Source organism: Coenobita brevimanus, chromosome 31 (genome assembly GCF_032717465.1).
Source record: "Coenobita brevimanus isolate Jiangsu-jjx chromosome 31, ASM3271746v2, whole genome shotgun sequence".
Classification (NCBI taxonomy): Eukaryota; Metazoa; Arthropoda; class Malacostraca; order Decapoda; family Coenobitidae; genus Coenobita; species Coenobita brevimanus.
Genome location: NC_136984.1, coordinates 21962868 through 22034956, shown reverse-complemented (window position 1 = coordinate 22034956; position 72089 = coordinate 21962868). Strand labels below are relative to the sequence as shown.

General features: G+C 42.2%; 1 protein-coding gene across 1 annotated transcript; it reads right to left on the bottom strand.

The window, feature by feature from the left end:
• Nucleotides 1–31924: 31924 nt before the first annotated feature.
• Nucleotides 31925–57987, bottom strand: LOC145395521 (uncharacterized). Its single transcript, XM_080269129.1, has 5 exons — nucleotides 57855–57987; nucleotides 55064–55131; nucleotides 44110–44236; nucleotides 34781–34884; nucleotides 31925–32196 (listed from the first exon to the last, which is right to left on the bottom strand). The coding sequence occupies exons 1-5, from the start codon at nucleotides 57985–57987 to the stop codon at nucleotides 32152–32154; spliced, it is 477 nt and encodes a 158-aa protein (XP_080125255.1). The 3' UTR covers nucleotides 31925–32151.
• Nucleotides 57988–72089: the final 14102 nt, after the last annotated feature.

Here is a 72089-nt window from a genome sequence, read left to right as displayed (position 1 = left end):
AGGGTTGGGGTAGCCTATGTGGTGGAGAGAAGTAGGATCAGGTACAACAGGATAGTGGGGATAGAGCCAGGGTGGGGAAAGTTTTTTTTTTTTTTATGCGAGAAAGAATGAACCAAAGGCCATGAGCCCGCAATAACAGTTCCCTCCAAGAGAAAAACAAAATACAACAGAGAGCCAAATTCAAGATCCGATCATTTTGAGATGCCTGGACACACTGCGTTTGAAAGACTGGAGATCATAGGCAGCAGGAAATACAGACAGAGGGGGACAGTTCCAGAGGTGACCTGTTCCATAAATGAAAGACTGAGAGTAACGGTTAACTCTTGCATTAGAGAGTTGGACAGAAAAGGGATGAGAGTTTGCTGCCAGACGGGTGCTACGCCCCCGCCGTAGAGGTGGAGGAATGCAAGCAGACAGTTCAGAGGAGCAGTGACCATTAAAGTAGCGATAGAAAAGAGATAAAGATGCAACAGTGCGGCGAGGAGACAGAGGTTGAAGGGAGTCAGTAAGAGGAGGAGAGTTAATGAGACGAAAAGCCTTTGATTCCACCCTATTGAGAAGAGCTGTATGTGGGGAGCCTCCCCACACATGAGAGTTGTACTCCACATAGGGGCGGATAAAACCCCTGTATAGAGTCAACAATTGTGCAGGGGTAAAGAAAGAGCAGAGTCGGCTTAGCACACCCAATCTCTTGGAAGCAGATTTTACGAGATGTAATATGAACTTTCCAAGATAAATTCCGAGTAAATGAAACCCCAAGCATGTTCAAGGATGATGCAGGATTAAGCTGAATATTATTAAACATTAGTGGGTATACCTGTGGAAGATTTTGTCGGGTTGATAGGTGTAAGAATTGAGTCTTAGATGCATTAAAAACAACCATATTATTTTTACCCCAGTCAGAGATACGAGCCAAGTCAGACATTAGGTGTGCCATAGCCTCATCCCTTGTTTGTTGAAGTAACTGTTGAGATGGGCGTTGCGGGAACCGAATGGAAAGGTGAAGGGTGGAGTCATCAGTGTATGAGTGGATAGGGTTAGATGTACAGTTTAGAAGATCACTGATCAATAAAAGGAAGAGAGTTGGTGATAGGAAGGAGCCCTGAGGAACACCACTGTTGATAGATCTAGGAGAAGAATGATGCCCGTCTACAACAGCAGCTATAGAACGACCAGAAAGGAAGCTAGCGATGAAGGCACAGATAGAAGGATAGAAACCGTAGGAGGGCAGTTTGGAAGTTGAAGATTTATGCCAGAGTCGATCGAAAGCCTTTGAGATGTCAAGTGCAATGACAAAGCTTTCACCAGAGTCCCGAAAGGAGGATGACCAGGAGTCTGATAGGTAGGTGAGAAGATCGCCAGTGGAGCGTCCCTGACGGAACCCATACTGCCGATCAGAAAGAAGGTTGTGATAGGAAAGATGCCTTAAAATTTTTCTATTGAGAATTGACTCGAAAACTTTTGAAATACAGGACATTAAAGCAATTGGACGATAGTTGGAGGGTTGGGAGTGGTCACCCTTCTTTGGGACTGGATGAATGAGAGCAAACTTCCAGCAAGAAGGAAAGGTACAAGTTGACGGACAAAGGTGAAAGAGTTTGCCTAGGCAGGGTGTAAGCACTGAAGCACAGTTCTTGTGAACAACAGGAGGGATCCCATCCGGCCCATATGCCTTGTTAGTACTGAGGCCAGTGATGGCAGAGAATACATCAACTGAAGAAATATTAATGTCAGCCACGAGGAAGTCAGAGGGGGGTAGTGATGGAGGAACAGCACCGGAATCGTCTAAGGTGGAATTGGAGGAGAAAGTCTGTGCGAAGAGATCTGCTTTATCAGTAGAAGAAATAGCAACAGAACCATCAGAGTAGAAAAGAGGAGGGAAGGATGATGAGGTAAAGTTGTTAGAAAGATTTTTGGCAAGGTGCCAGAAGGAGCGGGATGAATTCGAGTTGGAGAGTTGAGAGCATTTTGTATGGATGAAATTATTTTTAGTAGAGCGAAGAACAGATTTAGCACGATTCTGGTCAGAAACGTAAAGATGATGTGATTCAGGGGTGGGATGGCTCCGGTACCTTTTGTAGGCCCTCTCCTTGTTGCGGACAGCATTAGAACAAGCGTGATTAAACCAAGGCTTTCTTGCATTAGTCAAAGGGTATGAGAAAGGAATGTATGCTTCCATGCCCAAGAGAATAACCTCCGTAATGCGCAAGGCACACTCAGATGGCTCCCGGCCATGGAAGCAATAATCATTCCAGGGAAAATCAAAGTAGTACTGCCTAAGGGCCTCCCAGTCGGCGGCTCCAAAATGCCACAGACGATGTTTCCCTGGAGGGTCCACAGGCCGCACCAGAGTGATAGGACAGGTTAAGGTAATAAGGTTGTGATCGAAGGAGCCCAATGGAAAGAAAAGATTAACAGAGTAAGCAGAAGGATTAGTTGTGAGGAAGAGGTCAAGTATGTTGGAGCTCTCTTCCAGGCGGTCAGGGATACGGGTAGGGTGCTGTACAAGCTGCTCTAGGTCATTAAGGATAGAAAAGATGTAGGCTTGTTCACCAGGTGGATCCGTGAAAGGCAGAGGAGAGCCAAAGGTGGTGGTGAACATTGAAATCTCCTAGAATGGAGATTTCAGAGAAAGGAGAAATGGATAGAATGTGTTCCATCGTAGAAGTAAGATAGTCGAAGAATTTTTGATAGTCAGTAGAATTAGGGGATAAGTAAACAGCACAGATATATTTAGTCAGAGAATGACAGGAAAGCCGAAGCCAGAGTGTAGAGAATTCAGAAGAATTGAGTTCAGGAACACGAGAGCAAGATAAGTTGTTGCGTATATAGACACAACAGCCACCTTTGCCTTTGAAATGAGAATAGACAAAGTAGGAGGATACAGAAAAAGGTTTGCTGCCAGTTGCCTCAGACAGCTGAGTCTCTTAGAAAAAGAAGGTGAGGTTTAGAAGAGGAGAGGTTGTGCTCAACAGAGTGAAAGTTAGAGGAAAGGCCGCGAATGTTGCAGAAATGAAGAAGAAGAGAGTCAGACAGTGGTTCCAGGCACCTCGAGTCGTCACCGGGAGAGGGGCGGACGGTGGGGGCATTTAAGGCCCCCCCCCGGGGGACTCCGAGGCTTGATTAAAAGACGCCATTTTTGTTGAATTTAGAATAGGAAGTGTAGTGTGTACTGTGCATGTAGTTTGGTGTAGATAGAGAAATTTGTACTGGAGAGCATGCTGGCCTACTCTCTGTGTAATTGAGACACTGAAAAAGTTCAGCAAAGGGGGATGGTCAGGAACTAGTCCTGAGGTCTGATGAAACGGAAGCTCCAGCTCTCCCTGTCATCAGCTTTCCATCCACCTCGGGAGTACTGCCCTGCTCGACTGGTGCTACAGTCTACTCATCAGAGGAGAATGTCTAGATAGTGGTGGTGGAGGAAGGAGGTTTAGGTGTTGGTGATGAAGATTGGATGGGGGAGGGGGAGGGGGAGGGGGTGGTTGTGTAGGAGGTTAATTAGTGGTTGGGTGAGGGCAAGCACTGGGGAGGGGGAAAAGTGGTGGTGGGGATAGGGTGAGAGTGTAGGTTTATTCTGGTGAAGAGGGTGAGGAATAAGTGGTGGTTGAGGCGAGGGTAAGCTGATGGGGAGGTTGGGGTGAAGGTAAGGTGGTGGTGGGGTTGGGGTAATGGTTGGGGAGGGGTGGTAAGATAGTGGTGGGGTAGGGGTAATGGTTGGGGAGGGGGTAAGGTCATAAAAGTTATGTTTGTAAAGGGATAAGTGTTCAACTGCTAAACATTAGCACCCATCTAGCAACAAACTCTCATCCCTTTGCTGCCCAACTCTTTGATACAAGAAATGACCGTTACTCTCAGTCCTTCATTTATGCAACAGGTCAACTTTGGAACTGTCTCCCTCTGTCTGTATTTCCTACTTTCTATGATCTCCCGTCTTTCAAACGCAGTGTGTCCAGGCATCTCGAAATGAATGGATCTTGTTTTGGCTCTCTTTTGTATTGTTTTTGTTTCTTTCTTGGGAGGAACGTTAATGCTGGCTCAGCCTTTGGTTCCTTCTTCCTCGCATAAAAAAAGTAGTGGTAGGGTAGGGGTAATGGTTGGGGAGGGGGTGAGGTAGTGGTGGGGTAGGGGTAATGGTTGGGGAGGGGTGGTAAGATAATGGTGGGGTAGGGGTAATGGTTGGGGAGGGGGTAAGGTATTGAAAGTTGTTATGTTTGTAAAGGGATAAGTATTCAACTGCTAAACATTAGTTCTACTTATTCATGAACTTGTCATACTTTATCGTGGTAAAGGATTAAGTTAATGGCAATGGTTAGGTAAAGTGGAAAGCAATATGGCATGAAAGCTGGCAAAGAGTAGTATAATACATGGTACTTTTTGACCTATAAACACGCTATATACTCACTCCTATTTGGTTTTAATGTATGAGTGACATTCTAGTTCTCTCGCCTTCGTTGCATCCCATTCTTTGGTCGTCTCATTAACGTGTTTTACAGTAATATATTGACTCTTTCTAATAAATATTGTATTTTCTAATGTGTTGTTTTTCTTGCATTCATTTTTTTTTTTTTTTTTGTCTTTCGTCTGCTATTCTAGTCACAAGACCTTCTCCCCTATATTTACACAGCATAGCTGATTTATTGTAATGTATTCACACTATCAATATCATTGTTTTCGTCATTAATTAGCCTAATTCATCCCTCAGTGTGCAATATGGAACATTTTGTAAGTTCCTGGAAGTTGACAGGTTTACAGGAAGCTGGTGATGTACTGGTTAACATATTAAACTCGCAAATGTAAGAACTTGAGATTAACTTTTGTGCCAGTCAGACACTTGTACAGCTTTTGTTGGTGTACCCAGCAGTACAGTTGAGGCCTCCATGTCAAACTGAATGTTGTGGATCACATTGCTGAAGAATACTGACACTCGGCAAAACTCTGGTTGTCCCTCTGCATGACTGTCATTTACTCGATAAGCATTAACTTAACCACGCTTCTTCGTTGATAGGCCTAAAGTTTGTGCCATTTATCCACGAGCATGAGTACTTTGATGTTGCATGTGGGCCCAAAATGGATTGCTCTGCATGAAAAAACATATGGACAGAGGAATGTCATACACCAGCATAACTGCGGTTAAGATCTGGAAGACTTCCCAGAACTGTGGTTCGGTGCAAGATGTAATAATAATAATAATCGACATCTGATGCATTTGCAATGAAACTGCGTATAGTTTATCTGTCTGCGTATGGTTGTATTTGTTTATCTACTCAAGCAATAGATAGCGAGAAAACAATATATCATAATCATCATCATCATCATCATCATTATTATTATAATGGTAGATGGGGGCGCACACCATCCACTCACTCGATGTAGTGCTGTTCTCATATGAGTGCCATGTCCTCTCTATCTTTCCTTCTTTCCTCTTCTTTCTTTCCTTTTTTTTTTTTTTTGGTCTACGGGTGACTCTACGTTGAGTGACAAGCCAGGTTTCCTGTACACCAGGAAACCATTTACTAAGCTGGGTGGTAACTATATAACCAAATAATGGCGCCTGGTGGTTTTGTGGGTACTTAAGGCGGTCCAATCGAATTGAGCCTGTGTAGGTTTATATCTAAAGGGTGGTTTGGGTTTATTGGTCATGTAATGCCACTTAGAGATCAATGAGGCTGGTCACTCTCATCTTAAATGCCAGGACCAACTTGCCTAGCCCCGGGTTACTACGCTCCTCATGGGGCAACACAAGATTGGATGATGGATGGATGGATGGATGAACTATTTAATGTATTAGACCGACTGCAAAATTTTTTGATGATATCTTGAGCGGTTGCGAAGTTATCCTGCTAACACACAGAAAGACAGACAAACTGAAAACAATACTCGAAGGAGAATTTTTCCCCTACTACACATCTGTAAAAGTTTGTGATGATATCTTGAGCGGTTGCGATGTTATCGTGCTAACAGACAAACTGACACACACACAGACAGACAAACTGAAAACAATAACAGCTTCGATATCGCGGCTGGTAATAATATTAGTAATCCTCATCCTCATCATCCTTATCATCTAACCCTGTGTTGTCCCATGAGGAACAAAGGAACCCGGGGCTAGGCAAGTTGGTCCTGACATTTAACATGAGAGTGACCAGCCTCACTCATCCCTGAGTGGCATCACGTGAGCAATATACCCCAACCATCCGTTAGATACAAGCCTACACAGCTTAATCCGATCGGACCGCCTTAAATACCCACTAAACTAACATGCACCCTACTTTGGTTATATGGTTACCAACCAACGTAGTATAGAGTCACCCGCAGACAGAAGGAAAGAAAGAAGGAAGGACAGACAGAAGAAGAAAGAAGGAAAGAAGGAAGGACAGACAGAAGAGGAAAGAAGGAAAGAAGGAAGGACAGACAGAAGAGGAAAGAAGGAAAGAAGGAAGGACAGACAGAAGAGGAAAGAAGGAAAGAAACAGAGGACAGACAGAAGAGGAAAGAAGGAAAGAAACAGAGGACAGGGCACTCATATGATAGCAGCACTACATCGAGTGAGTGGATGGTGCGCTCCCCCATCTACCACTATAAGATTAATAATAATAATAATGATGATGTTGATGATGATGATGATAATGATTATGATATATTGTTTTCTCGCTATCTGTTGCTTGAGTAGATAAACAACATAGGCAGACAGATAGACTATACGCAGTTTCATTGTAAATGCATCATATATCGATTATTATTATTATTAGTAGTAGTAGTAGCAGTAGTAGTAGTAGTAGTAGTAGTTGTTGTTGTTGTTGTTGTTGTGTTTTTATTATTATTATTATTAAGACCTCCATATTGTGTGGAGTTCTTAATGATATTGTAGATATTATTTCTTTTCCTTTGGGGGGGGGGGTAAGATCTAGAAGGCTGGCATTCCAAGACCTTTCGAGACAGAGACTTGGCAGTAACAGCTGTGATGTGTCTTGGCTGCATACTTCTTTTGGGACATCCCCCTCCCCTTGCACTAGCGCACTGTGTTATATATATATATATATATATATATATATATATATATATATATATATATATATATATATATATATATATATATATATATATCCATTTTTGCCCTCCTGTGCAGCCAAAACTACTAAATCGCTTGCTTTGCAAATGTTGCAGTATGTAGCCGTCGGCATAGCCCATACTAGTGCACCTAGTTATACTAGTGCACCTGGCTATACTAGTGCACCTGGCTATGCTAGTGCACCTGGCTATAATAGTGCACCTGGCTATACTAGTGCACCTGGCTATACCAGTGCGCCTGGGTATCGATATTTAGATCCAACAAATACCTTTTTGAGATAATGGGGACAATCACAATGGCCGCCTCATGTCTGAAGGTGCTAAATAGGAAAGTATTTGACTGAGTTCGACCAAACTTGGTGGGAAAGTAGTGGATCATGAGTGAACATGATCTGCAGTGTAGGAAGTACGAGTACCTTGACCTGGATCTCTAGGCCACAGGTCAAAGTCCATAAAAATTAGTCATACCAAAAGTCCCTGATTAATTGGTCTACAATGAAAAAAGTTTTTTCATCTTGAATGTGGAGTTCTGTGAATATTGCTTCAACAATTTCAGAATTCCAGTTACGCCTATTAAAATTTGTTATCCTGATGCTTGGTTAATGGAGTTGCAGAGTTGTTTAATAAATGATCCAACCCTTAAATATATATATAAATCCACAAATAAATAAATATATAAATCCACAAATAAAGTAATATATAAATCCACAAATAAACAATTATATAAATCCACAAATAAATTAATACATTAATCCACAAATAAATTAAAGTATAGTTCCACAAATAAATAAATATATAAATCTACAAATAAATATATAAATCCAAAAATATATTCATATATACATCCACAAATGAATTAATACAGAAATCCACAAATAAATTCACATATATATTCTCTATCTATCTACCTATTGCCAGACGCCATAATCCCGTAAAGGGTGGCCATTTGACTTTGAGTTATATGTATTACGGGGAGGGGCCCTAACCCACCACCAACTCACTTGTTGACAGGTAGGAAGCACGTATGATATGGTTATATGGTAACCACTCATCGTTGTAAATGGTTTCTTGGCTTACAGGAAACCATTTGGCATGTCACTCAGTGTAAAGTCACCTGTAAAGAAAAGCGATAAGAAGTGACAGGAAAGATGGGAGAAACAGGAAGAGAGGAGGGCGGGCACAGAAAAAGAATGATAAAGGTCAAGGAAGAAGTAGGCAGCACTACATCAAGTGAGTGGATGATGGTCACCACCACCTACCACCATATATTCACAAATAAATTAATACGTAAATCCACCAATAAATACGTAAAAAAATCCAGCAATAAACCTTGGTTCCAATAATGCTGGAAGTATGGTTAGGTAATGAAGGAACACACATATAATACAGCGAATAAGTGTATGATAGAGAAATGAAAGATAAATTTGTCATCAATTAATTGCAATATTCTTGTTTTAACCCTCTGAGGCCTGGAAAAGGGGTGGGTGAGTGGTACAAAATACGTACCAGTACTATTTTGACCCACTTTGGGCCTAAAAACAGTCAATGTTTAAGTTAAAGTACACTACATGACCCAGGTTCCTTTAATTATTCAAACCTGGATTAAGTTACTTATTAAGAGTATTAATCATTGCAGCATTAATATTATTATACTTCTGAAGGCTTACAGTACTGGCAGGATAATAAAGATATTTTTAAAAAGTGAAAAATTTTAGTAGCCTACTGGTGGGTTTGAACCTGGGCCTCTTTACGGTAGTGGAATGAGAGCCATGCAACCTTAATATTTAATTGCCTAGACTAACATACTCAGCAAGAAAAAAAAAAAATCAAAATTAAGAAATTGTCACCTAGCGTACGTCAAAACAAAACTCAGAAAAACTTCATAAGCTCTTGCTTAGCCTGCTGTAATTCTCAGATTACCTGAGTAAAGTTTAAACCCAAGTTAGCCTATGGCCTACACGCACAGTTTCGTCTGTCCGACTCGAATGATAGGTGTCATGTGCTTGAGTAGTGAAGGTAATCAAAAGATTGCATGTTCATTCCAGACACAAGCAAGATTTGTAAACGTTCCACGCCATGCAACACCATGGCCGGTCATGGTTTTTGCATCTGAGAGGAATTATTTTTGTTGCCAGATTCTTATTGTCTGCAAACTGATCTTCTGTCATGCATGCAATGGACGCGTGATAGTATGAATGTTAACACCTAGATAATGGATCGATATTTATGGTTAGTAAGGTATAGAGTCAAGTACTTACACACCCGTGGTCCGTGCTGTCCAACCTGTACTTGCAAACATGAGTGGTTCAACCAAAAAAACGGCATCAAACGCTCATTGGCTGCGAGTTCAAGGGGAGTAGCTTTGAACAGCCAATGAAAATTGGTGATATGGGATGTTTTTCGACATACGAATCAACGTACTCAAGCGGGTAATTGGAGCCTAAATAGGCGTCTCTTCGGTGATAATGAAAAGTGCTTTAGAAAACTTGACAACCGAGAATACACATTACTTTTGATGAGCGAAAACTATTTCTTCTTAAAGTAAAAATATAAGATTTAGGGGAGCATTTTCTATAGCTTGCACACACTGATTACTGACTCCCGATGCCCGTCACTATGAAGTATCGATACCTGGCAATTCTTCTAATAATTGGTTCCTATGAAGGATTTAATGAAATATGACAGCACCCGAATTACGAAACCTAACCTACTTGGCGTAACCTAACCCTGCAGGGCTAAATTTGCAATTCACAACTTAACCCTGCTGGGCAAATTTGGGAAAGCTTACCTCAACACGCAAGTTATTTATCACCCAAATTGCAAAATGTAACCTACTTGGTGCAACTTATCCCTGCGGGAGCATTATTTTTTTTCTTTTTATGTAACTTAACCCTGCTGGGCTAATTTTGTCAAACCTAACCTAACCTGCGGGGCATATTTGGGAAATTATAACCCAATATCTAAGTTGTTTTTCATTAAATCCTTCTTAGGGTCCGGTGGAACTGCTGGTAAAATTTCGACCCACGGAATGTGCTCCCTCTCGGCCCTTCTATGCGCCCCTCCCAAGCCTGAGCCCTAGGCGGTCGCCTAGTTCGCCTAAAGGTAGCGCGGCCCTGTACGTAACGACTACAAGGTGAAATAATAGAGTAGGACTATCATACCACGAGTGCCACTGTCCACACCATCTCTTCCGTTATCTTCCTCATTTTTCTTAATTTTGTGCTATTTTTATCCTCATGTTCCCAAGTATCTCAACTCACTTTTATATTTAATTCTATCTATCTATCTATCTAATGCCAGACGCCTCAATCCCGTTTGGGGTGGCCACAAACAAAACGCCTCCAAGTCGCCCTGTCCCCCGCCATTTCACTGCCCTGCTCCCAACTCACACCCCCCTCTCTCATATACCTCTCCACATCATCCCTCCATCTCATCCTCGGCCTCCCCCTCCCTCTTCCCCCATCCACCTCACTCACATACACTCTCTTCGTCAGTCTTTCACCCTCCATACTCTGCACATGGCCAAACCACCTCAGTGTGTTCCTCATAACGGTTCCTATCACATCCACATCCACACCACAACGGTCCTTTATATCCTCATTCGTCAGCCTGTCTCTCCATGTGACTCCACAGGCTCCTCTTAAATAACTCACTTCCACTGCTCTCACTCTTGACTTGTGTCCTTCCAACAACGTCCAAGCTTCACTTCCATACGTTAGAGTTGGTATCACAATACTGTCATGTAGTAACTTTTTCACTTCCATGCTCACTTCCCTGTTTCTTATCACTGCTTTCAAAGAACAGGCAACCTTTCTTCCCTGCTGTACCCTTTCAAGCACTTCACCCTCCAAACCTCCATCCTTACTCATCACACTACCCAAGTACTTAAACGTACTCACATTTTCCAATTCCTCACCACCCAACCTCGCTGTACATTCACTGACTTCACCTCTCTCAAAGACCATCACCTTACTCTTCCCTACATTCACCTTTAGATTCCGTTTCTTACACACTCTCCCAAACTCATCCACCAAGCCTTGCAGCTCCCCCTTGTCTTCACTCAACAACACAGTATCATCTGCAAACAACAGTACAGGGAGTTTCCAAACACTATCCTCTCTCACCAGGGCCACTCCAACATCCACTACCCTACCTTGTACCTCTTTTATTACCCCATACATGTACAGATTGAACAACCATGGTGACATGACACATCCCTTTTTCAACCCAACTTTCAAAGAGAAAAATTCAGTTACTTCACCATCCACACGCACTGCAGCCTTCGCACCATCGTACATACTCTTCACAGCATTCAACAACTTCCCATCTACTCCATATATTCTTAATACTTTCCACAATCCATGTCTATCCACCCTGTCATATGCTTTCTCCAAATCCATGAAAGCCGCATACAACTTCTTTCCCTTCTCTAGAAACTTTTCCACTAAAGAACTAAGAATGAATATCTGATCTACACAATCTCTTCCCTTCCTAAAGCCTCCCTGTTCTTCTCCAACTAATTTTTCTGTTCTTTCTCTAACTCTGTCTATAAGTATCCTACCATACACTTTTCCTATTATACTAAGAAGACAAATCCCCCTATAAATTCCACACACTTCTTTTTCCCCTTTTCCTTTGTACAAGGGAATAATTATACCTGACTTCCAATCCTCCGGGACTCTGCCTTCCTCCCAGGCCAATCTGCACGTCTTCCACATCCATTCTACTACTATCTCTCCCCCATGCTTTAGCACTTCACCATACACTCCATCAATTCCTGGGGCTTTCCCCGATTTTACTTTCTTCATTGCTTCCACAACTTCTATCCTACTGATTTCTTCCTGTCTTCTCACCTCCCTCCTTCTCCCGGCCATTCCCCAGCCACTTATACTCGCATTACTTCCATCCTCTATGTTCAACAATTCCTTAAAGTGTTCTCTCCATCTGCTCACTTTTTCTCCCTTCTCCACTAGTAATCTACCATTTTTATCTTTCACTCCCCTACTAACTTCACTTCCACCCTGTCTTACTCTTTTCGCCTCTTTCCAGAACATTTTCTTACAGTCCCTCCACTTTATACTCAAATTCCTTCCAAATTCCTCATCCACTCTCTTCTTACTCTTTCTTACTAATCTTTTAGCCTCTCTCTTTCTTTCTACATATAACTCTCTCTTCTGCCTCTCAACTTCTTCCACGCTCCTATTTCTCATCCATTCATTGTATGCTTTCTTCTTTTGTGCCACAGCCTGTCTCACCTCTGCAGTCCACCAAGCTGTTCCTCGCACCCCCCTCCATCTTCTCTTCATCCCACACACCACATCACATGCTGCACATATTACTTCTGTAAATATCCTACACACACCTTCCACGTCTCCCATCTGCTCCAATTCATATTTGCCCAATCGTTCCTCCACCTCTCTCTTATACTCTGCCTTTTTCTCATCCTCTTGTAACCTTTCCACTCTCCTTGCAACTACTCCTTCCTCTCGTCTTTCCCTTCTTCTATTCCTCCATCTTACTTGAATCCTATTTCTGTCCACCACCAAGTAGTGGTCAGAAAGTCCACTCCCCCAACCTCTATAAGCTCTTGCATCCATTACACATCTTCGCATCCTTTCATCCACACACACATAATTAATCATTGCCTTCCTTTCATTCAGTTCACCACCCACCCTTCTCATCACTCGCCATGTATAGCTGTGGATCATTTTATGCCTGAAGAGGGTATTGGCTATCACCAACCCCCTCCCAGCACAAATGTCCACTAACGCACTCCCATTCTCACTCAAAATCACGAGCAATTAAAACTTACCCATATAGACTGCAGGCAAAAGGAGAACCAAAGTTCAGGACTCTCACCTCCGATTAGTGTCACTTTCATACTGTGCGGGAGGGAGTGGGGCGTACGAGACAAACATGTACCATACGGATCTCATCTTTCACAAGAAAGGGAAACTCCAATTCAGACCTTATGCATGTAACACCATCTGACTATTCATGTCCATGATCTCTTTTTTTTTAGTTGGAATTAATAGTTTCTGGGAAACTTTGTACAGGAGATTCCATAGAACTGCCCACAAACTTTACGAATTCCCATGAAAATTCCCACAGATTAAGTGCGAAATTTGCGGCCACACAAATAGTCCAACGTCAGGCCATTTGTGCCACAGATTTGTGGGAATTCCCACGAAGCAGCACACTGCCCAAGTTGGAAGGGTAGGGTAGTGGGAGGTGCATAGGGTTCCTCGACGCCACTTGCTCGTAAGTTTCACATTAAAAACAAAAATCAAGATTAGTTAAAAAAAAAAAAAAAAAAAAGCTAAATTATATAGATCCTAGAGTAGGCTAATAGTAAAAAACAAATGACGTTTCATTATGTAATCATGATATATACGTCAGAGATATCACAAGCGTTGCCGGCAAAAAAATAGCTTGTTGCCTTCACGTGGGTCCCAGTAAAGGCCTCAGAGCGCAGACACCCATGCTGTGAGCGTTTAATCGACAAGAGGAAACGAAGCACTATTTTTTTTTTTTTTTTAATGAAAAACTTTGAAGGTTGGACGAAACCCTGTGTCTGATTTCGTCTTAGCGATCAAATGTTTTGGATTTGTCCCCGCCCATACCCAGCTCCTCTGTTTCCCGTATGCAGTCATTATTAAAGGAAGTTATAAGCATACCTCAGTTACGGTTCCGGTAATTCATGACCATCTATGGATGTGGTATGCATAGCATTCATGAACAGTTTTGGTACAGGATAGATTAGTATCATTTTATATGTAACTGAGGCCAACTTTGTCGACATTAACAAGACATAAATACAGCAACATTTACAGCAATATGAAAGTGTTATAAGCAATATAACCTTCTCATAATTGCTACGAAGTTTCCTATGTCAGTGATCTTTAAACCTATCCGTTTACCTTCTACCTATGACCTGTCTACCCCTGCTCTACTTCTTATACAGGATGAATCATAGGCCTCAGACGAAGATAGGCCACTCCAAACTTTACCCTTTGAACCCGGGGACATCTTTTCCTTCAGATTTTTGCCATTTCCTTTCTGCTTTATTCAGCTTAAGATGCACTTTCCAAAAAATTTAAGGAAAATATAGCTTTAATGCAGCCTTCCAATATGAGAGGCCTTTCTTCAGCTGAGTAAAATCGTCTGGTAACAGCATGAATAGTGTAAAATGGCGTCATCCTTAGTCAGGGGGAAACTAAATCACCTGGAGGAAATACAAATAAACTTGCTAAAATTTACCACCACCTGAAAGGGTTAATGGGTATTGCTTTTAACCCTTATACGACGAGATGCCACTGCCAAGTTAAATAAATCGTTCTGTTATTGTAGGAATTTACAACACAGGACTTATCAGATGTATGGAAGTGAAACCTGGACCCTGTTGAAGGACACAAGTCAAGGGTGAGAGCAGTGGAAGTGACTTGTTTGAGTGCAGCATATGGAATTACAGGGAGAATCAAACAGACAAACGAGGGAGTAAATGGGCTTTATAGTGTTGATATGTATGTGGGCTTACATAGAGGGGCAGAGAAACGAATGAGGATGTAAAGGAGCGTTGTGGTGTTGATGTGGATGCTGAGTTAAATGGGGAGAGGGACACAAATGAGGAAGTAAAGGAGCACCGTGGTGTTGATGAGGATTTAGAGTTACATGGAGAGCCAAAAAGACAAACGAGAAAGTAAAGTAGCATTGTGATGACGAAGGCGGGAGCAACTACAGGCTCTCTCCTGGTTACCCTCAGGTCGGTGGTGTACTGATTCCTTTACGAGGGGTGGGCAGCTACAGGCCATCCCTAAAGGGAAGACACCTTCGGAGAGGCTACTGACACACTCCTTAGGAAGGCGGGAGTGGCTATAGGCCAACGCCTGAGGGGTGCTGATCGGAGCTGGACAGACAGCTTCACCCCGATCTGATCAGGCGGTACCTCTCCACGAAGGTAGGGCAGTAGGAGGTGTGCCTTGCCAAATATCAGCTCATAGGGGGAAACCCCATCTTCTCTGGTGCAGGAATTTATGCCCCACTGGATAATTTTCATGTGAGCAGGCCAGTCATCATCTTTTGTGGCCTCGATGCATGTGCGGAATTGATTCATGAGGGTGCGATGGCTGCGTTCGCACACTGCGTTTCCCTGTGGCCAGTAAGGAGAGGAGTGGGAGATCCTGTATCCAAATATTCTGGCGAGTTCCTCCCAGATTTTTCCGGTAAACTCTGGGGCGTTGTCCGAACGGATGGCCTGGGGAATGCCGAAACAAGAGAAAATGTGTAGGAGGAGGGTGCCTGCGACAGCGACGGCATGATGCTCTTTGGCTAGACGGGCTACGACAAATTTCGAATGTGTCCACAAATGTGATCACATACTTGTACCCTGATTTTGGAGGGAGGGGCCCCACTACGTCAAATGATAAAAGTTGCCAGGGCTTGTGGGCGGTGATGTGGCCCAAGGATCCTGCGGTTCGTGTGATGTCTTTCCCCAGTGCACAAGCGCAGCAACTTTGAATGATTTCCTTGGCGAGGGTGGAGGGGTTTGGCTCCCAGTACATGTCATTGAACACCTGTAGCAGTTTCTTGGTGCCCAAATGGATGCCGTTATGGGCATGAAGGTGGCGTAAGGTGTCAAGCACGGTTTCCGGGGACAGAAGGATATGACCAGATGGGGTTACAATGTGGTCGCCCTGCCGGTATGTCTTGTTAAACAGGTGGGAGGGGATCCACAGGGGTTGCTCCTTACGGTGCCATAGCTATAGAAGGTCTGTCTCCGGCTGGATGGTGTGGACAGGGAGGCGGGAAAGGGCGTCCATGTTAGTGTGGAGCTTTCCTGGCCTGTGGGAGATCTTGTAATTAAATTCTTCTAAGGTCTCGCTGTTAGGACTCCATATTATAATTACAAATCATAATAGATAAATAGATAAATAGATAGATAGAGAGACAGATAGAAGCAGGAAGTCAGATGATGAGAAAGTATTGTGTCTGCGAGAATCGAGCAATGCTAAACATGCTTACACACTCTTAACTCAAGGAATGCTTTATAGGCACATGACAGCACCTCACTCACATACACACATACTCACACACAGGCTTCTAGAACTTTCCAACCACAGTGTAACACACGTGACACGACCCCTGCTACACCAGAATTTAGGAAGCAGAGGCAGAAGGAGACAGGCGATAGAACCAGCAAGTAGCAGGGAGAAGGGCTTAGCAACTTGGAAGAGAGAGAGAGAGAGAGAGAGTGAGACAGGGAGGTAGCTAGCGGGACTCTACTTATACTTCACTCGTGTGTGAGAGACTTTGTTAATATTCCAAGACAAATAAAAATAGTCCCATACTATTCTTTACCTCTCCTGTCATTGCATGACAAAAGGGAACCAAGATTATCTACTTACAAAGCAACTCACATATAGCAACCGCTCGTCTACAAGTCAAATATATATATATAACTAAACATCAAAACTTCTCTCCAAGTTATTACAAAGTCTTTTAAGACATTTGGTAGCAGCGAACGTATACGAACCTCGTCTACGAATCAACAGTGAATTCCTACAAAATATCAAGATTGAAAAAAAAAAAAAAAACTTTCACAACCGACAACTCACAACCAGCTCCTGACAGTATTCTCTCCAACCAGCCCCCTCCGTCTCCCCGATCATCACGCTGATGTAGAGGTGAAGAGGTCACAGGACGCCTTGCAAGTAGTTTAACAAAGTACTGATACAAACAATCTTGCAATTTCTACGACGAACCAACGAACTACAACCATCTACAATCAACTACAAGTAACAACTCCACGACTCGTCTGTATAATCTACACGCACCTACAAGTAACAACAGTCTTCATCCCACAACGAGTAAATCACAAGAGAAAAGGACCTAGAAAACATCGAGAAAGAAAAACAAAACAAACAAACGAAGAATGAGACACGACTCACAACTCACAACCACCAGACCTCACCCTCCTCTCTGCTACATCCACCAAACCTCCACCGCTGACGCAGGAGTGAAGAGGTCAAGACAACGAAGCAAATACCAAGCCCATATTCACAACTCATCTTAATCACTCATCTTCACTCAAGTTACTCATCGCTACTCATTTACTCACCACAGCTACCAGTGTGGGAAGTCGACGTCACCATACGTGTGCTGAGACGACAACAAGCCGTGTGTCTGACACCACACAACACGTCAATCAACCCGTGAAGAACAGCGCTATCACCACGTGCAACACCACTCACACCATTCCCACCATGGTAAAAATTAGTGAGTTACGTCATTTATACAATACACAGTGATAGACATAATAATGCTACACAAACATATAAAACTTGCTGTATAATTACAACTTACATACACATACTTACTTCAATTATCTGCATAACTCAAACACTAAATAATCACCAACAATAAATATTCTACACTGTATATATTCATTCATTTATTATAGCAATTATTTACTACCAACTAGTGTTACCATTTATACCTACATAAAATACGTGTTTCATACATACAGCTATACATTATTACATCTACAAAGTGATAAAGAAAATATACCATCACAGTTACTCAGTGAGCGATTAAAAGAACTGTATTAAACATTTATTAATTAAAGCTACCTAGTGGAAACAGATAACTTAAGTTACAAGGAAAATCAGAAAAAAAAAAATGTCCAACACAAATGACGTTAGCAAGAATGAACATCTTTAACACAATCGTGAAGACAATGATTTCCACACAGTGCTGACACATATTGCCCACGATAGGTACAAGTGAAGAGCAAGTCAGTGTATATAGTTAATCCAGTATATAGTGTATATATATATATATATATATATATATATATATATATATATATATATATATATATATATATAATGTTTTTTTATATAAAATAACAAAATATGGGACTATATTCTATCATTTTCAGTAATATCTGTGCAATATAAACTAAACCTTAAAAAAGGGTGCCAAGGGAATTAGCCAGTAATTATGCAACCATGAACAACACAGAAAAAGAGTACACAAGCGAAGAAAAACAAACTATAGAAAATCAATACATACAAAAAAAAAAAAAGAAAGAAAAAGAAATAGAGTAAGATCACATAACAAACAAATTTAAATAAGTGTAAGTGTTACTACAAATGCCAAAATACCACATAAACTATAAACAAAAAAGCAAATTGTTGTCTCCACAAGCTAGTGGCATGGCACATCATATCATCGACCGCAGCATGACCGGATTCAATGTCAGGACTGCAATTATTACAATTATGTAACTACAAACGATATGTAACAATTATGTAATGACAAACGATTGCATTATGTTACACTTGCTACAATTTTGTAACTTCAAACAATATGTAACAATTATGTAACGACAAACGACTGCATTATGTTACACTTGCCATAATTATGTAACTACAAACAATATGTAACAATTATGTAACGACAAACGATTGCATTATGTTACACATGCTACAATTATGTAACTACAAACAATATGTACCATTTATGTAACAGTTGCATTAACAAGATGTAACTTTTATGTAACTTTAACTACAATTATGTAACTACAAACAATATGTAACAATTATGTAACAGTTGCATTAACAAGATGTAACTTTTATGTAACTTTAACTACAATTATGTAACTACAAACAATATGTAACAATTATGTAACAGTTGCATTAACAAGATGTAACTTTTATGTAACTTTACAATTATGTCACTACAAACAATATGTAACAATTATGTAACAGTTGCATTAACAAGATGTAACTTTTATGTAACTTTAACTACAATTATGTACCTGCAAACAATATGTAACAATTATGTAACAGTTGCATTAACAAGATGTAACTTTTATGTAACTTTAACAATTATAAGGCCAACACAATTATGTAACAGTTGCATTAAAAAAAATGTAACTACAATTATAAGGCAAACACAATTATGCATTACCACAATATTATGTAACAATTCATAAAATATTACAATTATGTATTACTACAATGTTACTACAATGTAACAATTCACAGTGTTACAATTATGTATTACCACAATGTTACTACAATATTATGTAGTCATACAATTATACCACAATTCTGTACTACCAGTATCATCATACAAGTTAGGTGAAATATTAGACATTACTAAAGGGATAACTCAATATGTAATGTAATAACCTAGCAGTATTACCATTGCACAATTATATGCATATGTCTGTTATACATACACATCTTACAAAATGTCATATAACAACCATTGCATTTATTCAAATATGTATACAACTTGTTTAAAATGTAATATTACTAGATCATTGCAATTTACTATGAATATTATATGTGTACAATATTATAATCCATATTATGTACTAATAGATTAGCATATGTCAATGATAATTGCTGTCGGAGGACCTCCAGTGGCGTGGCCGAGCATATGTTAGGACTCCATATTATAATTACAAATCATAATAGATAAATAGATAAATAGATAGATAGAGAGACAGATAGAAGCAGGAAGTCAGATGATGAGAAGGTATTGTGTCTGCGAGAATCGAGCAATGCTAAACATGCTTACACACTCTTAACTCAAGGAATGCTTTATAGGCACACGACAGCGCCTCGTGACCATGCACACACATACACACATACTCACACACAGGCTTCTAGAACTTTCCAACCACAGTGTAACACACGTGACACGACCCCTGCTACACCAGAATTTAGGAAGCAGAGGCAGAAGGAGACAGGCGATAGAACCGGCAAGTAGTAGGGAGAATGGCTTAGCAACTTGGAAGAGAGAGAGAAAGAGTGAGACAGGGAGGTAGCTGGCGGGACTCTACTTATACTTCACTCATGTGTGAGAGACTTTGTTAATATTCCAAGACAAATAAAAATAGTCCCATATTATTCTTTACCTCTCCTGTCATTGCATGACAAAAGGGAACCAAGATTATCTACTTACAAAGCAACTCACGTATAACAACCGCTCGTCCACAAGTCAAATATATATGTAACTAAACATCAAAACTTCTCTCCAAGTTATTACAAAGTCTTTTAAGACATCGCGCCACCTGATGAGTTGGGCATTATGGGAATCAGATTGGCGTAACCACTGGAAAGACTGGTGGCCCTTAATGATGGTGACCTGAGTCCCAGAAAGATATGCCCTGAAATGCTGGAGGGCCCAAACTATGCCGAGGCATTCCCGCTTAGTTGCAGCATAGTTCTTCTCAGCCTGATACAGGGTGCGGCTGGCACAGGCGATGATGTGTTCCCAGCCTGCCTGAACCTGTGCCAATATGGGGCCTATGGCGCAAAGGGAAACATAGGTGTAGAGGCGGAAGGGGAGGGCATAATCGGGAAACGCTACAATGGGGGCGGAGACAAGATCGTCTTTGAGTTGTTGAAAAGCAGCTTGCCTTTCTTCCGTCCAGAGGAACGGTTCCCCCTTCCTGGTCAAATCGTGGAGGGGCTTCACGATGTGGGCGAATCCCTTCACGAAACGGCGGTAATAGGACGTTAGTCCTAGGAAGGCATGGATGCCGTGGACGTTCTGAGGTAGAGGTATGTTGGGGGAGATTCCTGCCTGGGAAATAACGTGTCCCAGGAATGAAACAGTCTGAGTGGCCAGGACGCACTTAGAGGGCAGAAGTTTGAGGCCTGCCTGGCGAATCCTGGTGAAGACTTGGCAGAGGTGCTGCAGGTGGTCGGCCCAGGTCTGGCTAAAGATGATGATGACGTCGTCTAAGTATGCCAGGCATATTTCCCATGTAAGGCAGCTAAGGACAGATTCCACAAGCCTGGAGAAGGTGGTGGGGCCATTGCAGAGTCCGAATGGCAGGGCATTAAATTCATAATGCTTGCCGTTACTTGTTGAAAAGGCCGTTTTGCCTCAGTCTTCTTGGCGCACGGGGACCTGCCAGTATCCAGACTGAAGGTCGAGGGTGGAAAACCAAGACGCTCCATAAAGGGAATCTAAGGAATTGTCGATTTGTGGGAGGGGGGTGGTATCTTTGATGGTGACATCATTCAGGCAGTGGTAATTGAGGCAGAATCGCATTGTCCCGTCCTTTTTTTTTTTCACTAGAATGATGGGGGAGGACCAGGGGCTGGTGAAGGGGGAAATGACGCCAGGCTCTATCATTTCTTGTACTTTGCAGTCCTCTTCCTCCCACTGTCTGGGGGTTTTCCATCGGGATGGTTGTATAATGGGTGGGCCTGTCATATGAATTTCGTGTGACAGGTACGTGGTGTGTTCTATGTCTGCTGGTCCTGCTGCAAACAAATCCTGAAAGTTCAGGAGAAGGCGGCATAGGGTGTCTGACTGCTTGGCGAAGAGATGTTCAGGGATGGGTGGCAGGGGGACGGGGGAGTGAGAGGGGGGGTGGGGCACAGGGCTCGGCTTCCTCCATCTCTCTGATGATGAGCCCTTTGGGAGGGTGAGGGTGGAAGGGGCAAGGTTAGCGATGCGGACGGCGGTGCGATGTGGGGGGAGGAAAGTGGGAGACAATAGGCAGGCAGAGAGGGCTCCCTGTGGGAGGAGGGGGAGAATAAGACAGAGGGTCCAGAGAGCCAGTTAAGGGGCACCCAGGCCTCGTGATGGGGGGGGATGGTAACGGCGGCAGAGATGGTGGCTGAAAAAGAGAGAGGAGGGATGGTGGGAGGGTTGCATGGGGGGAGGAAGAGGGGGTTGAGGAGGGGAGGAAGGGGGATTCTTCTGGCCGGGGCCATGGCATACAGGTGCAAACTTCCTGGGTGGGGTTGGGCGGGGCACAGAACTGGAGCTGCCGGTAGCGGCAGTCTATGGTAGCTTCGAGCTTCTGGAGTAGGTCCAGTCCCAAATACCCATCATAGCTCCGGCAGGAGGAGTGAAAAATAATGAATTGGTGTTGGGTTGACACTGGCTGGTGGGTGTCGACCCGTAGGGCCCATGTCTCCCCACGGATGGGCAGGGGGCCATCCCCCCCATCCACACGGTGAGTGGCAGTGGGGCAGAGCAGGCCAAAGGTTGATCTATGGTGGGAGAAATAGTGGCCGTAAAGGCAAAATCTGGCCGCTCCCGTATCGACTAACAGTCTGGCCTTCACGCCGTTCAATTTCATCTTGTGGTACACTGGGGGGCGATATTTGGGGGTAATGGCCCCTGCCACCGTGGGTTGGTGCTGGGGCGGGCCAAAAAATCCAGCTGTCTGGGGCTTCCATCTTCCTGCTCCTGCTCCTGTTCCCCAGGATGGGGTTCCTCAATGGGTGCTAGATCATTCTCAGGGGCCTCGCCCTCCAGAGAGGACACTTTACATGAACCCAGGGTCATGGGCTTGCGGTGTGCAGCCTTAAGCTGGTTCCGTATGTCATGCAGGGGTCGCTGGGAGCTGCAGGCTGTGAATTCCCATGGATTCACTAGGATCAGGTTAGGGTTTTCCCGGTGATCAGGGCGCCGGCACGAGGGGTGTGCTCCAGGCAGGCTCGGCGCCAGAGTGGGGTTTGTGTGAGGCAAGGGTGGATGTGGCATGATTGGGGAAGCTGGAGTTTGAGTGGGAAATTTCTTCACCACATTATTTTGCTAGGGTGTAGGGCAGACGGTCAGGAGGCGCTGTATGAGCTGGATATCTCTATCCATGTCTCCAGTTGGGTCATGGATTGTAAAGTGTTGCTTAACAACACTTGGAAGCACTCTGAGAAGAGTGTTGAAAATGTGCTGATCCCGGGTTTCCTCATCTGCCTCCGAGTAGGCAGCAGTGACTAGCCGTCTTGCCTGTATCAGCGTATTATTTAAATCCCCGTCAAATGAAAAACTATCCAATTGGGATAGTGCCACCACTTTCCCTAATGATGGGGTGATGGCCTGAACAACGAACTTCGTAAAGTTCTGCCAGGTGAGCTCCGGGATGACTTTCAGTGCTATGTTCGCCGCCACTTTGCCCAATAGTGGAAGTGTGACTGCGACTTTTTGCTGGTCATTATCAAAGCCAATATCCAGTAAGGGTTTAATAATTGCCAGATACGTGTGTATATTGTACTGGTCGGGGTAAAACTTGGGTAATTGCACGTGGGGTTTTGTTGCCATTTTGCCAAATATTTCTTCACTACCTCTCTCGCATGCCCGGGTCAAGAACCACCGCTGTCCACCAATGTAATGCTAGGTGTTTAAGGCCCGACTACTCGGTCCTAGAACACCTAACGTGTAGCGGGGTCCCCTTTCCAGACTGGGGCTTAGTGCAAACAAGAGAGAGGCAGGACACAAAAAACTCCAGGCAATAACCTTTACACGTGTATTCCTTAGTCAGACACAAGACAAACAGCAAATAATACAACACAGCATTTGGTAAATTATAATCCTTACAACTAGATAATTGGTATCTCACAGGATACTAGTTCTACAGGCACTGATGATAACACTCTAGGTGTAGTGTACAGGTTTACTTAGCACACAGGGTCTCCTTGCACGTGGGGAAGTTGGGGTGAGTCTCACATGGGGGGGGGGAAGTGGCGACGCACTGAGAGTCCAATAATATTTATAGTAATATAAGGTGGGAGTTTATGTTAGAGAGTTCAACTTATTATTTTCTGATAACAGGGGGGTTTTGGTAATTTAGTATAACTCGATTCTAGGTTTTCACGTACGTGGGGAATGCCGACAGGAGATTCAATAAGGGAGGGTGTAAGGCACTGAGAGTCTCGTTATGTTTATAGTAATATAAGGTGGAGGGTATTAATAACACTTTCTCTCTACTATTTCCTGGTAGCAAGGGGCATTTGGATATTTTACTAATATGAATCCCACGGTTTGAGTATCTTACTGATTTACTATAAGGGCGTCACACCATGAGTCTGGTTCACCAACACTTAGACTCTGCACTTGTTATTGCTATTCCGCCCCGTAGTATATTTCATTCCCATTCCAACTTCTCGTAAACACTTGACCTGATATTCGGGGTGCACTATGTCACTTCATCACTGTTACACTATAGCTTAGGGCAATATCACACTATCATGAGTCACTATATGGTGAGGGCAGTGGGGAGACATGCCGGTGACAATTCTGCTGGGACTGGGGCGCTGCCAGGGGAGGGCGTGCCGAGAGGGCATGGGACGACTCTCAGGGGCGTCTTCTCTCGTCCGGGGCTGCAGGTGGCGGAGGGACCCCTACTTTCCGGGCTGGGAACAGGGGTGTGGCCCTCAGGACTGGGGTCAAACAAGTTCATATAACTCTGGCTCAGGTCTCAGCCGGAGGTGGAGGTCCTCTGCTGTTGGAGAGTAGGGAGGTCCCGCCCGGGCGTCCTGGGAGGGCCTGGAGTACCAGAGGGCTGCGGCCTCCAGAGCCAAGTGGCGCTGTCAGAGAGGAGCTGCGGCACCGACCCGAATCAGGATCCGTCAGGTGGGTCTTCTCCAGGGCAAGGCATAGGGAACAGAGGCCAGGGGAGGCGTTAGGGCCTCTCTGGGATTCTTCTGCATCCTCTGCATCGGGGGTCTGGATCCTCGTCTCACACTGGGGCGGCGGGACTGCTCTTGCCTGTCTCCAGCCGTGGGGCCCAGCTACTGGCCGTGGCTTCCCAAGGGCGCGGCCATGAGGCGCCAAGGCCTGGCTACTGGCCATGGCCTGGGAGGGGGAATCAGAGTGCCTCTGGACACCTTCAGAGCGGCTACCGGCCGTCTGATGAAGGCAGGAGTGACTACAGGCCTTCTCCTTCTACCAGAGGGAGGAGTGGCTACAGGCCCACTCGAGAGCAACACCTCCGGAGCGGCTACCAGCCGTCCGACAAAGGTGGGAGTGACTACAGGCCGTCTCCTTCTGCAAGAGGGAGGAGCAGCTACAGGCCGACCCTGAGCAACGTCTTTGGAGCGGATACCGGCCGTCTGACGAAGGTGGGAGCAGCTACAGGCCAACTCCTGTAGGAGGGGAAAAGAGCGGCTATAGGCTGACTCAGGGGCAATGCCTTTGGAGTGGCTACCGGCCGTCTGGTGAAGGCAGGAGCAGCTACAGGCCGACTCCTGCAGGAGGGGGTGTAGGGCGGCTACCAGCTGTCCCTGGAAGGACACCTTCTGACGAAGGCGGGAGCGACTACAGGCCGTCTCCTGATTACCCTCAGGTCGGTGGTGTGCCGATTCCTTTACGAGGGGCGGGCAGCTACAGGCCGTCCCTAAAAGGAAGACACCTTCGGAGAAGCTACTGGCACACTCCTTAGGAAGGCGGGAGTGGCTACAGGCCAATTCCTGAGGGGCACTGATCGGAGCTGGACAGACAGCTCCACCCGGATCTGATTCGGCGGTACCTCTCCACGAAGATAGTGTCGGATTCCTGCTATGGCAACGGTGAGGCGGCTGCATATTATAGGGGCGTACGGCCCAGGCTGACTTGTGCCGTTGCCACACTGACTCTCGCGGTTCAGCTGCGGCTCCTCTGTGGGGTCCTGGTGGGAGTGTCAGGGAGTTTGCAGGGGCACTATGCTGCAGTTCACGCATTTCAGTCATTAACATTGTCTTTACTATCATCATCATCATTTTCATTATCATTACCGTCATCAGCATCATCACCACCATCATCATTATTGTTATCACCATCATCATCATCATCATCATCATTCTATTTCATCGATCACACAACCAGTAGGGATGATCCAAGAGGAAGAAAAAGGAAAAGAATACATCGATGAAAGCTTACTCAAGATCATCCTCACCATCATCATCATCATCATCATTACTATCACCACCATCATCATCATCATCACCCTTACCCTATTTCCTCTGTCATAAATAAGGTAGGTATGATCCTCGACAAGAGTAAAGAAAATGAAAAACAAAAAACAAAGAGTAGACTGTAGCACCAGTCGAGCAGGGCAGTACTCCCGAGGTGGATGGAAAGCTGATGACAGGGAGTGCTGGAGCTCCCGTTTCATCAGCCCTCAGGACTAGTTCCTGACCATCCCCCTTTGCTGAACTTTTTCAGTGTCTCAGTTACACAGAGAGTAGGCCAGCATGCTCTCCAGTACAAATTTCTCTAACTATCTACACCAAACTACATGCACAGTACACACTACACTTCCTATTCAAAATTTACCAAAATTGCGTCGTCTTATCAAGCCTCGGAGTCCCCAGGGGGGGGGACCATAAATGCCCCAACCATCTGCCCGTCTCCCGGTGACGACTCAAGGTGCCTGGAACCACGGTCTGACTCTCTTCTTCTTCATTTCTGCAACATTCGTGGCCTTTCCTCTAACTTTCGCTCTGCTGAGCACCACCTCTCCTCCTCTAAACCTCACCTTCTTTTTCTAACGGAGACTCAGCTGTCTGAGGCAACTGACAGCAAACCTTTTTCTGTATCCTCCTACTTTCTCTATACTCATTTCAAAGCCAAAGGTGGCTGTTGTGTATATATACAACGACTTATCTTGCTCTCGTGTTCCTGAACTTGATTCTTCTGAATTCTCCACACTCTGGCTTCGGCTTTCCTGTCATTCTCTGACTAAATATATCTGTGCTGTTTACTTATCCCCTAATTCTACTGACTATCAAAAATTCTTCGACTATCTTACTTCTACGATGGAACACATTCTATCCATTTCTCCTTTCTCTGAAATCTCCATTCTTGGAGATTTCAATGTTCACCACCACCTTTGGCTCTCCTCTCCTTTCACGGATCCACCTGGTGAACAAGCCTACATCTTTTCTATCCTTAATGACCTAGAGCAGCTTGTACAGCACCCTACCCGTATCCCTGACCGCCTTGGAGAGAGCTCCAACATACTTGACCTCTTCCTCACAACTAATCCTTCTGCTTACTCTGTTAATCTTTTCTTTCCGTTGGGCTCCTCCGATCACAACCTTATTACCTTAACCTGTCCTATCACTCCGGTTCGGTCTGTGGACCCTCCAGTGAAACGTCGTCTGTGGCATTTTGGAGCCGCGGACTGGGAGGCCCTCAGGCAGTACTTCTTTGATTTTCCCTGGAATGATTATTGCTTCCATGGCCGTGAGCCATCTGAGTGTGCCTTGCGCATTGCGGAGGTTATTCTCTCGGGCATGGAAGCATACATTCCTTTCTCATATCCTTTGACTAATGCAAGAAAGCCTTGGTTTAATCACGCTTGTTCTAATGCTGTCCGCAACAAGGAGAGGGCCTACAAAAGGTACCGGAGCCAACCCACCCCTGAATCACACCATCTTTACGTTTCTGCCCGGAATCGTGCTAAGTCTGTTCTTCGCTCTACTAAAAATAATTTCATCCATATTAAATGCTCTCAACTCTCCGACTCGAATTCTTCCCGCTCCTTCTGGCATCTTGCCAAAAATCTTTCTAACAACTTTACCTCATCATCCTTCCCTCCTCTTTTCTACTCTGATGGTTCTGTAGCTATTTCTTCTACTGATAAAGCAGATCTCTTCGCACAGACTTTTTCCTCCAATTCTACCTTAGACGATTTTGGTGCTGTTCCTCCATCACTTCCCCCCTCTGACTTCCTCATGGCTGACATTAAAATTTCTTCAGTTGATGTATTTTCTGCAATCACTGGCCTCAGTACTAACAAGGCATATGGGCCTGATGGGGTCCCTCCTGTTGTTCTCAAGAACTGTGCTTCTGTGCTTACACCCTGCCTAGGCAAACTCTTTCGCCTTTGTCTGTCAACTTGTACCTTTCCTTCTTGCTGGGAGTTTGCTCTCATTCAGCCAGTCCCAAAGAAGGGTGACCACTCCCAACCCTCCAACTATCGTCCAATTGCTTTAACGTCCTGTATTTCAAAAGTTTTCGAGTCAATTCTTAATAGAAAAATTTTAAGGCATCTTTCCTATCACAACCTTCTTTCCGATCGTCAGTATGGGTTCCGTCAGGGGCGCTCCACTGGCGATCTTCTCACCTACCTTTCAGACTCCTGGTCATCCTCCTTTCGGGACTTTGGCGAAAGCTTTGCCATTGCACTTGACATCTCAAAGGCTTTCGATCGAGTCTGGCATAAATCTTTAATTTCCAAACTGCCCTCCTACGGTTTCTATCCTTCTATCTGTGCCTTCATCGCTAGCTTCCTTTCTGGTCGTTCTATAGCCGCTGTTGTAGACGGCCATCGTTCTTCTCCTAGATCTATCAACAGTGGTGTTCCTCAGGGCTCTGTCCTATCACTAACTCTCTTCCTTTTATTCATCAATGATGTTCTAAGCTGTACATCTAACCCTATCCACTCATACGCTGACGACTCCACCCTTCACCTTTCCATTCGGTTCCCGCAACGCCCATCTCAACAGTTACTTCAACAAGCAAGGGATGAGGCTGTGGCACACCTAATGTCTGATTTGGCTCATATCTCTGACTGGGGTAAAAATAATATGGTTGTCTTTAATGCATCTAAGACTCAGCTCTTACACCTATCAACCCGACAAAATCTTCCACAGGAATACCCACTAATGTTTAATAATATTCAGCTTAATCCTGCATCATCCTTGAACATGCTTGGGGTTTCATTTACTCGGGACTTATCTTGGAAATATCATATTACATCTCTTGTAAAATCTGCTTCCAAGAGATTGGGTGTGCTAAGCCCACTCCGCACTTTCTTCACCCCTGCACAATTGTTGACTCTATACAGGGGTTTTATCCTCCCCTGTGTGGAGTACAACTCTCATGTGTGGGGAGGCTCCCCACATACAGCTCTTCTCAATAGGGTGGAGGCAAAGGCTTTTCGTCTCATTAACTCTCCTCCTCTTACTGACTCCCTTCAACCTCTGTCTCTTTGCCGCACTGTTGCATCTTTATCTCTTTTCTATCGCTACTTTAATGGTCACTGCTCCTCTGAACTCTCTGCATGCATTCCTCCACCTCTACAACCGGCGCGTAGCACCCGTCTGGCAGCAAACTCTCATCCTTTTTCTGTCCAACTCTCTAATGCAAGAGTTAACCGTTACTCCCAGTCTTTCATTTATGCAACAGGTCAGCTCTGGAACTGTCTCCCTCTGTCTGTATTTCCTGCTGCCTATGATCTCCAGTCTTTCAAACGCACTGTGTCCAGGCATCTCAAAATGATCGGATCTTGAATTTGGCTCTATATTGTATTTTGTTTTTCTCTTGGAGGGAACTGTTACTGCGAGCTCATGGCCTTTGGTTCCTTGTTCCTCGCATAAAAAAAAAAAAAAAAAATATCAACTGTCAGAAAGGCAGATAATTCACTTAATGGAAGTCCTAATCTACCTCTCAATATTGACACAACAATCGAAGTTACATCCACGTCCCTAAAAACAGTTGCAAGGTGAACATTGTCAAGGGGAAACAAAAATTATGCAAGAATCTGACCAGCCAAAGACGCAAACTCAGGTTCGTCCAGTTTAATGAGTTTTTATTGAAGCGCTATTTTTGGGCCACCCTGTACACAGAAAGTGGATGACAGTGAGAGAGAGAGAGAGAGAGAGAGAGAGAGAGAGAGAGAGAGAGATGGAGGGCACTGGCAGTTTTTAGAAGGCATAATAACATGGAGAGTTAGGTTAGGTTATTATAAGTCTGGTTAGTTTTGGTTAAGTTAGGAGAGTTTCGGTATGGTTGTTAGGTCATTTTAGGCTTGTTTAAGTTAAGAAAGTTAGCTGAAGTTTAGTTTGGTTGGGATAGTTTCGGTTAGGTTAGGTTAGGTTAGGCTATTTAAGGCTTGGTTAGGTTAATTTTAGGTAGGTCAGGATACGTTAGGTCAGGTCAGGTTATTTTGGTTTGGTGAAGCATCGTGCCCGGTCCTCCCTCTACTGTATAGTGTTTGATGCGTACTGATACAAAGGGATCACTGAGCACTGGCGAGTCCTAAGAACATGACATCTATATCTAGTACATCTTACTGCACACTCAGCGTTCTATACCTGAAGCCATTTGACCAAGATATTCCAAAGAACATTCACGGTCCTATCATTAACACATGAGAGAGGACGCGCCTTTTTCCTTTTTTTTTCTTACCATTTCCAGAAGATTTTATTTAGCTTCAGATTACCTTTTTTTGACCTGCAAAACCTAAATACAACCTCAATGAAGCGCTTCAGTATAAGAAATCCATATGACTGTAATAAAAGTCTTGCAGCAGGAAGAATAGCCCCCAGAATATGTCATTCGGTTCTGAGGGGTTAAAACTGTATGGGAAGATTCAAACAAATCCTCAATCATTGACAGCTATTATGGAACACTGTAACTGCTAGATGCAATTAATCTGTATTGCACATTACGGAGTACATTCAGCAACAACACAGCATAGTCAGTAACTTCATCGTTAATGTATACTCGTACATTAGAAACTTTTATCCAAAACTGATGACTTGTCCACAGTGTCATTGTCAATTTTAGCAATACAGTACGAGTCATGGTTCCCCTGTAATTAGGATCATTTGTTCATTAATCTATACATATCTTGGCAAGTTTTATCTTATCTCACACACACACACACACACACACACACACACACACACACACACACACACACACACACACACACACACACAGGAGCACACGCGTGCATTCTCAATAATTTTTATAAAAGTTTAAGTCAATGAGGGAAATAATACGGACATGAGCATTGCAATAAGACTATATTTGATAAAGCACATAGGGACCCTCCAAACAATGCAACAAAAGAATGCAGTAGCCACACACACAAATTCAAGGTGATAATCGACAGACCATTATGTTTTACCCTATCTGTGTCTTTGGCCAGAAATTATTCGCAGATTTAGTTCATATTTTTCCTTCAGTGTAATCTCGAATCTTTTTAGGCTACTTGGTTCCTGTTAACATCTAAGCGATTGTGTTAACTTTGGGGACACCATTCGTAGTGAAGGGATTGTAAACAGTCTTCTTAGCCCCTTCCCAATCCTATGTCTCCCCTTAAGATGAATGAAATTGTATAAAGATTGAAAAAATAAATTTAGAAATATTAAACGCCAATAGACTGAGGGACGTGATTAGTTAGTTCTGGCTGGGAAGTAACACAGAGTAACAGAAGAGATTAACATATTTGTGTAGTGTGTACAGGGGATTCTTTATCCTTATCGTCCTCATCATCATCATCCTTATCTTCTTCCTCTTCTTCTTCTTATTATTATCATAATTATTATTATTATAATTATTATTATTATTATTATTATTATTGAACCTTCCTTCTTTCCTCCATTTCAGTTGACAAATATACAACGAATTCTGGCAAACCATCATCATCATCATCATTATCACCCTAACTCTTTTCTTCTGTCGTAATGAAAGAGTGAGTCAGGACCTTACAATAAGCAAACAAGAAGCCGGCAAGTAGGCAAACTATCTAATCTAAATATACTTAGAGAGAAGCAATAAAATATTGATTATGATATAAAAGAAATGTATATACCTAACTATCCTATTTGCCTTACCCTCTTCATAAAAGAAAGGTCATCCATATTTCCTCTTGCCTTCTCCAACACTATTTTATATCCTTTTTGGAGAGACGTTTTAAATGAAAAGAGAGGTAGAGCATAGCTTTCTCTAGCTCCTTCCTTAAGACACGTCCTCCCCAAATTAAACAAAATTGCCAGGAGGTGTCAAGAAAAAAATATCACCTAACGTTAGTGAAGGGGAAGGGGTGGATGTTCAGGGGACTTTGTTGAATCCAGTCGATGGTCTTCCAGGGAAAGACGATTTTCTACACACTGTATCCGGACGTACTGTGTGTGTGTGTGTGTGTGTGTGTGTGTGTGTGTGTGTGTGTGTGTGTGTGTGTGTGTGTGTGTGTGTGTGTGTGTGTTTTGCGTGTGTGTGTGTGTGTGTGTGTGTGTGTGTGTGTGTGTGTGTGTGTGTGTGTGTGTGTGTGTGTGTATCCTTGCCACCTTCAAACAATCACCTCAACTCAGAATGTGTGTGTGTGTGTGTGTGTGTGTGTGTGTGTGTGTGTGTGTGTGTGTGTATCCTTGCCACCTTCAAACAATCACCTGAACTCAGAATAAACCATCACTTATGTCAGGGTTAAACATATACTCCATAAACCCCGTCACAACCTAAGTCAACCTCAGCTGAATAAAATCGTTTGAAGGCAACGAGAATACACAGCAAGATACGTCATTGGACTGAAGGTGTTACTCTTGTCTTTAATTATTCCAGTCCATTGATGCAGGCTGTGAAACGATCCATCTGATCCTGGAAAAGATAATGCATACAAATTATAATGCAATTAATGATGTAGCCTGCACTCGCTGTTTCTATCATCCTCCAAGTAGAAAAGCTAAGCTGTGAATTGCCAGACCCTTTGGGGATATTGGCCTTGGAGGGAACAAAAATGTCTTTAGACGACCCTAACGAGATTATTAAAAGGATTTGGCTTCGTATTCATAACGAATCTTGTGGTGTTTATAAAAGATCCTCAACTTAGGATTCTGAAAATATGGCTCAAATTCAAAAGAAACATCGCCAAGCATCCTTCACTTTGACCCAGTTCTCTCCTAGTTACTATTAGTGACTCCTGCTTACAGCGAGTGACTCTCCTACTTACAACGAGTGACTCTCCTGGTTACAGTGAGTGACTCCTGGTTATAACGAGTGGCTCTTCTGCTTACAAAGTGACTCTCTTGATCACAAAGAGTGGTATCTAGTTACCGTTAGTGACTCTCCTGGTTACAATGAATGACACCTATAGAAGTTACCATGAGAGACTCCTGGTTACAACCAGTGACATCTAGTTACAATGTCTCTTCTATTACAACCAGTGACTAGTAGTTACGAAGACTCTCTTGATTACAACGAATGACAACTGCCTACAATGAGTGATTCCTGGTTACAATGAGTGACTCCTGGTTACAACGAGTAACTCCTCTGGTTATGCTTGACACAGAGACTAATGTCTTCGTGGACCTTGTCTTGCCGCTAGAATGTTTGGCAAGCATCAGCAATATATATATATATATATATATATATATATATATATATATATATATATATATATATATATATATAGAGAGAGAGAGAGAGAGAGAGAGAGAGAGAGAGAGAGAGAGAGAGAGAGAGAGATACAAATATGGAGGGGGCAGATTATGCTAAATTTCTTGGACTCATTTTGAAAAAAAAAAAAAAATGCTTCCTCAACATGGGTCCAATTCCCAGCCGTTATTAGCTATGATGAATAGTGGCATTTTAAAAAGTAATAAACGCTACTTCACCTTGGGTTCAATGTTCAGTCAATACCAGAAATACAGTTACTGATAGCTTTTTCATAACAACAAATGCTTTATCAATTTGGGTTCAAGTATCAACCGTTATCAGAGGTACAACTACTGATGAACGTTTTGAGTCATAAATGCTACACGAACACGAGTCCCATTCCCAACCATTACTTAACATTAGCACAAGAATAACTTGAATTTTGTCACAAATTTCCTTGAATTAATTTGACACTATACTTGTTTTCGTATGAATATGATTCATTTAATAGACTGTCGACAACAAAATTTATATAAAGTTAGATATCAACTTCAAAAAATTCTCTCTCTCTCTCTCTCTCTCTCTCTCTCTCTCTCTCTCTCTCTCTCTCTCTCTCCATTAATCAGACTGAGCACTTTTTACATATTTGCTACTGTCAGGCAATTATATCAAGTTTTGGAAAGGCTTCTGTTTTTTATATGATTAATTAAAGCCATGTCTGATAAATCATAATAAAATTAAGGGAAATAAAATAAAATCCTTATAGATTAATGAAAGCGATTTCTGAAAATATAGATTAATGAAAATAATTGAAAAGAATGTACGTGCCACAATGATTAATGAAATTAGTGTCTGATAAAAATAATGAAATGAACAAGAACAAAATAAAAATATAAGCACTAATGATTATTGAAAGCCTTGTCTGACACCTTACTGTTCTAATAATCAGTTCTGAGAGAGATAAAGCCGGCTAGCCCAGGCAATAATACCACAAAAATACGTCATTAGGCTGAAGTAGGTACGTTAGTATGTTCGATGGATATAGTGTGTATATGGTTCTTAAGACTTCACCATTAAGATTTTCGCTACAGTAAACGTCCCAATAAAATTCTTTCGCCCTCAGTTAAAAAGACATTTTGCAGCTGTGGAGGATTTCTGAACTAGAGATAAAACTTTCTTTAACTCCATCACCACCTAATTCTTTCACCTTAACCTGACCCTGATGTATGTTCCCTTGTAGCTTATTGCACGTAACTCAGTGGCAGAAAAAGTGCTATAGCTATATATTCATTCCACAGCACTTCGTCATGGCTAGCATCGTATTCTGGTGATAATCTGTTGTTCATAGCCGATACTGAAGATGGATAGATGATAATTTTAGGCCAAGTTAAAGTTAAAACTGTATGGAGCTAAAATATAATCACCAGGCAGCAGCAAAGATTAAACATAAATTACATCTATTTACTGAAGTTGATAAAATTCTACAAGGAACTAGACGACGTTTTCTCCAGCACAATGGCATTTTTATTTGCATTTTTTATACGATTGGAAATTTTGTTTTTCTTAAGAACGGGAACTGATGAGATGGGGTTAAAGAATAGATTATTTTAATGCACAAAAGCACCAACGCCAAAAACACAGGAAGAACTAACATGGTTCACGCTGTTCAGTTTGATGGTCACAGAACTGTATCCTAAAGTGAATAGTCAATAAATAATTAGTTAGTAAAAATAAAAGATGAAATAAATCTAGGGCATACAATTGTGAATAAATGGCGGCAGAGACAGACAGAACCAAGAGGTCTTACCGGGTCCAGTTTGTAGACAATGCATCTGAACAGAGGAAAGGCTTTCACCATGGAAACGCCCTTACCGGCCAACTCGTCCAGAGTGAAGCACCGTTCCCGCAGCTCTGGTCAAGGAACATTACGGAACATTATCTGGCTGGACTCCGAAGATATCTAAGAGGTTGTGGAGGACTGGGTGATGTGGGAGTTAGTTGTAGTGGTGGAGAGTAGTGCTGGTAGTGGAAGATGGAGATGGTGATGGATGGAGGTGGTGGTGGTGGTTGATGGTGGTGGTGGAAATTAGTGGTAGTGGTGGAAGTTAGTGGTGGTTGTGGTGGAAATTAGTGTTGGTGGTGGAAGCTTCTGGTCGTTGTGGTGGAAGTTAGTGGTGGTGTTGGAAGTTTGTGGTCGTTGTGGTGGAAACAAGTGGTGGTGGTGGAAGTTAGTGGTGGTTGTGGTGGAAGTTATTGGTGGTTGTAGAAGTTAGTGATGGTGGTGGAAGTTAGTGGTAATGGAAGTTAGTGCCGGTGGAAGTTAGTGGTAATGGAAGTTAGTGCTGGTGGAAGTTAGTGGTAATGGAAGTTAGTGCTGGTGGAAGTTACAGGTGGTGGAAGATAGTGGTGGTGGAAGTTACAGGTGGTGGAAGTTATAGGAGCTGGAAGTTGCTGGTTGGTTAGTGTTGGTGGAACTTAGTGGTGGAGTGGTGGGTGGTGGGTCGAGTTTTTAGAGAAATTCGTGTGGTATTGGTGATAGTGATGGAGGGGGATAGTGGTATAGTGGTGATAGTGATGGAGAGGGATAGTGGTGGTGATGGTGATAGTGATGGAGAGGGATAATGGTAGTGATGATAGTGATGGAGGGGGATAGTGGTGGTGGTGATAGTGATGGAGGGGGATAGTGGTGATGGAGGGGGATAGTGGTATGGTGGTGATTGTGATGGAGGGGGAATGTGGTGGTGATGATAGTGATGGAGGGGGAATGTGGTGGTGGTGATAGTGATGGAGAGGGGAATGTGGTGGTGGTGATAGTGATGGAGGGCCATAGTGGTATGGTGGTGGTGATAGTGATGGAGGGGGAATGTGGTGGTGGTGATAGTGATGGAGGGGGATAGTGGTGGTGGTGATAGTGATGGAGGGGGATAGTGGTATAGTGGTGATAGTGATGGAGGGGGATAGTGGTGGTGGTGATAGTGATGGAGGGGGATAGTGGTGGTGGTGATAGTGATGGACGGGGATAGTGGTGGTGGTCACGATAGTGATGGAGGGGGATAGTGGTATGGTGGTGATAGTGATGCAAGGGGATAGTGGTGGTGGTGATAGTGATGGAGGGGGATAGTTGTGGTGGTGATAGTGATGAAGGGGATAGTGGTGGTGGTGACGATAGTGATGGAAGGGGATAGTGGTGGTGGTGATAGTGATGAAGGGGATAGTGGTGGTGGTGACGATAGTGATGGAGGGGGATAGTGGTATGGTGGTGATAGTGATGAAGGGGATAGTGGTGGTGGTGACGATAGTGATGGAGGGGGATAGTGGTATGGTGGTGATAGTGATGCAAGGGGATAGTGGTGATGGAGGGGGATAGTGGTATGGTGGTGGTGATAGTGATGGAGGGCGATAGTGGTATGGTGGTGATAGTGATGGAGGAGGATAGTGGTGGTGTCGTAATAGTGACGGAGGGGGAAACGGTAACGGGGATAATAATATAGGGGGTGATGATGGTGTTGTGGTGGTGGTGATAGTGATGGAGGGGGAGATGGTAGTGGCGATAATGATATAGGGGGAGATGATGGTGTTGTGGTGGTGGTGATAGTGATGGAGGGGGAGATGGTAGCGGGGATAATGATATAGGGGATGATGGTGTTGTGGTGGTGGCGATGGTGACGGAGAGGGAGATGGTAGCGGGGATAATGATACAGGGGGAGATGATGAAGTTGACGGTGATGTAGAGGGAGATGGTGGTGGTACTAATGATGTTGGGGGAAGATGGAGATGGTGATAATGATGCAGATGGAGATGATAGTGGCGAAAGGAGGGGTGATGGTGGTGTAAGGTGGAGGGGAGAGAGGTAAAGGGGTTGGTGAGGGGGATGAGAGGGATGTTGTGGTGATTTATGTAGTGGAGGTGGTTCTGGGTTTGTTGAGAACATGTTGTTTTGGTGGTGATGGAGTTGTGGTGGTTTGGATAATGAAGTGGGTGGTGGCGGTTTTAATAATCATAAAAGTAAGAATAATAATAATAGTAATAAAAATAATAGCAGCAGCAGCAGCAGCAGTAGTAGTAGTAGTAGTAGTAGTAGTAGTAGTGGTAGTAGTGGTGGTGGTGGTGGTGGTGGTGGTGGTGGTAGTAGTAGTATAAAACTGCCTAATGGTACACATTTGTAATATTGGGCGTGCCCGCAAGCAATCCCCCCAAACCCCCCTCCTCTCACCCCTTCCCCTCATCCCTCTTTCTCCCCCTTCCCCCTCCCCCACCCCTCCTCCCTTCTCTCCTCCCCCTTCCCCTCCTCACCTGATAATGACGTAACTAGGCCACACCCCCTTGTCCAGAGGTACGCGAGGGATCATTTTTAATCATAAGAGTTCAGTGGGACCCACATCCACCTCATTCAACAGCTGGTTGGTATATGACAAAGGGAGACCAACGTGAATGGCCTTGACCACAAACACTTTCACTTTCGTAGGGCAAACCCCTCAGTGTTCTGGGATACTTATATTCTGTCTTGACCGTGGCTGTCACTTAGCAAATAACAACAAAACACTCGGCTGATACTGTACTTTCTCTTCCGTAGGGCAGTTTCTCTCAACGTTCCGGGATACTTGTTCTTGGCCTTGACCCTGACTTACATTTTTTTTTTTTTTGCAAGGAAGAAGGAACCAAAGGCCAGGAACCCGCAAACCATTCCTTCCAAGAAATAAAAACAATACAAAAGAGAGCCAAATTCACGATCCGTTCATTTCGAGATGCCTGGACACATTCCGTTTGAAAGTTTTAAGATCATAGGAAGTAGGCAATACAGACAGAGGAAGACAGTTCCAGAGATAACCTGTTGCATACATGAAGGACTGGAGTAATGGTTAATTCTTGCATTCACAAACGGGATGAGAGTTTGTTGCTAGGTGGATGCTACATGCCCTTCGTAGAGGTGGAGGGATACAAAGAGACAGTTCAGAGGGGCAGTGACCATTGAAGAAGTGATGGAAAAGAGATAAAGATGCAACGGTAGTGAAGAGACAGAGATTGAGAGGAGCCAGTAGAAGGAAAGAAGTAAATGATACGAAAAGCTTCCAATTCCGTCCTCTTGAGAAAAGCTGTATGTGGGGAGCCTCCCCACACATGAGAGTTGTACTCTATACAAGGGCTAATAAAACCCGTGTAGAAAGGCAACAACTGTGCAGGGGTAAAGAAGGTATGGAGTCGGTTTTGTACACATAATCTCTTGGACGCAGATTTTGCAAGAAATGTAATATGTTTTTTCCAAGATAAGTCCCGAGAAACTGAAACCCCAAGTATGTTTATGGATGATGCAGGGTTGAACTGGATATAATTAAACATTAATGGGTACTCCTGTGGAAGATTTTGTTGGGTTGATAGGGGAAAGAACTGAGTCTCTGATGCATTAAAAACAAGATTATTTTTATCCCAATCAGAGATACAAGGCATGTCAGACATTAGGTGTGCCATAGCCTCATCCCTTGTTTGTTGAAGTAACTGTTGAGATGGACGTTACTGGAACCGAATGGAAAGGTGAAGAGTGAAATCATCAGGGTGTGAGTGGATAAGGTTAGATCTGCAGCTTAAAAGGTCACTGATGATTAAACGGAAGAGAGTTGGTGATAGGACAGAGCCCTGAGGATCTCCACTGATGACAGATATAGGAGAAGAACAATGGCTGTTTACAACAGCAGCTATAGAACGACCAGAATAGAAGCTTTAGATGAAGGCACAGAGAGGATAGAAAACATAAGAGGGCAGTTTATGTCAGACTCGATCGAAAGCCTTTGAGATGTCAAGCGCAATTTCAGAGCTTTCGCCAAAGTCCCAAAAGGAAGATGACCAGGAGTCTGAAAGGTAGGTGAGAAGATCATCAGTGAAGTGTCCCTGACGGAACCCATACTGACGATCAGAAACAAGATTGTGTTAGGAAAGAAACATTAAAATTGTTCTGTTACGAATAAACTAGAAAACCTTTGAGACACAGGATGTTAAAGCAATTTGGCGATAGTTAGAGGGTTGGGAATGGTCATCCTTCTTTGGGAAAGGCTGAATAAGAGCAAACTTCCACCAAGAAGGAAAGGTACAAATTGAAGGACAAAGGCGAAAGAGTTGACTTAGGCAGGGTGTTAGCACAGAAGCACAGTTCTTGAGTACAACAGAAGAGACTCCACCAGGACCATATGACTTGTTAGTATTGAGGCCAGTAATGGCAGAAAATACATCAGCTGAAGAAATTTTAATGTTAGCCACAGGAAGTCAGATGGGGGAAGTGACGGAAGCCTGAGGGCTTCCCTATTAGCAGTTCGAAAGTGCCGCAACCATCGTTTGTTTGGAGGGTCCAGAGGCCGTACCGGAGCGATAGGACAGGTCAAGTTAATAAGGTTGTGATTGGAAGAGCCTTACGGAGAGGAAAGATTAACTGTGTAAGCAGAAGGACTAGTTGTAAGGAAGAGGTCAAGTATGTTGGATCTCTCTCCAAGACGGTCAAGGATATGGTTAGGTTGCTGTACAAATTGCACCAGATCATTAAGGATAGAAAAGATGTAGGCATGTTCACCAGGTGGATCATTGGAAGGATAGGAATGCCAAAGGTGGTGGTGAACTGTAAAATCTCCGAGAATGGAGATTTCAGAGATAGAAGGAACGAATAGGATGTGTTCCATCTTAGATGTAAGATGGTCGAAGAATATTTCAGTCAGTAGAATTAGAGGATAAGTAAATAGCATAGATATATACAATATTCAAGAAAGCCAGTGGCTCTAATTGTGTCCTGCTGATGTTTGGAGATACTCAGTGAATTCTAATAATACTGTAAATACTCATCGGCGGATATATTCTGATGTGAGAGCTTAAAGGAAAATGAATGAACAAGAACTATCAACTGCGATCTTAAAAATTTACCCTCCAAACTGTATTAAGCAATTCTGGGATGGTGTCGCAGCTAATGAAATGATACATTTCAAAATACCTTACAGACTTGACACTATGGTTACCATCGCTAACATATTACCTACTTCAAAATCTGGAGAAATGGGTCACTGGGTTTGTTTTTTCATAAAGGATCACATTATATATTTTCTTGATTCATATGGTCTTCTACCTAATCAGCACTCTGAACATTTCGTAACTTTTTAAATATATTATAAAATATTTAAATCGTGCACACGACCCAACCGCCTGCAGGGTTTTTCTCCTTACGTTTGTGAGGCCTATGTATATATTATTTTTCATACATGCCACATGTACAGATTGATGATTATAATAAAAAAAAATGCAGCAAACATTATTATGCCAAGAACGACAAAACTGGTACTATAATGTGTATTAATACCTTCCTGTGCTTCTTCCTGACTGCCGACGTACTTTCTGCCTGAATAAATATACTTACAAAAGAATGTGCATTTTACCTATGCAAGAATCATTAATAAAGTTTGCAGTCACTACATACTGATAAGTATCAGTCTTTGCGGTTCCATAACAGGTGATGGGTGGGTGGATGAGAGTACTTGGTATTAATCTACAGATGTATATATTCCCTACCACCATCAAGATCAACTAAAAGTACCTGGAAACACCAAGTGAGATTGCCCTAGGGAAGTGAAAGTTGTTATTCACTATCAAAACTACTGTATCAGCCTAGTGTTTTGTTGTTGTTATTCGCCAAGTGAAAGCCACGGTCAAGGCCGAGTAAAAGTATCCCGGAACGCTCAGAGAGATTGCCCTCCGAAAAGTGAAAGTGTTTGTGGCCAAGGCCTCTCACCATGGTCTCCCCTGGTCATTTACCAACCCATCATTGAATGGGTTAGATGTGGACCCCGCTGAGCTTTCATGATTAAAAATCATCCCTCGCTTACCTCTGGTCAAGGGGGTGTGGCCTAGTTATGTCATAATCAGGTGGGGAGCGGGAGGAGGGGGGGAGGGGGAAGGGGGAGGGGAGGGGTGTATGGGTGGGATTGCTAGCGGGCATGCTCAATACTACGGATGATGTTTTATTTGTTCTTTATAATTTCGACCTCTTTTTCCACACAACCTTTGAGGTAAAAGTCAAGGCGCTTTTTTTTTTTTAGAGGTTGCAGATGCTTCTTTGTTCGTGAGGAGAATACTGGCTGTTCTGGAAGTTATGTAACACAAGCTTGATTGAAAAAACAGCAGATTCGTCTGACTGTTGCTTTGCTCATATTCGTGGCTTTTGCTGTTCGAGCAACAGTATATATATATATATATATATATATATAATTCCCTAATAAGGCAATATAGTGTTATGAATGTCTCTTTTTCCTAATAATAACAATGACTTTTTATAAATACCACAACACTTGGCACGGTTGGTTTCCAACGGTGCCACGCTTGTATGGGTAGAGTGACCGTGTTAATCCAGGTCATTTCCACACTGGCCGCCACCCGAGATGGATGCTATTACTCCTTCTACTCGCTCTCGTGTGCTCCACAGTAGAGAAAAAGAACTTATTTACAATGTAAATACGTATTATTTTAGAAGAGAAGGCAATCAGAGGACCTATAATTGTTCCCTTAAAAGCTGTTGCTCGAACAGCAAAAGCCACGAACATGAGCAAAGCAACAGTCAGACGAATCTGCTGTTTTTTCAATCTAGCTTGTGTTACATAACTTCCAGAACAGCCAGTATTCTCCTCACGAACAAAGAAGCATCTGCAACCTCTAAAAAAAAAAAAAAGCGCCTTAACTTTTACCTCAAAGGTTGTGTGGAAAAAGAAGTCGAAATTATAAAGAACAAATAAAACATCATACGTTAAGGAAAGTAGCACATTCATAAGAAAAACATAATGTTGACAGACAGACAGTAACAGAGAGAGAGAGAGAGAGAGAGAGAGAGAGAGAGAGAGAGGAGGGAAAGGGAATGGAGATCAGGGGGATAGGCAGACAGCGAGGGAGGGAGGTTGGAGAGGCCGGAGATAAGGGAGAAAAGGCAAGAAGGAGGGAGGGAGGGAATATGGTGGAAATGGAATTATAAACCACAAATAAAACATCATACTTTAAGAAGAAAATCACAGCTATAATAAAAAATAATGTTGAAGAGAGAGACAGACAGACAGAAACAAAGAGTAGGGGGGAAAGGGCATGGAGAAAGGGATTGAATAAGAGCACAACAAGAGAGACAGACAGTCAGTCAGGAGGCTTTTCCTCAAATTCTAATAATTCATAAAACCGTATAGACTTATTATACAAATAAATCTACAAAAAATGCAATTTCTATATGCAGAGAGAGAGAGAGAGAGAGAGAGAGAGAGAGAGAGAGAGAGAGAGAGAGAGAGAGAGGAGAGAGAGTGGTGTGCTAGGAGGGAGAGTTGTCATTTACGCCTTGTCTCTAATCCAGTTAAGTTGCCCAGTACAAAGTATGGCAACACTGTGGGACGAGGACTCCCCAAGAGGGACAACGCCCAAACGCTCTTCATAAAATAGACAGACCATAGTAGTAGTAGTAGTAGTAGTAGTAGCAGCAGCAGTAGTAGGGTGGTGGTGGTAGTAGTAGTAGTAAAAGTAGTAATGATAGTAGTAGTAGTAGTAGTTGTGGTGGTGGTGATGGTGGTGGTGGTGGTAGTTGTAGTAGTAATAGTAGTAGTAGTAGTAGTAGTAGCAGTAGTAGTAGTAACAATAATAATAATAATAATAATAATAATAATAATAATAGTAATAATAATAAAAATATAGTACCAACTGCCAAGTTTCACTTTGTCTGTCCCTCCAGATATCGCCCTCATAATTGTTCTGTCTTGAGAAGCAATTGATTATGGCTTTCCATAGCTTCTGATGGGACAAGATTCATATGGGCCTACTACTACTACCACCACCACTAAGCTGGTAAATACCTCGCACGGTTGACTCACTTATCTCAGATTTCTTTCCAGCACTTCACTTTATCTCATCCTTGTCTATCAACTGCACAATTTCGAATATCTGAGCGTAAGTCAAGTTCTTCCTCTTCTTGATTTCCCTTGCAGTTGCCACCACATTATGCTGAGCAATGGTGGGAGGATGGAACTGGGGTATGTCGGCCATTGTTATGTCACAAAAAAAGGTTTGGAAATGGCTATCACTTTACCCTGAGGCGACGCACACTTGAATGGCGAGGTGGGAATCAGGGCTGCCAGATTATTCTGAGCACAAAATGCCAAACTTAGCTGGATTAAAAAAAAAAAAAATCCAAAAAGGCCAACTTCTTCCATGTTCATGAATACAAAAACTTTTGAACAATATGAACAGCAAACGATTATTTCAATCGCATGAAATATTCATACAAAGTAATGTTGTCAACAACAATCATATAAAGGCCAATCTGGCAGCTCTGGCAGGAATGTTGAGGCGGCAGGTGGCCAATCACAGCGCCCCAGACGACCTGAAGTCACAGGCCGGACTTCTTGAATTTTTTCCACCATGCCCGTTGCATTACAGCCTGCATCTGGGGCACGATAATCGTGTTTGTGCAGCTTTTTAGGTAGCCAAGATAGCAGAAAAACACAATAGCTAAACCGAAGATAGCAGAGGGCTGAGAATATATATATATATATATATATATATATATATATATATATATATATATATATATATATATATATATATATATATATATATATATATATATATATATATATATATATATATATATATATATATATATATATATATATATATATATATATATATATATATATATATATATATATGTATATATATATATATATATATATATATATATATATATATATATATATATATATATATGAGAAAGAAGGAACCAAAGGCCACGAGTTCACAATAAATGTTCCTCCCAAGAGAAAAAAAATTCAAGAGAGAGTCAAATTCAAGATCTGATCATTTCGAGATGCCTGGACACACTGTATTTGAAAGACTGGAGATCATAGGAAAAAACCCTTATGGGATGAAGAAAACGACATATGGAAGGCACTGCATGGTAATGCTGACTAAGCCGTACCTTGTGGAGCCGAAGAATAGGCGGGAAATATATGACAACCCTACATGAAAGTTTGTGAAGAGGGTGGTAATCTTTGCTATTAATCAGCCCTTTCACCTCGATGATGGATTTTGTGTTTGTTCCCGTTGAGAGAGAGCGAGAGAGAGAGGTTGGGGGGGAGGACTTACCAGCCAGCGTTGAAGGGAAGTTCTCCACATTAATATGGACGTGGAAGAGCTCAGAACATTCATGAATGATACCAGGCAGGGCTTTGAAGGTCTGGTCATCAATCTCACTGTGGACCTTACTCAGGATCTGTGGAAGAATTTCTTCAGTGATTTATTGTTGGATGTGGATGGTTAATATCTTGTATGTTATTCATGCTGAGCGTGGCAATACTGGAAGGACTTATGTAACACAGAAGAGGGCAGTAAGGTGCAAAGAAAATAAATCGCTTAGAAGAAGGTGTTAATCCACCATGTGCCGACTATTTTTAGCCCTATGGGTCACCCCAGTGCCGGCCATTATTTGACCTTTTTTGGGGGGGCTAAAATGATAGATTTTGATGTGGAAACAACGAATTTCGCCGTTAAAATGCTCACCGAGGCTCGGAAATGAGTTTTATTCAGTCCAGCACACTCGTTTACAGGTATAGTCGCTCTCTCACGCTCACTATGTACGTGAGAGAAAGCCGTTTTCTATGTAGGGTATACTCAGGTACTTATGCTGGGAAGGTATAGCAATGTTCAGTACACTTTTCTGATTACTTATTACTTCAGCATCTATCACAATTTGCGTCTTTCTCACTGTGAATGCATGAGCTTTCACTTGAAGATAGGTATTTACAACTTGACTTCACTATATAGTCCTTACACTTACAAGAAAATATTTACAACATACACTTACATGAAAATACTTAGAAAATGCCTTCACTATGTACAGCATTGGGTGAGGCACACAGGCAGAGTGAGGCAGAGCTAGCATGAGGGGGGGAGTGAGTGAATGTATGGCCTCGACAGCCTGGCGGATGGTAGAGGAGCAGTTACCTTACATGCCTGCCAATTTTTACTGGCGAATCTTGAAAAATGCGGTCACAGTGAAGTTTTTTCTTTTAGACCATTTTAAAATGGCACTGGCACTGAGCACGCAGTTACGTCAGACTGTTTTAAAACGGCACTGGCACGGAGCGGGTTAAGGAACCTCCTCAACTGACGAGAACACGTGGCCAGGAAGGTGAAGCAAGGACCTTCCTTACCACGGTGAATGAAGAACGTGACTGTACGGATTTGAGTTAGTTTATAGTTGTGGCTATTAAGGTCTTATGCTTAAACCTCAAAGAGCAAAGTGAAGTGCATACACCTGATGGCTGACGGTCATTTAAGGAATGCCTGTGGTTATATCGTATGCTCAGCCTGCAGCCCATAGTACAGAACGCAGCCAGCAGCCATACAGGAAGGCCATATATGCTCCATCTTTCCCACGTGCATCAGAAATTATCGCAGAAAATGGGAATGTGCGTTCTACTTTGCAATCTAAGTTCTAAACATATGGCCATTAATTTAGTGTCTTCTGGCCTTTAATTCCTTCTTCCTTGCACTTAAAAATATTACTTGCAAACAAAGTAATTTTGCCTTTTCGATAAATAACACATGTTTATATATATTGTGTGATCTGACAATAATAATAATAATAATAATAATAATAATAATAATAATTCTGGATCACCCCGTCTCATTTATTAGATACAGGAACTAGGTTTGGGACTGTGATATTTTCTGCAAGAATTTATAGAAATATTGGCTCGTATTCTTGCCGAGAAAGGAGACTCCCTAACACCTCATCCTAAGCGATTCATTTTGTTTATTACTCCTTTCTATTGTCTTCTGTGACATTTAAATCATTTCAGTATCAACATTCACCGGATAACTAACATACAAAACTATAAATAAGTCAGCCATATCCAAAAATAAATCGGTAAGAAATAGATATTAGAAAGTAATTTTTTTTTTTATAATAACAGAACAGAGGAAGGAAAAACAAATGAATAAAAAAAATAATCCATACACCAGATTACTGGTGTCCCTTCTTCATAAAATATCTATAACAGTTAGACTTGAACAGCTGTAGGTTGAAGATCGGAGGAAAACAACTCTGGGGAGGCAAGTTCCAAAGAAATGCAGTACGGGGAACGAGAGAATTAGAATAGGCAGAAATTTTGCAATATGGCTGAGTGACATACCAGTCAAGAGTGCTACCAGATGCCCGAGTAGCACGAGGGAAGACATGGAGAGGTGGTACAATGGACGCAATTTCATCTGAGCATTTGCCATAAAAATATCTGTAAAACAATGCAAGGGAGGCAAAATTCCTTCTTACTTGTAGGGGAGGTAGTTTACTTGAAATGGCAGGGATGTTAATAATTCTTACAGCCTTGTTCTGCATTTTGTCTACTTGTTTTAATGCAACCTCTCAACATCCATTCCAGAAGGGTGAGCAATATTCAAGCTGAGAGTGCACATGACTCTTATAAATTACAGCTAACTGCTCGTCAGTGAAAAAGTTACGGACTGTGTACATTAATCCAAGTGTCTTTCAGGCGGTTTTAGCAAGTGATCTAACATGAGAGGTCCATTTGAGGGCATTGTTAAGTGAGACGCCAAGAATTTCAATACTTTTGGAGATGGGAATATTAGTAGTACTGAGAGTATTATACGAATCCGGCAATATCTGTCTATTAGTATATAATTAGTTTACTAGCATTAAATGAGACAAGGTTGTTTTGTCCCCATTCACTGATCGTAGATAGGTCTTGATTTATGGAGATGGCTGTACTGAGTTGAGAGGTAGAGATATTAGACTTTGTAACTGGGTGTCTGAGTGTGAATGAACTATGTAGTGTTGAGTCATCTGCATATGAGTGGATGGGATTGTGGGTGACAGATAAGAAATCATTAATATGAACCAGGAACAGGGTTAGGGCCAGAACTGATCCCCGTGGCACGCCGGCGTTAATTGAGTGGAGATTGGAATATACATCATCTACTTTTACTCTTATTATCCTGTCATTGAAATATGAGATCAAAGGAACAAAAGACGTTAGTCCATAACAAGGGAGTGGAATGCTGCCATACTCTATCGAAAGCTTTACAAATATCAAGGGGCTACTGCATGAGTTTCTCCATGAAGGTCAGTTGATCGATGCATGGTATGAATTAGGAGATTGAGTATGTCAATAGTGGATCTTTCATGGTGAAAACCATATTGTCTATCACTAATTAAGTTGTTGGATTCAAGATGTTTAACAATGTGCTTATTAAATGAAGTTTCAAATACCTTACCAAGAGAAGATGTGACTGCTATTGGTCTGTAATCAGAGGGGTCAGAGGAACTTCCTTCTTCGGAAATGGGTGCACATTGGCTTCTTTCCATGAATTAGGGAATGAAGAAGAATATATGCATAATCTGAATAATTTAGCTAGAACAGAGGCAACTTCAGGGGAACACTTTTTCAAAACGATTGGCGGATTTCCATTTGGGCCAGGAGCTTTGGTGGTGGGTAAATTGTCTAGGATAGATTTGACGTACCTTGTCTGTATTTAAAGTGGAACAGTTTCGGGAGAGTCAAGTTCTAGTACTGGGAAGTTCTGGCTGGCATCGTCTATGGTAGAATTTCTGGCAAATGTACTGGCAAAAATATCTCCTTTCGTACGTGGGTCATTTATAATGTTGCCATCTGAAGATTTTAGTGGGGGAATGGATGATGATTTGTTAAAGTTATTATTGAAAGAATTAAGAGTTGACCAGAATATTTTATTGTCAATAGGGTTGTTAAGCAGTTTTGATGCTTGCTTTTGAAGAAAGTATGATTTAGCTAGATTTATTACAGCTTTTGCATAATTTCTAGCGATTTTAAATTGAGAGAGTGATTCAGATGTTTTTTATTTTAAGTAAGAATTATATGCTAATGACTTTTGGGCTGTTGCTCTGGCACAGTTGCCATCAAACCATTTTGGAGAGTTTGATCTTTTAGTGAACTGTTGACCTAGTATGAATAAATCCATACCAGCTAATTTTAAGTCGCAAGTGTGGGACTGGGAAGAATTTGGATCACTAGAAAAGAAAGACTGCCATGGAATGTCAGCAAAATAATTTCTAAATCCATCCCAGATTGTCATGTCAAAGTGCCATCGGGTCACCCTGACAAGTTCAGAACGGGGGTGTGGGGGGGGGGGTTGACTAATAAGGCTTTGATGAGATTGTGGTCAGAGGATCCAAGTTGTGACAGTACCTCTATCCTGTATTGATCTGGATTATTTGCCAAGAACAAATCCAAGAAATGGGCATTATGGTCAGGATTATCAGGTTTTCTGGTTGGTTGCTTTACTAGATGGTTAAGATTAAACGATTCTGCATACAGCTCGCACTCTAGACCATCGTCATCAGTCCTGGCAGAATGAAATAGCCATTCAACATTATGTATGTTAAAATCACCCAAAATGGTAATTTCTGTGCTAAGGGCAAGGTTAAGGTTACTCAACTGTGTAGATATGGAATCAAATACACTGGGTTCCGACAAGCACTGGGGGAACGATAGACTACGCAGCTATATTTGGTAATATTTTGACAATTTAGTTTTTACAAAGAGTAATCAAAACTCGATGAAGTGAAGTATATAATTGTGTCAACTGCATATTGGGATTTGATATAACAACAGGTGCCGTCCTTGATATATCAGTTGAGGGTGAGATTTGTGTTACTGTAAGGAAAAAGACCAGAGGGGATATGGACTGAAGGAAAAAATGAACTATGTTTAAATTTGTGCTAAGGCCGCGTATGTTGGTGAAGAACAAGGCTGCACTTTCACTTCTCCACTGACGAGCATCATTGGAAATTGTGAGAGTCGCTGCTGGCACAGTCGCTTGATGGCGACTGGGAGGACTGTGTACCACCAGCCCTACCCTGCCGGTGGTGGCAATCCGGGGCACCACCTCATTTGACAGTAACATTGCAGCGGCCATAGCTTAAGAGAGTGAATAGGTGTGATATGTTATGCGTGTGTAGTGTGGTGTAGACAATTGAAGGCAGAGGTATTATGAGAGCATGCTGGCCTACTCTCTGTGTAAATGAAAGCACTGAAAATGTTCAGCAAAGGGATCTGGTCAGGATCAAGTCCTGAGGGCTGGTGAAATGGGAGCTCCAGCTCTCCCTATCACCAGCTTGCCATGTCTGCAGAAGAATACCACTTATAGAACTAACCAGATATTGTTGTCTGTCTCATTCACCTTTCATAATCACACTGGGGATAACTACAGTATATCTAGTTATGATGCCAGTCTGGGTCACATGGTCAAAAAGGCTTACAGTTTCAACAGGTCTTGCGGGTTCGGTCGGGGTAGAATATCTCTTCTTGTTTTATACATAAAAACATAAGAATATAAAAATAAGGATAATTACAGTAGACCAGTTGGTTTACATTAGGCAACTCCTACATGACTGTGACTGAAGTAGTAGAATAAGACACGGATAGTAAAGAAGTTGGCGCTCCCCCGCCCACCAAACCTTCAAGCCGATACCAACAGAAAAAGACGAGAAAGAACAACATTCAGTACAGGGAAACTGGTGTGAATAGGAGATTCATTGAGGTAAAATTAATCTCCTAATCATCCAGACATAAAGATTTAACTCATTCAGAGTCAACCTAACGAGCTTGACATGACTGTAACCTGGAACCTAACTTAACCCGCCCTGTCCCGACCACTTTTCCACAACTGACTCCCCCCAATCCCGACCATTATTGGAAAAATTATTTTTTGGCTCATACCTCCACTTTTGGTGAGAAACATCGAAAATTCATAGAGAAAACGCTCACCTGAGATTTAAAATACTTGATACAGGTAGCAGTACCTCCTCACCTTACTGTATTTTCTATCAAGCTTTCTCCAAAGAAAACGAGTTCTCTGGGAGGGTAACCATTCCACACCACTCATAAACAGTATTTATTTATTTATTTGGTACAAACTTATATGTAGTACGAGAGTATATTGGTTTTCACACAGTAATATAGGCAATATAAGCATAAGTTTCACTCACCAAACACATCAACATACCTGACCTTTTTTGGCGACATTACCTGATCATCATTTCTGACTGTTTCTTCCTCTAATGCTATGTAAAGTTTGTCCTCCACATTGTCATCAATTGGGGAATCACTCTGGCCCTTAATTTCGTACCATGGCAGGACATGTCTTTACTGGCCAGGTCACTGGTAAAAGGTGAATTGCCGAGACAATGGCATGCAGGGGGGGGAGGTCATGCTTGGTAAGGCATTGTCCCTGCCTGGCATCTTGTAGAGGAAGGTGTCCCGTGAATACGTACCAAAAATCACTCACGAAAAATGAAAATAGTGCAAATTAGGGACCTTGCAATTGATTCGCGTTTATGTACGTCAACGGGATTGGCAGTGACAAAAAGTGAGGAGGTTTATCCACGTCAACAGGACGTGGCAGGTTAATAAGAGACTGATATGTACTGCCATGGTACTATTTTCTCTGTTTACAGTATGGCTGGTGCTGGAGAGGGACTCCTTCACATGGTGGCACCGATATGACAAGGTGGCTCCACTGCCTGTTATATAAACCCCCCTAAGCTCATTCCCTATCCCCCCAAATGAGGACGGTGGTCCGCAGAACAAGGAAACTATACTTTGTGGTCCACTGGTTTCACATTTAGACGAATCTGGGGTTGCAACTACTACTGCAACTACAACAACCACTACTACTACTACTACTACTACTACTACTGCTGCTGCTGCTGCTGCTGCTGCTGTAACTGCTACTACTACTACTTCTGCAACAACTGTTACTACTACTACTTCTAGTAGTAGTAGTAATAATAATAATGATAATAATAATAATCTATCTATCTACTTATCTATTTATAGCCTGACACCTAATCTCGCAAAGGGTGGCCGCCGACAAAACGCCTCCAAGTCGCTCTGTCACCCACCATTTGACTGCCCTCCCTCCAACTCACCCCTCCTCCTTCATATACCTCTCAACTCCATCCCTCCACCTCATCCTCGGTCTACCCCTCCCTCTCCCTCCCTCCACCAAACCTACATACACCCTCTTAGTCTGTCTTTCATTCTCCATTCTCTCCACATTTCCAAACCACCTCAGTGTATTTCTCCTAATCTTCTCAACCACATCCACTTCCACCCCACAATGTTCCTTCACTTCTTCATTCATCAACCTGACCCTCCATGTTACTCCACATGCCCTTCTCAAGGAACTCATTTCTACTGCTCTCACTCTTGACTTGTTCCCCTCTTGCAGGGCCCATGCCTCGCTTCCATACGTCAGGGTAGGGATCACAATACTATCGTGCAGTGACTTCTTAACTTCCATACTCACCTCCCTATTACTCATCACTGTTTTCAGTGAACCAACAACCTTCCTTCCCTGCTGTACCCTTTCATGCACTTCATCCCCCAAAGTGTCCATTCTTACTCATCACACTACCCAGGTACTTGAATGCACTCACATTCTCCATATCCTCACCATCCAACCTTACAGTATTTTCTGTGACTTCATTCCTCTCAAACACCATAACTTTACTTTTGTTTACATTAACTTTCAGCTTCCTCCTCCTACACACTGTCCCAAATTCATTCACCAAACCTTGCAACTCCCATTCATCTTCACTCAACAATACAGTATCATCAGCAAACAGCAACACCGGAATCTTCCAAATCTCACCCTCATTTATCAGATCCACCCCCACATCCACTGCTCTACCTTGCACCTCCTTTACAACCCCATCCATGTATATATTAAACAGCCATGGAGAAATCACACAACCCTGTTTCAGTCCTACTCTGAGATCAAAGAACTCACTCAGCTCACCATCCACTCGTACCGTAGCCCTAGCTCCTTCATACATACTCTTCACAGCACTCAACAATTTCCCCTCCATTCCAGATGTTCTTAATACCTTCCACATACCTTGCCTATCTATTCTGTCATAAAGCTTTCTCCAAGTCCATGAAGGCAACATACACTTTCTTTCCCTTCTCTAGGTACTTCTCCACTAAACATCTTAGAACAAATATCTGATCTACACACCCTTTTCCCTTCCTAAATCCCTCTTGTTCTCCTCCAACTAGCTCCTCTGTCATATGCCTAACCCTATCAATGAGTATTCTACCATATATTTTACCAGTCACACTAAGAAGGCAAATACCCCTATGGTTACCACATACTTCTCTCTCCCCCTTTCCTTTGTATAAAGGAACAATAAATTATACCTGATTTCCAGTCCTCTGGAACCCTTCCCTCTTCCCAAGCCTAACTACACATCTTCCAGATCCACTTCACAACAATCACCCCCATACCTCAGCATTTCACCACACACTCCATCAATTCCTGTGGCCTTTCCCAACTTGATCTTCTTCATTGCTTCCACTACTTCTGCCCTCCTCTCATCTCTTCTTCTCCCACCCATTCCCCAACCACTTATACTTGCACTGCTCTCACTCTCTGCATTCAACAAATATTCAAAGTGCTCCTTCCATCTCCTCAATTTCTCTCTCTTCTCCACCAACAATCTATTATTACTATCTTTCACTCCCCTACTATTTCCCCTTTCACACTGCCTTACTTTCTTTACTTCCTTCCAAAACAATTTCTTACTCTCCCTCCATTTCACACTCAGATTCCTCCCAAACTCTTCATCCACTTTCTTCTTACTCTCCTTCACTAGTCTCTTCTCCTCCTCACATATACCTCTCTCTTCTCTCTCTCATCTTCTCCCGTACCTCTACTCACTAACCATTCACTGTATGCCTTCTTCTTTTGTTCTACAGCTTGTTTCACCTCATCATTCCACCATGCTGTCCCTTGCACACCCTTGCATCTCCTTCTCACTCCACAAACCACCTCACATGCTGTGCTTATCTCTTCCGTGAATATCTTACATACGTCTTCCATCCCTTCCATCTACCCTAACTCATACCTTCCTAATCTTTCTTCCACTATGCTCTTATACTCTGCCATTTTCTCACTATCTTGCAAATTCTCCACTCTTCTCACAGGAGCTGTTTCCTCCTGTCTTCCCCTTCGTCTCCTCAACCATTTTCTCTGCAGCTTTACTTTGTCCATCACTAAGTTATGGTCTGAGACTCCATTCCCCCACCCTCTCCACACTCTTGCATCCTACACTTGTCTTCTCATTCGCTCATCCACACACACATAGTCTATGATTCCCTTTCGTTCAACAAGTTCACCATCCATCTTTCTCATTACTCTCCACGTATACCGGTGGATCATCTTATGCCGAAAGTAGGTGTTGGCTATTACCAACCCCTTACCAGTACAGATGTCCACCAAAGCACTACTATTCTCATCTACTTCAGCTGGCCACCCCACTGACCAACCACTCCATCCACTCGTAGATTCCCAACTTTGCCATTCATGTCTCCAATCAAAAGCAGTCTTTCGCTTCTCTCAAATTTGTCTGTACATGCTACTACTCTCGCCCAAAACTCATCTTTCACTCTTGCCACTCGGTCCTCTGTCGGGGCATACACACAATCGCCCATGCTTGTATACCTACTTTCATCCTCACCCATACAATCCTTGCACCAACTGCTCCATACTCTCTTATATTCTCCTTCCACTTCTTGCTTATCATCAGACATACTCCCTCTCTTGCCCTCTCATTCTCATTGACTCCCGCACATATACCTAAACCATATTCCCATTCTCTCACCCTTTCCATTTAGTTTCAGTGAATCCACATATATCCAATTTTGCATCCTCAAGCACCTGAACAATCTCTCTCTCTTTCACTGCATCATTCAATCATCTCACATTCCAAGTTCCCACCCTCAGAATGTCCTTTGTCCGTTCCTTAGTCGTCAACGTATGGTCCGTCCTGGTCCGAGGTGCTTTATTCGCTTGTTTAGTTAGTTCTTTTTACAGGGTGGGGCACTAACCCACCACCAACCCTTTTAGTCGCCTCGTACGACAAGCAGGGATATTGGAGGAGTATTATTGAAACCCTCCTACCCCCAGGGGGGATATGTCTTAATATAAATTCAAAATATATTTTCAGGTAAAGTTAGAGAGCATTTACTAACAATCATGACTGATTTTGTTTCCATGCCATTATTAAGTCAATTTCTATTTTGCAGGGTCTTGAAGCTGAATGAGTGAAGATAAAGCTGTATGTATTAAGTGTTACATATACCTTAGCCCCTTCAGCACAATACATTCAGTATATATATATATATATATATATATATATATATATATATATATATATATATATATATATATATATATATATATATATATATATATATACAGTATATATATATATATATATATATATATACACAGTATATACTTGGTTATTTCTAGTGCAATAGTAAAGACTTCACAGAAATTCCAAAAAGAGTATGATCAATAGTCAGAGACGAATTCAGACAATAAATAAAGATATAAAAATAAATAAATACATAAATAAAAACTATTGGTGGAGCATCCCTGCTCCCAGATTCCCCAGAATCGTTGTATTTAAGATTAATTCAGACTTTAGAAATACAAGAAATTAAATCATTTTGGCGATAACAAGATGTTTGACTGACTGATGGACTAAAGAAAAATCCCTCTGGGTGCATCAGCTAAGGTCAAATGCTGCCTGATTTCACTGAAAAAAATGATATTAAAAGAAACCGAAAATAGACAAAGAAAAAAAAAAGAGGCAATTAAAACATCAAACATTCAACATAGATACATCAAACATTAAAAACCAGCTCATAAAAACAATCTTTAAACACACGACAGTGGTCATCATTTGAGAGAGAGAGAGAGAGAGAGAGAGAGAGAGAGAGAGAGAGAGAGAGAGAGAGAGAGAGAGAGAGAGAGAGAGAGAGACAGACAGACAGACAGACAGACAGACAGACAGACAGACAGAGATTGACCACAGAGACAGAGAGAGAGATATGTTTGAATGAAAGTGTATGTACTAAACATCACATCACACAAACTGGGAAAGTTTATGCATAATCCCAGGTTGCCATGCATTTAACAGGCATAACAAATAGGGTTAAACTCAAAAAAGGCTTGTGAAATATGTCACCTGGCCACATTTGTCCAGCTGAGACTGGCAAAACTCCAATGTCCTTGGTTTACTGCACTGCGTTAGCGCTGGGGAGAGGAAGGAAATTATTGCGAGATTTTGACACATAAATGAAGTGATGTGGTGGTAAATATTGACACCACACATTTTTATTTTAAGGCTTCCACACACACACACACACACACACACACACACACACACACACACACACACACACACACACAGACTGAAAACGATATCAACTTATCTATCGCGACTCATCATCATCATCATCATCATCATTACCATCATCATCCTCACCCTCTTTCCCACTAAAGGATAGAGTAAATCAGGAACCAACACGAAAGGAAAACCAAAAAGTACAATAATGAAAGAACTATTATCAGAATACCCAGTAAAATCGGCCACATATTCATTCTCACATTATCCAAGCTCTTGGAATCCTGACTACACCCCACACATCCAATATCTGCACTGTTGTATTATCCTGGACTTCTTCCATTTCAGAGGGGGGAGGCGCAGTGTTATTCCAGGGGGAGAGGAGGAGGAGGAGGTTTAGAGAGAAATCATTGTTTAACATCGGCGAGGGTTGCGTTTTAGAATGCTATTTTGGGTACTAGCTTGGCTATTGTTACGGATTTATTTCCAGGGCAAGATAAAGTATGTTTTGTGCATGCAGTGAATATCTAGGGTACTTATTCTTTGGAGGGAAAGGAAGCTCGGTAATACCTTTCACTAAGCGACTTACTTATTACACCTTACTCTCCTCTTCTGTTACAAACATCCCTCAAACATCGCCATCCTTTGCCTAAAACAAAAATACAAAAGGATATTAACTACCCATCTCCAAAAATTAATCGTTAAGGAAGAAGTGTTAGGAAACTTCCTTACCCAACCAGAATACAGGTCTAGGTTTCACAGTCCTCTGCTGTGGTGTTTGCTGTATTTTGCTGTGCTTAATAAAGCATAATTATTCTCTTCACATACACCTACTTAGCACTTTTTCTCTAACTTGGCCCAGCTTTTCGTCCTATCGAACTTACTTCAAGTAGCTCAGTCAAAGAAGAAGACAATATCTTGGCTCTACATCCTTGCCATAACATTTCTTCGTGAATAGCATCATCATCCAGTGTTAATCTACTATTATAACTCAGTGTGCACAATGGGGAGATGGCAGTTTTAGGCCAAGTTAATGTAAATGCAACAGAGTTAAAATCAGCCGGTCAACCAACAAGTAAAAACAAACAAATAAACAAACAAACAAACAAACAGACAAACAAACCCATGCCATGTGGTCTTCCATTCCCGCACCATGCAGCCACCTCCATCCCCTTTCCGTTTTGTAGCCCCATTAATTTTAATACTTCTTTTCCTCACATATTCATTTGCTATATATAATATATTTTCCTTAATGATCAATCCATTCTCCATCGTGATCTCTCACACCTCATCCTGCCTTCAAGCTCACAGACATGTATTTCTTTTACCATCTTATCAACATCTATTCCCTGTGGTTAATAGTACATCTAAACTCACACACTTCTACCCTATTAGCAACAGACATCTTTACTCAGAATCTATAAATTTAAGTGCTTCTATCTTATCCTAGCTATGCATCCCAAATAAATGCATTAACAGCCTCATTTCCACTATTCACACTCTTGTCTTTTCACTCGTGCCTTACAAGTCTCAAACCACTAAATCTATCTATCAATCTGTCCTTCTGTCTGTCTTTATCTGTGTCTATCTGCCTCTGTCTATCTGGCTATCTAGCAATATTTAAATACTCCCATAGAAATCTACACAACTCCACCATCAATAAGGAATTACAGCATTGGGCAGTTCTCCATCCACACCATACATCCACAAAACGTTCAGTAATATTTCATACTCCATTTCTGCTTCCATAACTGCCATACATACTGTACAGTCCTTCACACTTGCATCTCCACATTCCCACAGTAAACATCCGATCCACACGTCCTCTACCTCAACTGGGCCTGTGTTCCTGCCAGTTAAGGAAGCTCCCTAACACCTTTTCCGTACCAGTTTATTTTTGGCAGACATGTTATTAAAAACTCCTTGTGTGCTATGTTTGCTTTCCACGCTGGTATTGAAAAGATAAATAGGCCTACAACGTGCAAGACAGCAGTAAGGCGCAATATGGAAATGCTGTATATCACTAAGGACAAGGTATTTGGAAGCTTCCTTAATCAACAAGAATACGGGCCATGAAAACACACTGTTCATCACTAACGCGACATTCTGATATATTCCTCATCTTTCCTCTAATTATTCTTCCATATGAGATTTCTACATACACTCACCAGACAAATTATACTACATTTTTGTTTACACTCGCTTCTTTCACCTTTATTTTTGTACAGGAGCATAATTAAGGCATTCGTACACTCCACTGCTATAATTTCTCTAATACAAATATCTAGTATAGTCGCTAAGAAATATTTATACCACTCTCCCCGCTACACTTAGACCTGTATTCTCGTCAGTTAAGGATGCTCCCTAACGCCTTTTCCCAAAGTGATTTATTTTGTTTATTACACCTTACTGTTCTCCGTGTTACATAAATCACTTCATTATCGCCATAATCTGCATAAATGACGTAAAAAAGGATATTAACCAGGCATATCCAAAAATAAATCGGGAAGGAAAAGGTGTTAGGGAGGTGCGTTACCCCGTGGGAATCGAACGTATAGCACATGAACATCTGCTGCATTTACGTTGTTTAATCTCCTCACAGCATTAAAACATACAAATAAATCCTACTCACCTAACTTCAAGCCAAACACGTCCCTGGGATTAAAGTTGAATGGACTACCATCAGGACAGCCCCTGAGTCCCTTCTCCCCTGTTGGTTCAGAGGCTGCCATCATCATCATCACCAGAGTCAGCAGTGCCTTCATGATGGACGATTAAGCAACAACTTTTCAATCTGTAGAAGAGTTAGGTAAAGTTTGGTTAGTCAGGTTAGGTTAGGTTACGATAGTGTGGTTAGGTTTATTGGGTTAACTGTGTTAGGTTTATTACGTTAGGAGTTAGGTTTGGTTAGGTTAGTTATGGTAGGTTTATAAGTTTAGGTTAGTCGGGTTAGTATGGTTAGCCTACAGTGGTTAGGTTAGATTAGGTTAGGTTAGGTTACTTTTTGTTAGATACGTTTTTTAGGTTAGGTTAGTGTTGTTTGGTTACGTCGGGTTATGTCAGTTAGGGTTGCTAGATTGGTTAGATTAGAATACGGCAAAATTTGATGCCTGTAGAATACACGAGGGTAATTAATGTACACAGTATGTCAAATTGCACAACAGCCATATTGAGAACCATTTGTGGGACGACCAGGTACTAATGACCGAACATATTTAGTCAAATTGCAATGACATTTATTTAGTCGTTCTACTTCTGTAAATACTTTACTGCATATATTGTTTGGTGCTCTGAAAATTTTTGCAATGCTTATCATAGTGACTGGGAGATTTTCTTGCCATATATATATATATATATGGTCACCTGCAGCAGGGAGTGGAACACAACAAAGGATGACCTGAATCTAAAAATGGGTGATGGGTGATAGGTGCCTTTATTTTTTCTTCCTTAGGGATGCACGTGACAAAGGAGGAGGGAGTAGGAGGGGAGGAAAGGGGAGGGGGAAGGGTGGGAGGAGGGGAAGGGGGAAGGGGAGAGGGGGGAGGAAGAAGGGGATAAATACTGCTGTGTAACTTAAGACCTGGAGGATTAACGCTAGGTGTGTCCCACACAGGTGTGACTACACCACCAGGAGATGACAGGGAACACTCAGTTGTTAGTCTGGGGGATACTGCTTTAAAATTAATTCAGGTAACAATTTATCACACTTAAAATGACCATAGCTCATGTTTACATTCTTTTCATATGTGCCAGAAATTAGACAAGATTCTATTACATTTTTTTCATCTAAGCTTTTTCATCTTGCTAGAATCTTGGAGCCTGTCCAGTCAATATGGTGATCACTGGATGCTTTGTGCTGAAATAAACCACTACTCTGTTGGGCTGTCCTTACGCTGTACTTATGTTGTGAGATTCTAGTTTCCAAATCTTTACCAGATTGTCCTATGTATAATTTGTTCTATTTTTTACACGGGATTTTGTAAACAACGCCTGAATTACTGAAAGGGCTGTTCTTGATGAGGTTTTTTTTGATGGTGTTCTCATATTTGAATACTACTTGTACATTGAGTTTCCTCAGTATGTGAACAACATCAAGAAAATTTTCATGGAAGGGGAGGACAAGGATTCTTTGATTATTCTGGCGATCTGGCTTATTAGTTTCCCTTCAAGGAATCGTTTCTTGGCTGTATTGTGGCAGATCGCCAGAATACTCAAAGAACCCTTGTCCTCCCCTTCCATGAAAATTTTCTTGATGTTGTTTACATACTGAGGAAACTCAATGTACAAGTAGTATTCAAATATGAGAACACCATCAAAAAAACCCTCATCAAGAACAGCCCTTTCAGTAATTCAGGCGTTGTTTACAAAATCCCTTGTAAAAGCTGTAACAAATTATCCATAGGAAAATCTGGAAAAGATTTGGAAACTAGAATCTCACAGCATAAATACAGTGTAAGGGCAGCCCAACAGAGTAGTGGTTTATTTCAGCACAAAGCATCCAGTGATTACCATATTGACTAGACAGGCTCCAAGATTCTAGCAAGATCTAAAAGCTTAGATGAAAGAAATGTAATAGAATCTTGTCTAATTTCTGGCACATATGAAAAGAATGTAAACATGAGTTATGGTCATTTTAAGTGTGATAAATTGTTAACTGAATTAATTTTAAAGCAGTATCCCCCAGACTAACAACTGAGTGTTCCCTGTCATCTCCTGGAGGTGTAGTCACACCTGTGTGGGACACACCTAGCATTAATCCTCCAGGTCTTAAGTTAAGCAGCAGTATTTATCCCCTTCTCCATCCCCCCTCTTCCCTTCCCCTCCTCCCCCCCTTCCCCCTCCCCTATCCTCCCCTCCTACTCCCTCCTCCTTTGTCACGTGCATCCCTAAGGAAGAAAAAAGAAAGGCACCTATCACCCATCACCCATTTTTAGATTCAGGTCATCCTTTGTTGTGTTCCACTCCCTGCTGCAGGTGACCATAAGTTAAGCCGCAGGTAAAAATTCAGTTCATCCTTTGTTCTGTGTGCCACTACCTGCTGCGGGTGTGCATAAAATACGTCTACCCTTTACGTTTCTGTCTCACTCTGAAGATGTAATATAAGAAAGTACTCACTGTTGCTCCTTTCATTTCTCCTGTAGTTATTTTGCATACATATCTTCATGGTGAAATGAAGTCTCTGCATATATATATATATATATATATATATATATATATATATATATATATATATATATATATATATATATATATATATATATATATATATATATAACCCATTGGATCCCAGGGGTGCTGGGAGAGGCATTGCACTGGGACGGTACTAAGCGTTCTGCCCTCCAACTATTGGCCCATAGTCGCGAAGCACATAGGTCCCTACCCGGGGGTTCCCTACTTTACAAAGACTTGAAAAATCCCGGTTCTGTCCAATACTCGGGACAGCGGGCTCCAATGGGATATATATATATATATATATATATATATATATATATATATATATATATATATATATATATATATATATATATTGTTACGGAACAGAGAGAGATAATGAACACTTCAAGTGAGAATACTAAAATCACTACTGTCCTGCAAAGTTCCAGGTTCAAAACAAAAGACTTAGGTAAAATTACAAGTTAAAGTTTAATGCTCAAACTAACAACTAAACATTCAGAACTCATAAGGATAATGTAATGGCAAAACAGGTTACATATATGGTTAACTGCAATAGCCTCTATTAACACGAATTTAGCAAGAACAAATTTATCTAAGAAATCCCTGATAAAATGAGAGAACCGGATAATACTCAGTTAAAGGAAGATATAATATTATTACAGATATAAAATATTACTAATACTGGCTGACAGCAAAAACCTTACCAGGATTACGAATTAACGCCCCACGCTATACAGTACAAGAAAAATGGTAATAACACTTATACTCAAAGTATACAGCAGCTAGATGGTTGGAGATTTCCTGAGAACTCACATAAATAATAATACACTATTCAGGGGAGGACAGAGATGTAAACAAAATGGGTAGATCTAAGTGGCAACTAATGCAGAGACTGAGCTCATTATATAGGGGGCCGGCAGAGCTTGATTCGACTTGTAAGAAGGATGCGCAAACGAAGGCATAGAGGACGAAGAGTTGACACTCCTGCTCTGAACAACAGAAAGAACGACTTACTCTACTATAAGGGGGAGAAGGGGGGAGGGAGGTAGAACACGCAAGCCTGGTCACTATGGAAGCCACGTGGCGAATCGTGATCAAACATGTAGCATACTGTACATTAGAATTATACAAAGGATGATGAAATCATAGGCTATGTAACAGCTCCCCACAAAGAAAAAGAAATTTACAAAGGAAATTTCTTATTATTCTAAAACAATCTGTCTAAAGTCTAGATAAGCAATCTGCAGTAACATTTTCTTTCTCCTTGACATGTTGTATGTCTAATGAATACTCCTGAAGAAGTAGACTCCATCTTGTCAATCTCTGATTTTTATCTTTACACTTACTAAGGAATTTCAGTGGGTTATGATCGGTATAAATGACTATGGGGTCAAAACCAGAACACAAATAAAATGAAAAATGCTGTAAACCCAAAATCAAGGCCAAAAGCTCTTTCTCAATAGTTGAGTAGTTCTTTTGAGATGGAGTGAACTTCTTACTGTAATAAGATACAGGGTGTTCAATACCCTGATCATCCTCTTGCAGCAAAACAGCCCCAGCTCCTGTACCACTTGCATCAACAGCCATCTTAAAAGGCTTAGCAAAATTTGGAGTAGCGAGCACTGGCTGACTTAATAGGATAGCTTTATGTTTACTGAAAGAGGATTCACAGTTATCGGTCCAGACAAATTTAACTCCCTTTTTCAGTAGGTCTGTAAGTGGTGATACAAGAATTGAAAAGTTAAGAACAAATCTCCTGTAATAACCTACCATTTCCAAAAATCTTTGTAGTTCTTTCCTACTTTTAGGTCTGGGAAGATCATTTATAACCTGAACCTTAGCTCCTGCTGGTGCAACATGTCCATCACCAATTATGTACCCAAGGTATTGAACTTTAGCTTGACCAAACTCACACTTTGATAAATTAGCTACAAGATTAGCCTGAACCAAACGCTCAAGAAATTTACTGACATGGCATAGGTGATCTTTCCAGTTGTCACTGAAGATTAATACATCATCAATATAAACAACACACCCTGCCAAACTCTCTGTTACAACATTCATGAGCTTCTGAAAAGTGGCTGGTGCATTCTTCATACCATATGGCATTACAGAACATGCAAAAGTCTTTCCTAGTGTTACAAAACATGAGATCTCCCTAGCACGTTCAGTCATAGGTACTTGCTAGTATCCCTTTAACAAATCAAACTTACTTATGTACTTAGCCTTTCCGATCTTGTCTATGCAATCTTCCACACGAGGGAGAGGGTAAGTGTCTGTTTTGGTTATCTGATTAACACGTCTGTAGTCGATGCAAAGCTGCTGTGACCCACCTGGCTTAGGGACTAGAGTGACAGGAGAACTCCACTCGCTCTGACAGGGCTCAATCATCTTGTGGTCCAACAGGTAGCCAAGCTCCTTCTGGATGAGAGGAACTTTCACTGGGTTCACATGGTAAGGAGGCAGTTTAATTGGCTTTGCGTCTCCAACATCGACATTATGCATCAACACAGTTGTTCTTCCTGGAGTGGCATGGAACACTTGTGGGTACTCCTGCAGTAATGCCGCAAACTCCTGCCTTTCCTCGGGAGCTAGATGAGAAAGCTTAGTCTGGAGATCATTCATGATATCAGGATTCTTCCCCAAACTATCACTCAGGCTCATACTGCATGGGAGAACTTAATTTGCAGACTCGGGTGGAACAGCTACAGTGCAGACTGGGTTATTTTCGTCCCGCCTGTGATATAACTTTAGCATGTTGATGTGACAAAGTTGCTTGTTCTTTCTACGATTTGGTGTGGCGATGACATAGTTGACATCACTGAGTTTCTTCTCCACGAAATAAGGACCACTAAACTTGGCTTGAAGAGGTTGCCCATGCACCGGTAGCAGAATCAAAACCTGATCTCCTGGCTGAAAGTGGCGTAACCGGGACTTCTTATCATACCAAGTCTTCATCTTCTGAGCAGCTCCTAAATTTTCTCTCGCCAGCTGTAAAGCAGTGGACAGCCGTTCTTTGAACTTCATCACATACTCCAGCAGGTTGACGTCATCCTCCGACAGCCAGCATTCCTTGAGTAGCTTAAAGGGTCCTCTTACTTCATGGCCAAACAATAATTCAAAGGGTGAGAAGCCCAGTGATTCATTTGGAGATTCTCTTGCGGCAAATACAACGAATGGAAGACCTTTATCCCAGTCTTTCTAATGTTCCAAACAGTATTTCCTGAGCATCGATTTGAGTGTTTGATGATATCTCTCCAACGCTCCTTGGGTCTGGGGATGGTAAGCTGAAGACGTGATCTGGGTGATGCCCAACTCTTTCAGAGACTGCTTGAAAACATTTGACATGAAATTACTTCCCCGGTCTGACTGTACCTCCTTGGGCAGACCAAACTTGGTGAAGAACCCTAGCATTTCCTTAACCACGTTCTTTGCTGAGATATTTCTAAGTGGAATGGCTTCATGATAACGAGAAGCCATATCAATCAAGGTCAACGCATAAGAAAATCCTGAAGAAGTCTTAGGAAGAAGGCCCACAATATCCACCAACACAAGGGTGAATGGCGCCTCAAAAGGAGGAATGGGAACTAGAGGTGCAACCTTTTCAGTCTGATTACACTTCCCCACAACTTGACAGGTGTGACAAGACTTCCAATACCAGGAAACATCTCTGAAGATACCTGGCCAGTAGAAGTGTTTCAAAATGCGTGCCACAGTCTTCCTCACTCCAAGGTCTCCTGCCAAACTGGAATCATGAGCCACTCTAATGTTATCCTGCCTACAAACACGAGGGATGACAACTTGATGTACAACCTCCCATTCACAGTCGGCTTATGCTGTTGGGGGTCTCCACTTTCTCATAAGTACTCCTGACTTTATATAATAACAAGTAGAAGCACCAGCTGACTCTTCCTCACTGCAAGCAGAGTTAGCTAGACCTTTCAACTCAGGGTCAGCAACCTGCAACTGAACCAACTCTTGACGAGACAAATTATCAACACTACGGGGTACTGCCTCATCTGGTGAGTGGTCCAAATTAGCAAGAAAAGTGTCAGCTAGGATAACATCATCATCATCATTATCCTTTAAGTCACCAGTAACTTTAGACTTAGCCCTAGTGACAGCACATGCAGAGAACACATCAGAGACACCACATTCCCAGGCTGCAGTCACTGGTTCACCAGACAACTGAGGAGCTGGACACACTTGACTTCCACCAATATCATTTCCAAGTAAGAAAGTTACACCTGACATTGGGAGTGTCTCAACCAACCCAACCATAACTGAACCATTAACAAAACCAGACTCTAAATTCACTCTGCACAGAGGGACAGAGAAGTAATTATTCCCTACACCTTGTAAGATTACAGTTTCATCAGTGGAATTAACATTAGAGCCTAGAACACTGGTCAGCATAAGGGATTGGCAAGCACCTGTATGACGATATATTTTAACTGATTTCCTGTCATTGCTGTCCAGAGGACTGACAAAACCATCAGACAGGAAATTAGTACATGAACTCTTGAGAGTGTCACCCACGTTACCGCTCAAAAGAGGAGCTTCATCATGAGAATTTAATTTACCCCTCAAAGCAGGTTCAGTTAACTCGGTTAAAGAATTTTGGAACTCTCAAGGGTGGACACTAGACCAATTGACTGAATATTTAAAGACTCCTTTTTGTTCACATCACGCTGTCTCCTGAAACATTTCTCCGTAGTATGACCAAGCTTACTGCAATAAGTACATTTACTTTTCTGAAATCTAGAGATGGAGCTGGTATTTACTTCCTGAGAAACATCATCCTTATTCTCTTTCCTGTTACCTTTACTCTCAATAGAGGCAACGTACTTACTCTCAGCTTTCCTTTTTTCTTTAGAATATCTCTTGTGAGTGAGAACATATTCATCAGCTAAAACTGCAGCATCAGACAAATTATCTATTATTTTCTCATCAAGATATAGTCTTACATCATTATTAATACACTTTTTGAAGTCCTCCAGCAAAATCATCTGCTTAAATTGATCAAAATCAGAATTTACATTCTTAGAATTTAACCATTGCTCTAACAGATCTTTTTTTATTTTTGCATACTCAACATGGGATTGCTTATCTTGCTTATAAGTTGTCCTAAATTTTACTCTATAGGCTTCAGGAACAAGCTCATAGGCCTTAAGAATCAAGCTCTTAACTACATCATAATTATCAGATTGATCCTGAGGCAAAGATGCATAAGTTACTTGAGCTTTACAGGTGAGAACAGTCTGAAGGAGTACTGGCCAATACTTTTTGGGCCAATTAAAACCTGTAGCTACCCTCTCAAACAACTGAAAATACTTTGTTAAATCAGATTCATTAAAAGGAGGGACAAGTTTAACATTTTTAGCCACATCAAAATCATCAGAGCTAGATGATCCAGTTCCACCTTGTTTCATGCGATACTCATGGTCTGCCTGAATCCTAGCAAGCTCAATTTGTGCCTGAGCCTGTGCCTGTGCATGTGCCTCCTGAATACGAGCCTGAGACTCAGCCTCCTTAGCACGTGCCTGAAACTCAGCCTCCTTAGCACGAGCCTCCTGCAGGGCTAGCTGTAACTTAGCTATTTCAATCTGCGTTTGCTCTTCTGGAGGAGTTACATTAAACAAGCTTTTATTAATCATGTCAACAATTTGATCTTTAGAATGATGAGAGCGAACAGCAATTCCCAATTGTTGAGCAACAAGCTTAAGTTCATTCTTTGTTCTGTTTTCTACATCACACACTGTTTGCACATTTGACAAAAAATCTTTGGATTCATCAAGAGTAGTAATAGTAGACATCATGAATAAATCACAGTCACAAAATATCAATCAATATCCTTATGATAATATCCTGAATATCCTGATAAGAAGTCGCCAATTTATATTACGAAACAGAGAGAGATAATGAACACTTCAAGTGAGTATACTAAAATCACTACTGTCCCTCAAAGTTCCAGGTTCAAAACAAAAGACTTAGGTAAAATTACAAGTTAAAGTTTAATGCTCAAACTAACAACTAAACATTCAGAACTCATAAGGATAATGTAATGGCAAAACAGGTTACATATATGGTTAACTGCAATAGCCTCTATTAACACGAATTTGGCAAGAACAAATGTATCTAAGTCAGCCCTGATAAAATGAGAGAACCGGATAATACTCGGTTAAAGGAAGATATAATATTATTACATATATAGATTATTACTAATACTGGCTGACAGCAAAATCCTTACCAGGCTTACGAATTAACACCCCATGTTATACAGTACAAGAAAAATGGTAACACTTATACTCAAATTATACAGCAGCTAGATGGCTGGAGACTTCCTGAGCACTCACAAAAATAATAATACACTATACAGGGGAGGACAGAGATGTGAACAAAATGAGTAGATCTAAGTGGCAACTAATGCAGAGACTGAGCTCATTATATAGGGGGCCGGCAGAGCTTGATTCAACTTGTAAGAAGGATGCGCAAACGAAGGCATAGAGGACGAAGGGTTGACACTCTTGCTCTGAATAACAGAAAGAACGACTCACTCTACTATAAGGGGGAGAAGGGGGGAGTGAGGTAGAACATGCAAGCCTGGTCACTATGGAAGCCACGTGGCGAATCGTGATAAAAAATGCAGCATACTGTACATTAGAATTATACAAAGGATGATGAAATCATAGGCTATGTAACAATATATATATATATATATATATATATATATATATATATATATATATATATATATATATATATATATATATATCCCTGTCTATACCTACTGTATATCTATTTCTCTATCTATCTATGTTTTTATCTATCTATCCATCTATCTATCAATCTATCTATATACATACATTTATCAAGATCTGTAAATCGGGAATATTATGGTAACTCCTGCAACTCACTGGGATCTCCACTGGGATAATCTGACTGATCACTGGCTTGTGCTTGAGTGCTGAGAATTCTGTCAAGTGTGTGGGTGGGGGGGAGGGGAACACCCGACTTCTTCCCAGTAAGATCTGGTGTATGGCAGGGATGTGTCCTTGTCCCCACACATTTCAACACATATTTGGACTGGGTACTGGATCGGGTCGTCAGTTGAAATCTCTGTGGGGTATCAAATGGCGGTTTCACGATCACTAAACTCGACTTTGCTGATGGTGCAATAATCCCAGCGGAGTCGCTGGAGATACTGCTGAGTGCCCTGGAGGAGTTTCACGAGAATGTGAAGCCCTTGGATTAAAGGTCTACTGGGCCAAGAGAAAGGTCCAGGCATTTGATGGCTCGCTGGAGGAAACACTTCAGTCTGTCCAATCTTGTGGTAAGGATATAGATGTCATGGAAAGATGTACTTATACTGATACTGTGATCCATAGATCCAGTAGATGAGAGTGAGATCTCTCGTCACATTGGTCTGGCCTACAGGGTTATGGATTACTTCAGTTCGGGTACTTGACACTGTCGTTATTTGTATAGAAGGACGAAAGGCTGCACCTTCAGGGCACTGGTGCTCCCTGTCTTGCTATATTGCTGTGATACATGAACATTAAACAGTGACCTGAAGGGGCAAATTGACTCCTTTGGTACTAAATGTCTTAGCAAGATCAAGGGATACTGCTGGTACTACTGGGTGCGTAATGAGTGACAATTCCGTGAGACTGAATCAAGGCTTGTACATCAACGCCAACTCCGACTATTTGGACAAGTGGCCCACTTTTCTGAGGCTGATACTGCTCACAGGGTGATCTCTGAACAAGTTAACCCAGGGTGGAGGAGGCCAAGGGGAAGACCACGTAACTCATTGCTGGAACAGGTCAATCACTCCTGTCATGAAATACTTAGAGGGGGAAGAGTCACTGCCTGGGGGGTCACACAAATGGACCTGCATAGGTGTAGTCGAAGGGTGAATGAGGCTCTGTGCCCAGTGGCATTTGCTCCTTCTAGATTGATTGATGATTGTTTAGATGCTGCGGACAGTGGGACTCCCTATAGGTATACAGGGCCCCATGAACGTACTGAATATGGTAGCATCAAATATTACATCTCAGCAGAAACTACGTGGCAGAGAATTGTAAGATTATTTGCCGCAATACTCCCAATGAAACACGAATTCTACTGTTATCCCGTACCATGTTAGCAATTTAGATCTACCTCCCCTTCAAAGATGCCTGTGACGTAGATTTACGTCCTGCAGCACTGAGAAGTCATTGGAAGTACTGCAACTGAAATAAAGTGGAAGGTTATATCGTATCTCACTAACTTCAGACATTTCTCAGCTATGCTTACAACACTGATTTAAGAGCACGAGAGGCGAGTGAGTCTTCACAGGCACACAGCTGCTCTGCTCTGTCTGTAACCTTAAAGATTTGAGAGGTAGAGTGGCACCAACCTGCCTCGATTCAACCAACTTTCTCACTTTGGTGATTACTTTTATTAGTGCCAGGGACCTTATATTGAAGTATTAAGCACATTTACCCACAATAAAAAACTAATCAGTTCACACTCTCACAGACGCTCTGTTCTCTCAGTAACCTCGAAGATTTCAGAGGTATAGCAGCACCAACCTGAGTCGATTCAGCCAACTTTCTGTCATTGGTGATTACAACTGTTAGTGTCAGAGATCTTATATTGATGTATTAAGCCAGTTTAGCCAGAACAAAAATCCAAAATTGTTTCAAAAGCTCATAGCTGCTCTGCCCTCTCAGCAACCTCAAAGATTTCAAAGGCAGAGTGGCACCAACCTGAATCGATTCAACCATCTATCTTGCTTTAGTGATTACTTTTATTAGTGCCAGGGATCGTTTATTGATGTGTTAAGCTTCTTTAGCGAGAAGAAAAAAATAAAAAATTGGCCAGCATAGAGGAGTATTTGTGTGTGTGTGTGTGTGTGTGTTTTTTTTTTTTTTTTTGCCTGGCACTGTACGGATTAATGATTTGGTGGGCATTCCTATTGGATCATCGTTTACTAAAGGTCCAACTGCACTGCCTCCTGTGTTTACAGGCAGTGTGCCACCGAAAGTGAGTAGGCACTGTCTCGACACATCAGAGACTGGGACATTTAACAAAATGATATCCATGAAGATATACATAGACAATGTAAGAAGCCCTGCAAACGATTACCCCGCATTATGGGGTGGTACTACTACTCTGCGGCCAGGTTGTGTTAGGAAGAATACTGCCACCGTATTCCCTGCGTGTCGTAAAAGGCGACTAAAAGGGGCGGGGTGAGGGGACTAGGGACCCCCTCCTCTGTTTTGTAGTTCCTAAAAAGAGACAGGCCAGAGAAAGGGATGGGGAATGGAGTTATCCCCGTACCCTGAAGATTGGGTCTATGAATGTGCGTGGATGTAGTACGATTGAGGCTAAAAGAGAGGAGATTGGGAGAATGTTTGTGAGAAGAAAGTTGGATATGTTAGCTTTGAGTGAAACGAAGATGAAAGGGAAGGGGGAATCTATGTTTGGAAGTGTGAGTGGAAGATTGTCAGGTGTTGATAGAGGAAGGGCAAGAGAAGGTGTGGCCTTGTTAGTGAGTCCGGAAGTTCAGCAATGTGTGATTGAATGGAAGGAGGTGTCATCGAGACTGATGTGGGTGAAAGCGAAATTTGAACGTGAGTTGTGGGTGTTTGTGAGTGCATATGGGCCTGGTAGTGAAAGGGATGAACAAGAGAGGGAGTCTTTCTGGAATGATGTTGATGAGTGTCTGCAGAGTTTTGAAGCGAATGTGAATATGGTAATGATGGGAAATCTGAATGCTAGAGTGGGAAATGTAGCAGTTGAAGGCGTGGTTGGTATGCATGGTGTGCCTGGAAGAAATGAAAATGGGGAACGAATGATAGCGATGTGTGTTGAGCGAGAGATGGTGATTGGGAATACGCTGTTTGAGAAGAAAGATATTTATAAGTATACATGGGTGAGACAGGAGGGTGGAAGGGTTGTTGATAGAGCCTTGATGGACTATGTGGTTGTGTCTAGGAATGTAATAGGAAGATTGTTGGATGTGAGAGTTCTGAGAGGGGAGGGTGGAGGTATGTCTGACCACTACCTGGTGGAGGGAAAGTTAAGAGTAGGTAAGAGATGGATGAGAGCTAGGAGGGTTAGGTGTGGCAGGGAGGTTTTGAAAGTGAGTGAGTTGGATAAAAGAGAGAAAATGATAGAGTATCAGGAAAAATTGAAAGATGAGTGGAACGCAGTGAAAGATCGGGAAAATGGCAGCGTGGAGGAGGAATGGCAGTTGTTTAAGAGTGCTGTGGTGGGGCATGCAGAAGAGGTGTGTGGTGTGAGACGTGTGGGTGGTGGTGTAAGAAAAGGAAGTGAATGGTGGTGCGAGGAAGTAAGTATGGCTGTGGCTGAGAAGAGACGTGCATATGAAGTGTGGCTGCAGAGGAAGGATGAGATGTCATATGAAAGGTATAAGGAGAAGAGGAATAGAGCGAGAAGGGCTGTGCATGATGCTAAAGTGGCAGCAGATGAGAGGTGGGGTAGGCGGCTGACAGAGAATTTTCAGCAGAATAAGAAAATGTTTTGGAAGGAGGTGAAAAGGGTGCGACAGGGAGAGTCTGGGAAGGAAGAACGAGTAAAAGCAGAGGATGGAAGGATGTTAATTGAGATGGATGCAGTAAGGAAGAGATGGGCAGAGTATTTTGAAAGATTGTTAAATGTAGAGGAGGAAAGGGTGGCTGAGATTGTGGCGGATGGAAGGGTGCAAGGAATAAATGTGTTGGGAGAGTTGAATGATTCTTTGATCACGAAGGAGGAAGTGGAGAAGGCAGTAAAGGAGATGAAAACAGGGAAAGCTGCAGGTATGGATGGGTGTGCTGTGGAATGTCTGAAGGGTGGTGGAGTGATTATTGTTGACTGGTTAGTAAGATTGTTGAATGTGTGCTTTGAGAAAGGTATGGTGCCAATTGACTGGGCAAGTGCTTGTGTGGTCCCGTTGTATAAAGGCAAGGGTGATAAGTATGAATGTACTAGCTTTAGGGGTATAAGTCTGTTGTGTGTGGTAGGTAAGGTGTATGGTAGAGTGTTAATTATGAGAGTTAGAGAGGGTACAGAGGGAGTGATTAATGATGAGCAGTGTGGCTTTAGGAGAGGGAGGGGATGCGTTGATCAGGTGTTTGCTGTGAGACAAGTGTGTGAAAAGTATTTAGCGAAAGGCAAGGATGTGTTTTGGGCATTTATGGATTTAGAGAAAGCGTATGATAGAACTGATAGGGAGGCTTTGTGGACTGTTTTAAGATTGTATGGACTTGATGGTAGGTTACTAAAAGGGGTGAAAAGTTTTTATGTAAATAGTAGAGCGTGTGTAAGAGTGGGAAATGCTGTGAGTGATTGGTTTCCCGTGAGAGTGGGGCTGCGACAGGGATGTGTGATGTCGCCTTGGTTGTTTAATATTTACATGGATGGTGTTGTAAGGGAGGTCAATGCAAGAGTTTTAGGTGGTCTGAGTCTGGTAAATGTTGATGGAGGAGAGTGGAATCTGAAGCAGCTGCTGTTTGCAGATGATACTGCACTGGTGACTGATTCAGAGGAGAGTTTGAGACAGTTGGTAGAGGAGTTTGGAAGGGTGTGTGAAAGGAGGAAATTGAAAGTAAATGAGAATAAGAGTAAAGTGATGAAGTGTACGAGGTTGATAGATGGTAGGGGGATGAATATAGTTTTGAATGGTGAGTTGCTTGAGGAG

Coding starts and splice junctions, on each gene's coding strand:
- LOC145395521 (XM_080269129.1), bottom strand. CDS start 57,987: ATGAAGGCACTGCTGACTCTGGTGATGATGATGATGGCAGCCTCTGAA. Junction 55,132..57,854: donor CGTGTTTGGCTTGAAGTTAG/GTGAGTAGGATT, acceptor TCCTCTCCCCAG/CGCTAACGCAGTGCAGTAAA. Junction 44,237..55,063: donor AGCTGGACAAATGTGGCCAG/GTGACATATTTC, acceptor ATTCTTCCACAG/ATCCTGAGTAAGGTCCACAG.